Here is a 58,074-nt window from a genome sequence, read left to right on the forward strand (position 1 = left end):
TTGAAACACAAAAAATATTTGACCCAAAAATGTGTTCAAACAACAGTAATACTAGTTATTATCGGAGTAAAGAGTACTTTATATGATTTTTTAGAATAATAATATTATATTTTATCACTTTTGTGGTACGATAGATATATAAGAGATAAAAATCATTTTAAAAAATAAAAAGACAATCGTAGCATGTTTTTATGATGATATAGCAGAAAAAAATTTTAGTAGTAAATTCTAGTCTAATTTGCAATCTAAAAAATACTAGTTACTAGTACAAAGGGGGCCTACCACCTGAATAAAGGGGGCCCATAATAGTACAAATAAAACACAAATATAAAATGGCCGCCATTAAGGTGTATAGTACTAATAGGAAAATAAAAAATAAAAAAAAATTTGGTGGGAAGGAAATCTTCTCCAGGGATTTGGACGACAAAAGACGGGGGCCCACCTAAAGCGGCAGCCGCGCTTTCACTTCGGACCTCCCGCGTCCACGTGGGCCCATTGCTGTCTAATAAGCTGCTTTCCCGGAAAAAATTTTAAAAAGATAAAAAAAAAAAGTAGCAGTACTACTGCTACTAGAACTCAATTAGTACTAAATAATAAATAAATACGGAGATCGGACTGCCGTATAACACGTGCAAACCGCTGCTCGAATCTCAAGGCCTTTACTCAGTCAACACTCAACACGCACACACTCACACAGCTGACAGGCAGCCCCCACCCCCCCCCCCCCACTCCCATCCCAGCCCATTACCCACTTTGTCTCTTACCCGCTCTCCCCCTTCGGTCTTGACGTAGAAAGTTTGGAACCCCTCCCTCCCCTCCTCATCGCTATGTCTGGCGCGTGTACTCCACTCTCCATCTCTCAGCAGTTGGGTTTGGATTATCCAGTTTCCACAGCCGGCGGGTCAAACCTGGGACAGACCGTTTGAATGGGAGTACTTACTAGGCAGTACCAGAGTCGGTTAACCAAATCCGCCAGGATCAAAGCAGTCAAAAGAAAGCAAATACTCTTTTAATTACTATCATGGATTGGATTTAGTTTATGACCGTTTGGAATTAAAAGATCAGTATGACTGCTACTGCTATCAAGAATTATTAATGTTAAATACTGCCGCTCAGAATCAATAGTGCGTCTAGGAGTCCCTTTTTTTTTTTTTTAATGTTTTGGTCGGTTATTGTGTTGGGGCAAAATATGTTTGTGATAAGATGTGGTTACACCACAATATGCTGATGATGCAACATTTCTTTTCTTTTTCTTTTGTGCATTTTCCTGGAAATTTGCCCATTCCTCGCTTGGTCAAAAGTGTGTGCTAGGCATTTTCAGTTCAGTTGGGGAGCTGTTTTTCATCTGTAATATTTCAAAAAAAGAAAAAGAAAAAGAAAGGCATTACATTTCAACAAATACAATCCAAATATTTTTGTTTTAAAATGTCTGGATTGATGATTTCTTAAAGTTTTTGTAAAAGAAGAAAAAAATGTACTATAATGATCATTATAATGTATATTAGATAAAAAATGTGATTGAAAAATCAAACGTAAACATTCTTAAAAAAAAATAGCAATTGCAATCCAAACAAGGGTTTTTTTGCAATTTACTTGTCAAAGCATTTTTTTTTTTTGGTAAATGATGTTGTTGAAAATCAAATCGTGGGTTATTGCCGGTTTCCCCTCTATACTATCACTAAATGAAATGATGGGAGGGTAATAATAGTAGTACTGGTTAGTACCAATATTCATTTCCTGAGTGGGGGGTGCATGTCTTAATCATGGATGACAACATTGCAATAATTTCAAAATCGCTGCAAAGACCATTCACATTCAAGAAATTCAAAGTAACTGATGATAAAAGAAAAAGCTCTTGTAAGATGACTCCGTTTCAAACTCATTATTGGCCTCCTCTTAAATCTCAGGTCATTTGGTAAAAGCTTTAATCAACCGCCAGAAAAGCGAATAGCTTCCCCCCCAAGAAAAACTTTATTAATAAAATTAAAAAAAGATATTTTCTTTTTTTGGTTGGATAAAATTTTGTAAAGCCACCTTTAATTCCTCCTCGCCATCTGGAGAACATATACCACTATAATCAAATCACTTCCTCTTCTTATGCCCTACGCTTTGAGAAAGCACAGCAAAATCTACAATAGCATTCCAAAATGGAGGCAGCCCAACACGTGGCGCCATTTCCCTCACCGCCACAATCGAGTACCCCGATTGTCTGGCAGTGTCCGTACAAAGTGGACCACACGTAACACTGCCTCTGCCGCCACCCCCACCTCCACCGGCCTTCTCAGTCTCCGGTCACCTTCTCCGGCGAATCATTATGAGCAAAGTAATTCCAGAAGAATAACAGTTCAAATTCGATTAAAATGAAACAAGTTTAAATTCGATTAAACAATGCAATACATCTAACTGGATAAAAGAAAATTAGCCAGGAAAAAATGAAAGAATTAACTACGTCATCCTTTCTTGCATGAGGAAATTAGACGAGTTTATGAGATCTTTTAAACAACAGCACGAAATTCTATTCGTTTCTGTTTCTGTTGCAAAAAAGTAAAGGATTAGTTTTTTCTATTCACATCCAACGGTGATTTCCAACTGACAAAATATTGATCACCGGAAAGTTTTCGCTCTCACCGTCCACTATTTTCACCTACAACATTTTTTTGGTCTCTTTTCTACAAAGGTTTTCTCCCAAAAAAAAAAAAGAGATATACGGAGGAAGGATTTAATGAGAATTAAAATTAACAGAATCGGAAAAGAATCCCGATCGTCGCCGATCCGACAATTTGAGTCAAGCATTCTCCGACGGCGGGGGCATGTTGAGATCGAGATCGAGGTTGAGCTCATAGTTGGTCTCTAGCGGCTTAACATCGGCCCGGTTCAGGTCGACTACGACCGAGGACGAGTCGGACTCGCTCTGGACGCCAATGGCTCCCGCTGCGGCGGCGGCGGCTGCTCCAACGCCGAGAAAATCCACGGCTACCGTTACCCGGTGGGGATTGAGGACACTGTGGTCAGGCTTCACCATTGCATGGCGCGCGAGAGCGTCGAAGAAGAACGCCCGAGAAGCATTCACCGCCGGCGGTTGCATGACTCCGGCGAAACGTCCGGCGAAGGGAGAGAGCCGAAACTGTTGTTGGTTCTGGTTAGGAAAAGCAAACTTGACGTTCATCGAACCGCCCAGGCTGAGATCCAACGGCGAAGAAGAGGAGTCCGCCACCGCAACCACCGGCGAGAAGGCCTCACGGCTGGAGGACTCCACGGTGCTGCTCTGGCTGCTTGGGCTTCCATTGTTAGTATTAACGTTAGTATTAGTATTATTGTTAGTTTTCACAAAATTGTTCTGATCCTTAAGGTTGAGGTTCACGGTGGTGAGTCTCAACATATTTTGGCTGAGATTCCCGTTATGTTCCTCGGGAAGAGGAAAATTTGTCTTCGCCTTGGCGCCTCGAAATTCCCTGGCGGCGGCGTCGTAAGCACGGGCGGCTTCCTCCGCTGTATCGAAGGTTCCGAGCCAAACGCGGCTCTTTTTTCCAGGGTCTCTGATCTCGGCCGCGTACCTCCCCCACGGCCTCTTCCTCACGCCCCGAAAATGCATCTCCTTTGCAATACCTGGGTTGGCCGACGCCGCCTTGTCTCTCGGCGCCATATCACAACGCCACCTCTAATGATATATATAGATATGGGAATATGAATGTAAATATGTTGGTTGGGTCGTTTTTGTTGGATGGATGCTGAGGAATGATTATCAATTGTTATTCGTTGAAGGCAAAAAACTAGGGTAGAGTGGTGGGGGTGGGGGGGGGAGAGGGCGATGGTGGTGCGGAGAAAAGGAAGGAGATTATATAATGGGGGAGAGGCCGGAGGGAGGGGCCGAGGCATGAGGGGGGTTGGGGGCTGGGGGTACAGTCAAGGAAAGATTTGACTGCGGAGAGAGAAAGAAAGAAAGAGAAGGAGCCGCCCAGAGAGGGTGGTGGGGTCAGAGGGATTACGTGGCACGTGGGTTCCGTTGGCGGCATAGTTGTACTGTTGTGGTGGTACTAGACTACTGGGAGTAGTAGAAGAAGGAAAAAGTATAATGGATATATACATACATACGTGTGCAGTATAATGTACGTGTGCCTGTGCGTAATGTTTGAGGATATAGATATGCATGCTCCCTTTCTGTCCTCGTGTAATTTTTGGGATAGGGGCATTTATTGCGCTTGGATAGATTTTTTTTCTTTTTATGTTGCTTGCTTCTTTATTTAGTTTTGGGCGCTCATTTGTGTGATTGTTTGGAGATACTCCGCCATTCTATGGCACTAGGGCACATTTTGACATGAATGTACCCTTCTTCTTACTTTTTTTTTTTTATAAAAAATTTATATGGTAATTTGCATACATAAAGCTATTAAAGGGGTTATTTGGATAGATATATATACACACACATCCATTTGCTATTTTTTTTTTGTTGGAGCATTATAAGTTGTGTTAATATTGACACCTATTCACTGTGTTTTTTTTTTTTTTTTTTGCATTGCCAAGGCTATTTTATCAGCGTTTCAAAAATGTGTTAATATTAATACCTATTGACCGAAATTTATTGCGTTAGTTTTTTTCCCCTAGGGTTTTAGAGTTGTTTTATTTAAACATGTAGCTTTCGTTAATTCTAACATCTTACCAAATTTGGAAACTTTTAGTGTGTTTGGACAGCCAATTATTTGGCCAAATATATTTGCTGACATCACCATTACAATTTCCAATACACCTTTTTACTTCCCAATTACTTTTTTATCTCACATACATCACATCACAAAAAGTGCTACAGTAAAAATATTTCAAATAACTTACAATCCAAACACACTCTTTGATCCGTCAAAATTAGGTTTCAATAAATAAGAAAATTTAAATTTTATCTGAACCCTATTTTGGAATCACTCGGTCGCCATATTGTTATACATAGTACAATACAATTTCTAAACTTTTTTTTTAAATGTATATGAGAGTTTTAACGAACTCACATAAATCGCTTCCGACAGAATCAAGTTTACGACGCAATCAACGAACTGTACGTTTAGAATGTTGAATGCTCAATCTTTACATTTTTTAAGGCAAAATAACGAAATCGGTTGTAATTAGTTTGGTCAAAACTTTAGTGATAAAAAAAGGATGAAATTTGTCCAAATGTTGTAGAATTATTATAAAGGATATTTATTGCAAAATGACATAATAAATTATCAAAAGTCGTCCCTTTTTTTGGTTCAAACCACAAAGAGTTATGTAAACTACGAAGTATTTCCAAGTTCAAACCACAAAGTACAAATAAATTCAGATGTCATACTTGATTATTCAATATAATTGCTTACCATCATTTCATGGAGAATCTTCTGCCATTTCGTCTGCAAAGTAAGTGATCCTTTTTTATGCCATTTATGTTCATGATGAGGGCATGAACCCTTTTCTATAGATACGAATTTACATTTTACTAGTTGGTGTATTTTAGGAAAATTAAAAATTAATTATATTTTTTAATTAGAAAGTAAATTGTAATTTTAAATGAATTGAAAAAAAAAATTATCAAAATAAGACGGAAAAAATAATAATCATATATTTGTAAAATGTCAAAAGTTAGTTACTTTCAGCTCCTTTGAATTCCATTCGGACATTAATTTTGAATAAGAACTGAAACTCTTACCAAAGTACTAGTAGTACTACCAAAGTCGAGGAAATTGGATGACAAAATCGAGGGAGAAAGAAAGAAAAAGTGTAGGAGTAATTCTGGGGTATGGGTTCAGATTGACGGCGTCAACAGGCACAAACTATAATGCAGGCATACGTAGCACGAGTACTAGGTGGGTAATAGCGGCGTCTATAAATGCTTCCCAGCGGTGGAGCACGCTTTTTGGGTGGTCCGAGTGAAGCGCTAGTTCGGTGGAGGCGGTTGACCAATGATCCGTATCCACGTACGCACTTCTTTCAATGTACACGCGTGTTGGACAAAAGCAGATACTTACTACTAACCGAAGCCGGCATGCCCGCCCAAGGGTCTGTCACATACCAGCAGGATTTCATGACAACCCAGCATCTATTTCGTCCGACAGCTATATGCCCCCCACGCTCTCTCTTCCCTGTCGTGACTCCACGCTCTCTTTCATTATCACTCCTACTTACTTGACTGGTAATTGCCGCCCTACAATCAAGTGCAGTAAATCTATGCTGTGAACAGGGGTGACATTTACTGCTCTGTTATATTTATTTTATTTTTTGGTAAAACATTTATTGCACTATATTTACAAGTTCTATTAATTATATAATGTTGATCTACTAGTTCTTTTTTTTTTTTTAATATTTCAGGGTCTATCTAACGACATCCATTACTTCAGGTGTCAGACTCTTGAAAACATAAGATTAATTAGAAAATGTGTATAAATATAAGGAAGGATAATAATTATTAAATTGTATTTATACATAGTAAATTGGATAAAATTTAGATGCGTTCAAAGGGTGTTCATTGGGCACTCGTTAGAAAAACTCAAAGTTTCAAAAGAGACTCCAAATTTTATCAAAATTGGAGAAAATGGGAGAGTAATTTGATTAATGTTCGGTTACCACTAAACATGTGATATATTTGTTCATCATGAGAAAGTTACTCTACCATTAATAATTCGTGGGTTTAAGCTGGGAGGGAAATAATTACTTTAGAAAAGAAAAGCTACGAAAAAAATTGAGTTGCCAAAATGTTTGTGTATAGGAAATATTAATTACTCCTTTTCAATGTCAAAAGGATTAAAGAAAGGAAATGAAATTAATCACTAAATACTACTTTGTCACATAAGAAATTATCTGGATATATAGGATTGTGCTGCATGGGGTTAGACAAACCCTTCACAAAGAAAGAAAGAAAAAAACCCTCAAATTGGTTGTAAAACCGTCCAAAAGTGAAGGGAGATGATATATGAGTTATGAGGGCATTATTTTGGTATCGTTGAAATTCCAAGTACTAGTAAATGGTTTCTCATTTCTTCAATTTGAAATCAAATTGAACGGTAGAGAAAATTGACTTCAAAGTAATTGTGCATGAATGGACCAGAGCGAGATTTCCATTTTCATATGCAACTAAAAGAATAAAAAACATGCAATGCCTGTGAACAAACACTTCTCATGTTTCATGAGTCAAATCTTGTCTCTCCGCGGATTCTCATTTCTTCCTCTGTCAATTCATTCGACCGAAGCAGTACATCAAGAATTTGAAGTTATTTTCACACTTGAATTATGCAAGGACGATGCCTCGTTCACGGATTTTGACCACCACCATGATACTGCTATCGAACATTATTATTTTCCTTCGCTTCTAGATTTCTACAAATTTTAGCATTTTTTTCCCCTCCAAATTTCCTTCTAAGCTTCAAGTCCCAATTTTACAAAGAATTCTGAAATAGATACATACTAGCATTTTTTTTCCCCTTCCATGCAGAATTTACAAATTTTTCAGCGTTTTCGCAAAAAAAAAAAAAAAAAAAAAAAGCAGAAGCGTAATGGATTTATATGAAAATGAAACTCGGATGATATCAAATTTTGGCCCAGAAATATCCCCGACCGCAACAAAAAGCGTAAACCAATAGCCAACAAAATGTGGTCGGTGGTATACCCTACTTTAGGAGATTAGTCAAAAATGACTTGTTTTTATGACTTTGCTTTACATAATGCTGGCACAACGAGAACGATGCCGGGAACTTTCATACATGAAAGATGTCAGTTTTGTGTCATGAGATGAAACTTCATCCTCCAATCTGGTTAATTATGGAGGCTTAAAGAAACAAAAGTTGTAATCAATACTCAATAGCAACCATTCGTGGGACACGCTCGATTAGTGGCTCATAGATGTGCTTGAAAATTCAATCAGATCATTAAAGAAACCACATATCAATCAGGCAAAAGTATCTCAAGGAGTCATGAAGCACAATGATCCCCTAGTTCACTTTTGTGTGTATGCTTTCCCACTGAACTTCTGAAGATAACCCAACTCAAATTTTGTTGGTGGTTGTAAAATTTTTTTAAGAAGTTGGCAAGAAATGGGATGAAAACCATGGTGCTTCGTCTCCCTTTTTTCTTCTCCATTCAAAATTCATGGTATCTAGTAAAGAACAATGGTGAAAACAATCGAATTTATTTATTTGTAAGATTAACATATTTTTCGATCATTTTTTTATTATCTTGTACACATCACCTTAAAACAGTGCTATAGTATTTTTTTTTAAAAAAAATTATCTCAAATAATCTGAATCAGAAGTCATAGGCTCAGACAGATGCCCAAAATTATTCCAAAATTTTCCCATCCTCGGATTCAGAAAGTCACAAGCTGAGACAAATGCCTTGGAATATCTTGAACAAATATTAATAAGTTTGTTTGGACAACAAAAATTTGGAATAAAAATTTCAGATTTTGTTTTGCTTGCATCATACACACAATTTTCAATCATCTTTTTATCTCACATACATCATATCACAAAAACTGCTACAGTAACTGGATCAAATAAATCATCCAAATAAATTCTTATTGTTTCTTGAAAGGGACTAGGTCAATCTTGCTTGGACATTTGACTTAAAATTAAGACATTTGTTGATACCATATTGTACTTAACAGCTAACCACCACGCAAACGCGAAGCAAGACACATGATCCTGGTAACAACTTGCTGCTGATGATCATCATCATCATCGTCATCTTGGGCTGCAGCCGCTGAATATTTCAAGATTTCCCACCAACATATTCTATGTCGAAATGTGGGACCCGCTAAATAATTGCGTCCCATATAGAATGATTGACTTTGGAGATACGTTACCCACAATTTCGCAGCGGCAGCTGATTGCATGAGTTGAAAGGACAATAGAAATTCAATAATGCATTCACACGAGAGGAGTAGCGGCCGTTGGCATTAACGGCGGACCATGCGATTAACACCCGCCTCTTGTACTGGATCGATAGTTACTTGCCCCATCTTTTTTGGGATCCATCCAAAACCCCTAGGAGCCTCTCTTCTGCATTTTATTGGTGGGCAATTGGAAATGTGTTCTTGCTAACACGTGTTGTGATAGAATTGGCGAGCACTTGGTTCTTGTGTTAAAATACATATAAAATGAGGAGAGAGTTATCGTGTATATATATTTTTTATCGTTCTATTTCACAAATAAAAGTCTTTCAATTTTCGTGTGAAAAAAGGTTTGTGATATGAAAATTACAAATTAAAATTTATAATATAGACTATTTAGATTAGGATGTGACGGGACAGTTGTGAGTAGTCGAGTTCAAGTCTCACTGCTGGTTTGGGTGCACGGGGGTAGTATTATCTACAGATGATCCGTAAGAATTATTATAAGTCGGGTATGATTTGATCTTTGAAATGGGATCTTTCTTTTAAACTTTTTCTTGCAAAAAACCCCCCAAAAAGAAAAGAAAAGAAAAGAAAAGGACACAGATTGTATCGGCCCAATGCTTGGCCACCACGTAGAAACGAGTCACGTCTAAATTACTGCTAGGATGCAGTGTAAGATAATTTCCTTCCACGGCAAAGCTCCAACAGAAAGACGAATTTGTTAGGAGAAAATGCGAGAGGGAGAGAGAGTGAATGAATGAGGTTCAATAAACAAATTGAAGCTTGGTTTGTATCTACAAACTTCATTCACAAAATCATATGCCCTTACTTTTTTGTTAGGTACTACTTCCTTAAATTCTTGCAAATGAATGTAGCATGATATTAAGCTATGCCTAAACCTAATTTTTTTTTATTTTTTTTAAAAAAAAGGTCGAAGTCAGATACGTGAGCAAGGAATTTGATGATGATTCACATGTTTGTCAACATGTAAAACAATACAGCAAAAGTCAATCTTCTAACTCAACCAACAACTTAAAAGAATTGTGATAGCTACTTATCTTCATGAGCTGCAAGAAACTAATGAAGAGAACAGCTTTTTTTCTTTTTTGTTTTTGCCTATTATTTTTTTACCTTCGTATCTTTCTTTTTATGGGTTGTCATCTTTTTTCCCCCCTTTTGGCTGGCGGGTGACCATTATGTATAGGAAGATAGGATTTACGTATTCATAACATAAGTCTGTAGACAAAAATTAAAAAGTAAAACATTTTGGTCACTTTCAGAGTGTGAAAAAGATTTATCATCACTCGTTGGTGCTTCTTTTTTTTTTTTTAAAAATTTTTTGGGTATAATTTAAGATATATAATACCATTATTACCAAAACAAGAGAAAAAGTGATACAGACATGCAGAAGATTGAAAAAGTGACAAAGTTATGGCAAGTGAGAAGGAAATGCGAAAGTGAATTCTGGCCGCCTTTCAGGTGCACACTAGAATCATACTGTGTGATTCGCATGTCGTCCGATAAATACACAAACCCAAACGATTAGGCACATAAATATTTGTGGCTTGTGGGTTCCCTTCCCTCCCTCAGAAACAAAACAAATCTCCCTAGGCATCAAATCACTATGGTCCTCTATGTCACTTAATGCTGTTTCATGCTGATATTGCAGAAGACACGTACCACAGGCGAATTAGTGGTAACCATTCACTTTTTAGTCACTTTTCAGAAAATGTCATCGATCGCACAAACTACTGTTAAAGAATAGAATGGTGGAGCTAATTAAAGAGAAAAACAGTCAGTTGAAAAATCAGATGTCTACAACTTCGAAGGCGTTCTGTTTAGTCAGGTTGCTTGCGCTTTCAAAGATTAAGGCACGCTAAACCCTGGTGAAGTTCTGTTGGTTGGTAATACACCAACCTCAAATAAAGCCTTTCCAAAATTATAAACTACGTACGTCCTCAACCTGTAGAGTATCCTCTGTGAGTTACGTCTAATGTAAATCAGTCACAAAACCATTACTATATCATAATGACTTTATAACCGTGGGACTGACTATTAACCATAGGGCTTTAAACCTTTCGCGATGTGAAGCAAACACCTTGCATGTAACTAAAAGATCAGTGCTATACTGAACAAAACATCAACATCAGATTCCGATTCCAAAACGAGTAGTATAAATTCGAGAATTAACTTTACACTCTGAAACAGAGGAAAAATAGAGAGTAACTATAAAGTCGGGCATCTTTCTCTGAATTTTTATCACTTAATTCGCTTAACTGTGGTTGTATTTTATATCTTTTTCCTAACTACGAAATGATTTTTTTCCTTGATAGTACGTTATTGGCTTTTGGGACCGAAGAACATTAAAGCATCATCAGGGTTTTAAAGTATCACTAGTATTTAACAACATATTCCCTCCGTCCCACTTTGATAGTCCTGATTTTTTTTTTTCACACAATTTAAAAAAAAGTAGTTAACTTTGTTGGAACAATCAATTTAGGTAGCTATTTTCCTAAAATACCCTCACATTAATTAGAGTGCGACTTTATGGGAACTTGAATTGATGGTGAAAAAAGAATCAAGTCTCATTAAATGGGATAGGTTTATAATAACAACAACTTACATTGAATAAGGGTATTTTAGAAAAATTAAAATACAACTACATTATTCAATTAGAAAGTGAACTACAATTTGGGACAGACGAAAAAGAAAGAAAAATAAGACTATCAAAGTGAGACGGAGGGAGTATTTAACAACATACGCGAAACTACTTAAAGCCTACTATTCGATCTTCCACTGTTAAAATTTTCAGGAAATGAAATTCGAACCACCCCTCCCCCCCCAAAAAAAACTCGCCCCAAAAAAACGAAATAAAAAACTTAAAAAACTTACCGGAAGAGTTGATTAGATCGGGCCACCGGTGAACTCTTGCCTTCCCAATTCTCATCGTACACAATAACCAATGCCGGTCTTGCTGAAACTGTTACTGTGCTAGAAAAGTAAGCCTATGAAATGGGCTTCCCTGTTCTGAGTTTAGTCTAAACATAGTGCATCTCTTTTGTTATTTGGGCCAATTTTAAGCCCCAAAACTTGGACAGCTCATTTTATAGGAGTCCCAGCTGTAACTTTCTTGGACAGTCTGGGTCGAGCTCTGGCCAACCCTTCGCTATTGTCAATGGAGTAATGGGGTCTTGAGTATCCAACGTTGGTTTAAATGAGCCCAATAACTGAACGGTGTAGTAGCATGCATATATCATAGTCAGTATAGGTTAGGTGCTTTTAGGGATGTTTTTAAAAAATTTGTATTTACAAAAAAAATTTGTTCGTATAGTAGTTTTGGAGATTTCTTTAGAATTTTGAATTTTTTTGGAGATACTTTTGGCTTTGTTTGGATAGAGTAGTATTATTCCAAATAATTATTACTGTTGTAACGTGATGTATATGGGATAAAAAAGTGATTGAAAATATAAAAAGGTGAATTGAGAAATGTATTTATGATACAAATGAAAAATTTTTTTTGAAAAAATTTGCTATCCAAAATTTTATTCCCCTCATTTCCCTCTCTCTGTCTGTCTCCCGCCACTCCTCGGTCCTCTCTCTTCTCTGCCACCTTCCCATTCCGTTGCCTCCTTTATCCCAATTCCCAACCACCCTCTTTTTTCCCCTTCTCTTCTCCCTTCTACTGCTTCCCTCCAGCACCATTCCCCCCACCTCCTATTGGGGAAAAGGGTGGTCAAAGTGGTATTTTTAATATTAAAATTTCGCTTATGTCAAATACACCGACTCATATTGACCCACAAAGATTCATAATAGCCAATTAAAATAAAAAGAATGAAAACATAAAATCTATAAAGAACTTTAAATTTCCTAATTCCAATCAAATAGTCCAGTTTAGGTTCTTCTTGATCCTTTGGATCCACTCTTTCCCTTGTCAATCAGTCGGAGTAGATTACTCAATACTGTATCCCCAAAAAAAACAAAGGAATAAAAATAAAATTGGTCATGGTTGGAAAGTCTGAAATGGACCATTGCTTGTCTATTCTAAGGTTTGATTAGGCCCAAACCAATTAATGCCGCTGAATTTTTCCCCTATTTGTTGTCTTTCCGTGTTTTATTTCCATCTAAGGTTACCTAACTGCTTGGGTGGAAAACTCCCATTCTTGCACGAATCCAAAAGATAGGTAGGGCAAGGCTCATTAACTTGTAATCAACTTTTTGGTTGTTCCTGCGGCTGCTTTAGGAGTTTTCCCCTGCTTTTGACTTCTACTTTTAGCTTATAATATATGAAGCTGAAATTTTTAAGTTCAAGAGTTATCATTGAGGTTTTTCCGAAAATTATAAGTTTGGCTTTGGTATACCTTGAAAACAAAACTATATTCAATTTCTCAAATAGAGAGTTTTTAGAATCACTTGTCCATAATGAATTGGTATAAAATCTCGAAAGCTATCAACAACATGCCCATAGCGAACTATTTAACCATCCCCTGATTTGTGGCATATTTATACGAATGGAGATCCATAATTTTTAGCACACTTCTTCAGTTTAAGTGTCCAAAGAAATTGCGTTTTTTACCCTCTAAATATTGATCCAAGCAAGCAAAAGACGAAGTAAAAAGTTTGTCAAGAGCAAGGCGAATAAATGCCAAATGCACCCCAAAAAAAGAAAAAAAAAATCACGCACCAAATTCAACCATCCATAATCAATTTTGCTGCTGGGTACGTCCATTGGTACGTAGGTTCGGTGACGTTTGGCTTGAAATGGGATGGCTCGAGCTTAATTTCGACTGATTACAGGTTTTAATTTTCGATAATTAATTTTTTTGATGTTCTCATTTGTTTTTGCACGTAGATTATATATTTTTAGTAATATAAACCTAAAATACATAATCTACCAAAAATAACCTTTACTAATTTTGATTGTTCTTTATAAATCATTCTTCATAACTAACTTAGGCAAAATCTAATTCCCATCTTGTTCTAATTTTAACGGAGAATGGAGACTCAAAATAATGAAACACCAAACAAATGTATCACGAGTCAGAAGCACCTCAGAATAAATATTAAAAGTTCAGAAAATAAGAGATCGACGTATAATAAATGGATCTCAATTTCGTCATAATTTCGTGTTGGTTATGGAAAATTCCGACTCAGTTTCATGTAGTTACTAAGTTGTAGGCCATCAATTTCACAGCACTGGCTTTCCAATCAAAAGGGGAAATAAGATGGAAATGTTGCAGAAATCGCCGAGAATTCGACCCAGTCGATAATCCATGCCAGCATTCCTTTGTCCAGGTCGATGATGCTATTCTCCATTTTGCCCTTTTCTTTTGGTCGTGGCTTTCTTACACCACTTGGGGCCATTGGTAAATCACAGCTCAATGTTTTGACTTTGAAACGTATCTTCTTCTAGAGAAAAATCTTTTGTTAGGGCGTCACTGTTTCACCACGTGGCTTTGACGATAAAGTCAGCCGGCCGCCGCCATTGGTGAACTTACTCCATTCACATTGATCAAAAACTAGAAGTAGTTACTTATTAGTTAGTTGCGGTACTTGGCAATAAGTGGGTACAGTACCACCTACTAGACAAAAATCATTTGGTCAAAGTCAACAGTACTGACACATGCAATTGTGGATTAATTGATGCTTTATGTAAAACTTACGGAATGAATTTAATGCAAGATTTGAGTTTGTCAAGATTCATTTGGATGAGTTTGTTTGGATAAGAGTTTATTTGGATGATTTATTTGAGATATTTACTGTAGCACTTTTTGTGATGTGATGTATGTGAGATAAAAAGGTGATTGGGAAAATAAAAAGGTGATTGGGATTTGTGAGAATAAATTAAGCAAACCAAATTCTCTCTATCCAAACAAACTCAATTAACACGCTCGATTGAATTGGAATACGAACAAAAGATGTTAAAAATAAATATGAGGATCCAAATTTAAACTAGCCTGCAACTTATGACTTTTTTTTTTTCAATTCTGGTATAATAATATAGTGTATGGTAAAATTACAAGAAATTGAGGCTATTTTCTCTGATTACAACTCAAACAAGACTGTCGCGGTAAAATTAGCATCTTGCTCGAAAATGTTTTGTTTTTAAAAATTTTTTAAACACATTTTCTAATACTAACATTTAAATCTCTTATATACCCATATGAATAAAGTTATTACGGTTAAATTATAAGAGTTGTTTATATAGTGGGTCATTTGCAAAAATTCAATTGGTTACATAGTCAATCACTTTTAGTATTTAAAATCTCATATAAAAAATATTACAATATTTAAAAAAAAATTATGTCAAATAATCTACTATGCTCATATTACATCAAATGGAGTAATTTAAGTATATACATCATTCATAGCCTAACTATCAAATATTTAGAAGCTACGTGAATTTTCTACAATTACTCGCGGTGACTTTTTATCATTTGATGGTAATTGATCTATGCATCTACATCGCTTTTGAACATAAAAGAGAGCTGTCTTATTCTTCTTGGTCGGATGCTTGTGCACGACGATCACGAGAGCCTATGGATATGGTAGCCTTTCATAATGGGGTAATTTGCTCAAAGCAAGTTTGTGAAAATACCACGTAAAAAGTAAAAGCCTCTTCAACCCAACCATAGCCTTCGTTTCTTCTTCTTCTTCTTCTACCTCCAAGTCCAAAAGTCTTCAACCAAGAATACTCCCCCACCCCATAAACTGCTCAATAAACTGCTCACAACAAGATACTCAATTTTCAACACCGTTGAAATTCACGCACAAGACGGACAATTTGATCTCTGAAGCTTTCCAACAATTTGAATGGCTTTCCTCAGCTCGAGTGGAAATATTACTAGAAGCACAACCACCGTCGGGATGGACCCACAGTCGGCGGCGGAGAAGGCGGTGGGGGCGATCGGCATGGGGTATGACCTCACCGCTGACATCCGGTTATCGGCTTGTAAAGAGGGTCCCAACGGTTCCCGGCTGATCGAGCTGGACGACAGCTCCACGAAGGAGCTGGTGGTGCCCGGTGGAGTCGTGGTCCCTGGTGTGTCCACCTCCATCAAGTGTGATAAAGGTGAACGCACCAGGTTTCGCTCCGATTTTCTCTCTTTTAGTCAGGTGATAAATTTTATTTTATTTTATTTTAAAATTGGCCAGTAGTTTTTCTCCTGTTTCCCTTCTTTGGTTTTATTGCTTGGGAAGAAAGAAGTGGGAAAAAATTGATCTTTAAAAATATATATTTTTTGTCTACGTGATCGTGGTTATTTTTTTGTTTTGACAAAAAAAAAAAAAAACTTCTTTCCTTTTGTTCCCCCCCTTATAATTTGTTCTAAGTTTAGGTGTTAGAATGAGTGGAAAGGTTTTCCATTTTGGAGAATATAAATGCATGTGGACTTGAAACCATATACAAAAATTTTGAAGCTTGACTTACGGGAATTGGAAAAATCTAGGTGGCCCTTCACTTGTGCATTATTGGAATAATTAGAATGCTGGACTAAGAGACACCATTATCTGAATCACCAACAGGAAAAAAAGGAAAGCTGTCCGCTTGTGACGTTTAGAAATTTGCAATGCAGCTATGGAATCATGAAGGCACAAAATTTAGAGTACAGTCAGTAGAGGTGTTTGGCTGAAGGAGTATATTTAAACTTCTAAATATTGAATTGCAAAGTAGTTTATATGTTGCATAAGCTAGTAGTAATACGAATATATGGTCCTTGACACTAGCCTATGCAGTCTTGATCATCAATTGTCATCAAGAGCGAAGCGAATGAAGTAAAATTCTAGATGAACTAGCTGTTAGATTCCATATGAAGAAAAGATGAGCTAAACTTTTCTTCTGATGTTTATCTTCGCTTTTGATGCGAATTGTTGTTAAAGATTAGATAGGTGTCATCCAGAATTTGTTTGTAAGGTTAAGATTCTGAACAGTAGTCCAGAATGAACTTGTTTCATAAGCAGCACTCAAAAAGTTCTAATGAACCAATGAACTTTCCATATTGATTAATAAGCCCGTGATGTTTATGCAAATTTTCTGTTTAAAAAATCTTGTGTTCAGATGTCGGAGCAAATCAATCAGGAATTATCTTTATCTGGTAAAATACCCTGTGGTCTATTCAATGGAATGTTTGACTTCAAGGGCTGCTGGCAAAAGGATGCAACTGCTACTAAAGGTCTTGCTTTTGATGGTTGGTTCATCTCCCTGTACAATATTGAGTTATCAAAGTCCCATCTAACTCTGTCAGAGGAAGTGAAACGGGAAGTTCCACCATTTTGGGATCCTGCTGCTTTAGCTGAGTAAGATTCTTCATCTGATGATCGTTAATCTAGGGCAATTTCTCAGTTGTGCCACTAGGAACCAATTTAGTTGAATACAGATGCTGCTACGGTCCTCTAATGTAGATGCATTTTCATTCCATACTATTCATGATCTAAATATTACACGCACTTGCTAATGATGAACATAAAATACTTATTTCAAGCTATTGGCTCATCCAGATTATGTAGGACTGAAGTATGTGACACGAATAGAGAGCATGGAGTATTTCAGTATTGCTGGACTTTATTGAGTCAGTAATCTAGTAGACATCTCTCTTGGCCTGCTATCTGCAAAGTGCTATGGTTTATCTAATAAAAAAGTTATATACTGAGCATTAATTGCTATTAATAGCAGAAATTATTTCAGAAAATTTTCTAAGATGTTGGAGATGCAAAAATGGTAGAAACTCACCTCATGCTAACCTCCAGGAGAGGAGAAAACAACGATGAAAGGATTATATTCCCAGTTAAACAAGGATATCTTTTATTTCTCTGATCTATATTTTCATCTATTGGTTTCCTCACCACACAAAAAAGGAGAGTATGCCCGTCAATCATCTGCTGGAATATCATAGATGTTGAAGATTATTAACTGGAAATCTTAATGACATGAATTCAGATTCATTGATAAATATGGAACCCATGTTATTCTTGGGGTGAAGATGGGAGGTAAAGATGTAGTGCATATTAAGCAGCTTCAAAGTTCAAATCTTCAGCCAAATGATGTGCAGAAATTGTTAAAGAAATTATCTGAGGAAAGATTTTCGGAAACGGATGGAAGCCTGATATCAAATCCCGAAGGTTCTTTGGTTATGCCAAAGGTATGCAGAATTTAATTGGTGCCAATAGCACACTGCTAGCCCTGGATATATTTTTACCCTTCAGCTTTGTTTCTTTTTATACTTTAGTGTGTGGTTAAGCTATAGTTGGAAGCAAACACAAAAAAGAAACGTATTCAGAAATTTATACTAGTGGTTGAATACAGCATTTTGTGTGAGAAGCAAAAGTAGGAGAAGAACTGAAATTGCATTTTTATCTTGTAGAATGAATGGTGACAGCTGAAAAATGGTGAATCCTTCATGCAAGGCTTCTGTTTATTCAGGGTTTTGCAAGAGTCATTTACCGCTTGATGAGAATAATGAATGTCTAGCATTAAGTTGTTTAGATGGTTAAAAAAACAAAGAAAAAAGATTGTCTGTCATTGGAACTAAAGCAATATAGTCTGGTGTTCATGTCAGAGATTCTCCAAAATGCAACTTGCACATTATGGCAACTACAGACATTTGCTAATGTGGTAAATTGACAATTGAGCAGGAGAAACAGTAGTGATATACAATTAAATTCGCAAAATCACTAAAAGTTTATTCAAACTGACTCTCGAAGGAAAATCATCATGATTTAAGTGTAAAGAAAGTAATTATCTGACTGTGCAGTTAGATTTTTTCTTTCAGCCTTCCTTTTTCCTTGTGTAACTTAAAATAGTACTACTAAACAATGACTCAAGTTCTTATCTGCTGGCAGGATGAGAAGTCCGTTCTCTGGGACCCATATTCACTATTTGCAAATCCGTTAAGACCAGCAATAGTTTCTCACACAAAGAATGCAGTAACCTCCTATCCTTTTTTTTAGTAGTTTTTAACTTCATAGTTCAAAATTTTTCTTCAAAAATACCAAGTTGGATTTTATTGATGATGCTTTCTACTTTAATGTAGGATTTGTTAAGTATTCATATACGGCGGGGAGGCGTCAACAAAGGCCAAAGTCATGCAGAATGGCTGTCAACTGTATCACATTCTCCGAATGTCATATCAATGTCCTTTGTGCCTATTGTTTCGCTTTTGAGTGGTGTCAAGGGTAGCGGATTTTTTAGTCATGCAATGAATCTTTATCTACGATGTAAGTATCTTATATTTAATATCTCATTTTGCTCATTGTGACCGTGTTGATAGTTTCCTGCTTGATTTCTTCATCTTGATGCATGAAGAATGGATAAAATGTGAGTCACAGCTAGGCAACTGTATAAGTGATACGAAAGATAATATGTGATTTCAGTGAGAAAATTCCAGTAGAATTTATTTGCTAACAAGGAAAATTCATCAAGAGAAGTTAATATTTGTATTTATGATTACAAGTTGAAGAAGGAAGCTTTTGTTAACTTTTTCTTTAGATCACGTGGAAACTTGAGTTGCAGTTAATGACCTTTTTAGTCATCGTACATTTGCTAACTTCTGATTTTCTCATAGGTAGCTTTTTAAAATACTTTACCATATCTGGAGTTTATGGCTGTACCTCTTTTGGTGCCATATCTGTTTCCTTTTATAGGTTCAATTCACATAGGTTAAAAAAAAAAGAAAAAAGAAAAAGGAAAGTGACTGGAAGATCTGAAGAGGGAGGGCTGTGGTGTGGGAAAGAGAGGAAGGGAACTAGGGGATTTGGAAGACAGGCTTGTTAAATTTGAATTTGAACTTAACAAACATGTCTCTAGCTTTTTAGCTGAAACAAATAGACAAACATCCTAACTCTTTGCACTTTTGTAAAAGAAGTCTCAGAGAACAACTTCTAGCTTCATGATGAAAACTTTCCCATATTTTAGCAGATTGTGGCTAAGATGTCCTGATTTTGTTCATGTTTATTTTTCAAATGTGGTCAAGCTTGATGGATACGTATTCTGATACTTTGTGATACATAGGGATCAAAAATACTATGTGATACATACATTGGATTGGAATTCAACTATTTCAAAATTCGATAGGCCTCTCATTCTTCTGTTCATCTTAGCATGTTCATCATAAGTGAGATAGACTTATTTATACCTTACTAAATTTTGGTTCTAGTCGGTCCATAATTGAGACGAAAGCAACTGGTTCTCTAACATCATTCTCCTTTGCAGACAAACCTCCTATAGAGGAACTCCAACAATTTTTAGAATTTCAATTACCTCGTCAATGGGCTCCAGCGTACAGTGATCTTCCACTTGCTCCTAGGCGGAGGAAGCAAGCATCTCCAGCACTTCAGTTCACGTTTATGGGTCCTAAGCTTTACGTAAACACTGTAAAAGTAAATTCTCAGTTTCTATTATGCTTCTCTATTTTGACAAATTTTAATGTCGCAAATGATATTTACCCTTCCTCAGGAATAGTATTTCATTTTTGCAAAATATAAGTTGCACTTTCATACTTGGTTGAGAAACTTTAGAATGGACACCTATTTAATAATAGAATGCTTATTCTCCATCAAAGACCAAAGGAGACTTAACTGAAGTGATACTAGAGAAGAGATAAATAGCAAGTATGTCTTTAGGAAGTTCTAATACTGTAACCACTTGTTTGGACCTCATTTTATGGTAAATGTTTTTTGGCATTCACTGCTCTTTTGATTTTAATTTGACTACTGCTGGTTATATCTGATGCTTTATTGGTTAATGCTAAATTAAATAATACTGTCCAATACAACTATATTCCTTATCAGTTTTACATTACTGAATCATCTATACAATTCCTTGTAAATGCATTTAGTAGAAATATTTCTTACTATAGTGTATTTATGGGTGACATCTCTGTGTCGATTCTCCTTGTAATTTTCTTACAAGCATTGCGTTGGAAATGAACTGGGGTTAATTTTGAATACCATTACCCTGCATCAATTAAGGCTGCAATTGACTTGATTGCACTGATGGGAACAATTTTTAATTTCATACCTTGATATGATTAAGTCATAAACCTTGGTGTATCTGTGGAAGTACTTCATTCTTCCTCCTTAGCATGAGGGGGATTTAAAATTAATCAGATAAAATGATTGAATTACTCTTCAGAGTGGAAAAATTGAGTTTCCAGTGATTTGATTTGGTCATACAAGAACTGAGTAACCGATGTTTTGATAATATTTTCCTTAGTTATTAACAGCATGTTTTGTTGAACTGGTCTATTTTTGAGGGCCCCAGGAAACCATTCCTAGTGTCTAAGCATATTAACCTTGCTGTATCTGTGGGGGGTTTTGGTGCTCACGTCAAGAGTAGAGTTGGTTCTGCTCCTTTGGGGTTTCTAACTTATAAATTTGTAGGTTGATTCAGGGAACCGCCCAGTGACTGGTATTCGCTTGTACTTGGAAGGTAAAAGAAGCGATCACCTGGCCATTCATCTGCAGCATCTGTCAACTCTTCCAAATACCTATCAGCTGGCAGATGATCATAGTTATGAGCCAGTAGATGAGCCAGTTGAGCGAGGTTACTTTGAACCAGTCAAGTGGAGCATATTCTCACATGTTTGCACTGCTCCAGTAGAGTATCGTGGTGCACGGATTGATGACTCTGCTTCTATTGTGACAAAATCATGGTTTGAGGTAAAAAATGTTGGAATGAAGAAGGTCCTTTTCCTGAGATTTGGGTTTTCAATGGTGGCATCTTCAAGGATACGGAGGTCAGAGTGGGATGGACCATCTACCTTGTCTCGAAAATCAGGATTAATTTCAATGTTGATGAGCACAACATTCAGCGCAGGGTTGGGTCAACCTGATAAACCAGCGAAGGTGGATTTGAACTCTGCAGTTTATCCTGGAGGGCCACCCTTACCTGCAAGAGCTCCAAAGATGACAAATTTTGTTGATACAAAAGAAATGACAAGGGGTCCAGAGGATTCACCTGGGTACTGGGTGGTTACCGGAGCAAAGCTTTGTGTAGAGGGGGGAAGGATAAGAATCAAAGTGAAGTATTCTCTTCTGACCATATTGTCAGAGGACTCTCTGTTAATATGAGAGCATAGGAGAGGCATGCGCCAGATTAGTCTTAAAATTTTCATTGCGTTCCTTGGTTGCCTTCCTTTGGGAATTAACCTGGTCAAAAAAAATCCCGGTTTTGTATATAAATTTTTCCAAACGCCTGGGGGCAGCGATCCATTGTATTTGTTGTACATTGTAATTTTTTCGGCATGACCGTCTTCTTTAGCCTTCATGCTACATACTGAAACCACTAGAAGTCGCCTAGTTTTGATTGAGAGATGAGATTTTATTGTAAGGTGTGCAGGATCTAGTTACGGTCGTGCTTTTCCTGAGTTTAGATCCAACCAAATTACTTCTTTACTGCCATAGCGGTTACTGGCAAGTAGATCATTACATGTTGGGAACAACGTCAATGATGATGAATGCTAATAATGCACGGACATCTCTCTCTATTATGGAGATGACATAGAAGAAGTGCCTGGATATCACAATGCTATTAACCTGTCAATAATGCCAAGTCTCATTTATCCTTCTTTCATCAGAAATTTCTATGAGGTCATGCGTTTTCATTAATCAGTCTAAGCTTGAAAACCTCAAAGTGAAATACGGCAATGATCAACCTGGTTCGGAAGAACTGCATCAACCGTTGCTTAATCGAGGTCACTACGAAATGATAGGAGAAACTTGAAAGCATCTAATGCAGATGGGAAGTAGCACTTCACATAATTGACAGCAGGAAAAGAGAATGTGATCTTCAGCTGCACTGAAAATAATAATAAATCCAGACCCCAGCCACAACACAAATTAAGTGGACAAAGAGAACAGTAGGTAGGGGGCTTCTCTTGCCCCTAAATGTCTTCGTGTGCAACTACATCGCCTAACAAAATTTTCTTTTCTAGCGAGTGCTCTGACCTTCTACAAGAAAATAGTTAAATGGATGCAAAAATTGAAAAGGCTTTCACCTTCCCTCTGAATATATCTCAAAAAAGAATTGTCTTTTTGGAGTTGACTTATTTTTCTGGGACAAAAAAGAAATCAATCACCGATGCTGCTCCTTAATCTATACTACCAGTAATCCCCGCAAGAACAAGATCCATCACTGAAATGGTGGAACCGATTGTTATCTCTAACTATAATCTCCCGTGAAACTATTTTACAAATGAACTTGAATGCTGTATGACAGTCTAAACAAATCCTAATATTCTTTTTCACTCTAATGGGAGCTCCTGGTGGAGTTGCAATCAGTGCAAAAGCTACTGCAAGCTTCTCACTGTGGTGGGAAAGAAGAAGCTCCTTTACTTCCTGTTCAACGTCATGGAGGTCAGTCTCTATCATGGGAACATACCCAGCTCTAGCCATAAGGTCACCCAGCTCCTGAAGTTTAGCATATATTTCTTTACTTCTTGAGTGGCTTTGATCTCCAACAATAAAAGTGTAAATCTTGTCTTTCACTTCTATCCAACTTATCCCTGGCTCTTTTTTCACATTGTTTTCTTTCATTATTCTTCTCACTTTTGCTACATTTTCCCATGATCCCACTGATGCATAAAGGTTTGCAAGAAGAACGTGTGTACCGGATTTTTCTGGTTCAAGACTCAAAAGCATCTCAGCAGCATTTTGGCCCACCTCTACATTCTTATGGATTCTTGCAGCACTAAGAAGTGCTCCCCAGATCCTGGCATTAGCTGCAAAAGGCATCTTATTTACAAGATCCATTGCGTCCTTCAATTTTCCTGCTCTTCCATGGATATCAATCATGCAGGCATAATGCTCTTGTGTTGGCTGAATCCCAAATGACTCTTCCATCATTGCAAAGTACCTTTTAGCTTCTGTTACTAGACCGGCGTGATTACATGCACAAAGGACACTAACTAGCGTCACATTATTAGGAGGTACACCATCTCTAAGCATCTCATGAAATAATAACAGAGCTTTCTTGCCATGCCCATGTTGAGCAAGTCCTCCAATCATGGCAGACCATGATACTATACCTCTCTGAGAAACTTCAGAGAATGCACGATCAGCATCCTTTAAACTCCCACATTTGGCATACATGTTAACAAGAGAATTCCCTGCAAATATATCTGACACAAATCCATATTTCAAGACATGAACATGGATTTGTTTTCCCTGCTCATATGCTGATAGATTTGCACAGGCATTCAGGAGAGAAGCGCAGACAAATGAATCTGGCTTGGCATTTGCACCTTGCAACTTCTGGTAGAGCTTCAGGGCTTCTTCGCCTTGTCCACACTGAGCATAAGCTGTTATGATAGATGTAAATGAGGGTAAGTCTATGGTAGAGTATTCTTCAAAAACTCTAGCGGCATCATCTGTCCGGCTACATTTCCCATAGGAATCAATCAAACTATTTGTGACAAATGCATCTGATTGAAGCCCTGACTTCACAGAAAGAGCATGGAATTGCTTACAGGCACTGATTGCTTGCATGCTGGCAGTACAGCTCAAGATCGCTACTAAAGTTGACTGGTTAAATCCCATTCCTTTCCTAGATGTCTCAACAAAGAGGATTAGGCCCTCAATGTGTGACCCATACTGTGTATACCCAGAGATCATGGCATTCACTGCAATCAAATCCTTCTCTGGCATCGAGTCATAAACTATCCTTGCATGCTCAGCTAAACCACACTTTGAGTACATATCAATAAGTCCAACACTCACAAATGAATCCATTGAATTCATTTTTAACAGCAGAGAATGCAATTGTCTGCCAAATTCTTGGAGCCTGAGTCCAGTACAAGCTTTGAGAGCACTTGACAAGGTGAATACATTTGGCCTTATTCCTGAGCTCGTCATCTGCTCAAAAAGCTGCAAGGCCTGGTCATGATATTCATGAAGAGCATACCCAGCAATGATGGAATTCCAGGTAACTATATCTGGGTGGTTGATTTCCTGGAAAACGGCACTTGCATCTTCTAGACTTCCCAGCTTTGCATACATGTCAACAAGTGCATTCAAAGAGAATGGATCATAATCAAAATTTAGTTTAATCAAGAACCCATGAATTTTTTCCCCTTGACCAATATCTCCTAATCCAGTGCAAGCATTTAGTATAGTTGACAAACTGAACTCATCAGGCATAGTGCCACTCGCAATCATTTCTCGAAACAAACCCACTGCTTCTCCAAACCGATTGATTTGCGTGTAGGACGAAAACAATGCATTCCAAGACACGACGTTCCTTTCCGGAATTTCATCAAATAACCTCCTAGAATCCACGAATTCACCACATTTTGAATACATAACAGCCAGAGTATTTGCAACATAAACGTGAGACTCAAACCCCGAAACCACCACAATGCCATGAACCTGTTTCCCTAGCACAAAATCCTTACTTATTGAACATGCTTTAAGTACGCTAGGCAAAGCAAATTCATTGCTCTTAATACCCAAATGATACATCCAGCGAAAAGCCAAAAGGGCTTCTTTACCAAGGCCATTTTGGGCATAACCTGATATCAAAGAAGACCAGGAAACCGAGTCCGGTTCAGGACTTTCGTCAATTAGTTTCCGGGCATACGCAAAACGGCCACACTTGGAGTACAAATTTATCAAATGGTTCCTATTTGCTCGGTCTTCGTTTAAACCAATTTTGTGTAAGTAAGCCTGGATTCGGAGACCAGGCTCAAGAGACTTGGATTTGCAGAGTTCTGACAATAGCTTTGAATAGGAAACAGAGGCGGGATCAAAGATGGTGCTCTCGTCGAAGTCTGAAAGTGAGACATTCTCTGCTTGGCTAGCTGAGTGAAATTTGTAGGTGAAAATATATTCTGGGATCGGCTTGAGGAATTCAAGAGGTGGGTAAAGCCGTTGGTGAAGTAACTTTAGCAGGGAACTTTGGCGCCAAATCTTGGTCATGGAACTCATGTTCCATCTGGTCGGATATCGGATTACTTTACTTAATATTGCTTCATTTGCCTTGGCCTTTGGACAACTAAATCCTAATTTGTTGGTTTCTTGAGAGAAAAAGCTTTTGTTTGGATAGGGTATTATTTGAAATATTATTTTGAATAATTATTGTAGTATTTTTTTGTGATGTGATGTATGTGAGATAAAAAGGTGGTTGAGAATATAAAAAGGTGGAATAAAAAATGTGTTTATGATGCAAGCGAAATATTATTTGGGATAAGTTCACTGTCCAAACAAATTTGAGTTGATCTCTCGAATTCAAATGCCTCCAAGGAAAAATTGCTCAACTCGATTCCATCAACTAATGGCTCTCCGACCAATCAAGATTCAAGCATCCATCACTCTTTAATGAAATGGAAGTCAATGCATGAAAGGTTTTTTTTTTCTCCCCTTTTTTTGCCTTTAATCCAAGCCTAATTTCATGGAAAACAGTTCTGAAAAATGTTTTCCCAGATCAATCTTTTTTCATTAATTTCTCAATGAGTTGGTGGTACATGTTTATTTATTCAGTTTTTTGTAGCATTGATTCTTGCTCAGCGTTGCGCTACTATAGATGCAGTGTCTAAAATGAGTTGTTTTCCGTTTTTCCTTTCCCCTGTTAATACAGAATTTGCTGACATTTGACTTGTAAAACAGGTTGGCTACACTTATATCAACAGCTCATGGTGATGATGCAAATTGACCCTGCATATAGTTTTGGATAAAAGGTAGGGGTTGGAAAGTAGTAATCTTGGCACTAATATGCAAAAAGGCGATTGATTGTCTTTTCTCTCCCTTCTCTCTAAAACTCTTCCAATCAAGATCTTCTTCATTTTTTTAATGGGAGAGAGATCAAATCTGGTTTTTTTCCACAGGAGAAAGTATTCTTTATAGTATTTAGTTTTTGTTATTTGAATAATTTCTCTTCTAAGATTTTCTAATGAGAGATTCTTCTCTTCTAAGATCTCCTAATTAGAGTTTCTTTCTTCTAGATTCTTCCATTGGAAATTTTATTCTCTTTTAGATTTTTCCTTGTAAGAGTTTTTTAGGTTTTTTATCTTTACGAAATTTGAGATTTTGTAGATTTATAATATAGTTTGTTAGATCTGCAATTTCTCCATTATTATCAGATCTAAATTTTTCTTTGCATTTGAACAAGTTTTAATCAGATTTGGTTGTCGACAGACATGCACTGATATATTGGGTTACATGATTCATCCGGATGGAAGATATATAGGAGCATAAATGTTATCTTTATTTGTATTATTTTCTTAGATCTGTTATATCTATTGATTTCAGATCTATATGTATCTGTGTCATATTTGTTTGATATAATTTTTGCCATTAGTGCAGATTTGTTTGAATGAAATGATCTTTTCTATATATTAAAAAAAAAAACGCACAGCAGGCTGGTTTACAAAATTTGATTATTTCCAATTGCGTCTCAAATTTATGAGTTGATGGTGATTTGCTTCGGACTCCTCAAGTAACGTTGGGAAAATCTTCAAATTAAAGCAAAGCAGACTATTCAAGCCTAGGATTCCAACGTTAATCAACTTTGAAGTCTGAACCATGGATTTACTACTAATAATAATATCATAATAACAAAATGATCCCAGTACGAGCTTTGCAGGCGGGACTCAAGGAAAGAAATCTGCTAAACCTGCTGATTGCTTGAGATCTTTGTGAAGAGGTGCAAGATGCCCATTCCCCCCCCACGTCAAGTCAAGGTTGCAGTGGAAGGCCGCAAGGCCAGGAGGTGTGCCGGAGGAAATGCTATGAAGGGTGTGAAAGAAGGAAGGAACTTCTATCTAATGATCTTGAGTGAATGTTTATTTTTCGAAATCCAAATTCAACCAAATCCCTCGATCCAAATGAATTAGAATTACAAAAGCAAGCAGGTGTAACATTAACCCCCTAATACACACCATAACAAGAGCGTTTGAAAATGGGAAAGTAGATTTAATTGGTAGCATGTGCCCGGGGGATGGACGTGTACAAACTATTGCAAAAGAGCTTCGGAACGAAAAAAAAAAGAGTGAAAGCAGCACATCACATCCATTTCCATTGAGATGGCCTATCAATAATATCATTCGATCGTGCACTACTCTCGTGAGAATTGAAGACTTTTTGTGTCCGGTCGATCAATTGGTAGGTATATAGCCAGCATCCACCGCCAAACTATGCCCCGTAACAAAGACAGAGTCATCACTTGCCAAAAACAACACCGCATCTGCTACATGTTTGGCCTTCAGAAATCCTGATTTCTTGATAGCGAACTCAGCCTCAAAACACCTCTCCGTGTCCTCCGCACTCATCTGAAGCCGGCCGCAAATCATCGGAGTAGCCACCGGCCCCGGCGCCACACAGTTCACCCGTATCCCATGCTCACCTAACCCTTTACTAGCACACCTAATCAACCCCTGAACGGCATGCTTGGACATCACGTAATCTATAGCCGCCCCGGTGCCATAATTTGCCATAACACTAGCCGTGCAAATTATGCTTCCCTTAACGCCGCCCTCCACCATGACACGGCCCGCGTGCTTCACGCACGCCGCCATGCCGCGGACGTTGACGGAGAAGAGCTTTTCATAAGCACTCAGATCGAAAGTCAAGATGTCCTGCATGCATTTGCTGACGATCCCAGCATTGCTGAACATGATATCCAGTTGTCCGTGCCTCTCGACGGTTGAATCCACGAGGGACTTGACTTGCTCCTCGTCCGACACGTCGCACTTGATGAACGTGCAGCAATGCAGGCCGAGTGACTCGGCTACTTGCTGGCCTTTTTCCTCTTGAATGTCCGCAATCACCACTGCTCTTGCACCGTGCTCGGCGAAACGACGGGCAGTTTCCTCCCCTAGGCCGCTTGCGCCGCCGGTTACAATGGCGACTTTATTCTGCAGCTTCGCGATTTGTGAAGGTTTGCTGATCATTTTTAACTGAACTGGCTGCTGCCGTATATTGAATTGTTATCCCTAAGCGTATGTTATAAGGGTGTTTTGGTGTTTGATGTTGTGGTTATCTTAGCTGTTTTTAGTGAGCATATCGTATCCATAAGATTAGGTTGTTAGTAATACAGGTTAATAATACATCTTAAGTTTCTTGCACGCAACTCTGAGTTTGTCAGTTTAAATGCTAAACAAGGATCCCATGCAGTCCTTGTGAGAATAAAATATGAGTTCCTGCATTAATATTAACCTCCTTCAGACTGTCATTTTGCTTTTGCTTTTCAAATTCGTGGATAGAAGTTGATGGTTGTGCCAACTGCCAAGGACAAGGAGGACTCAGTTTTTTGGCAGCAAAATTATATGGAAATCGTGTGGTCGCCAGCACAGATGACGGCAAATCTTTTGATGAGTTTTCGAATTATGTCAAGGAAGGCAAATCTTTTGATGAGCTGCCCTCGTGATGGTAGCCTATATAAAGTCTTTGTCCAGCAAGATGCTCCTACTTCCAAGAGACTTTGGATACGATGGACTTGAAAGATTCCGGTTGAGATCTCAAGTGGGATTCGTTGTTTACAAAAAAGGGAAAATGACCTGTTTCATCCTTCACATTTCGTAAAAATATTCTTTTCGTCCCTCATTTTTAAAATGAAGCATATTCGTCCCTGATATTTAAAAATTAAAACTATTATATCCCTGAACCTAATTTTCAATATGAATCAAACCATTCAATAACCTAGTAATAAATTTCGGAAATAGAATTGATCGATCACTCGGTCAATTTCATCATATTGACATGACATTTATTAAACCAAAAAAATAAAAATTATAACAAAAAATACCATTCTTTGTCTTGGAATAGTAGGGTTTTTTTTGGGTAAATTTTTTCATACACTGTTAGTATATCTGCTTGCGAATCTAGATGTGTATCATAAATATAAAATTTGGTGTTTAAATTTAAATTGAAATGATATGGCGGTACATAAAGCCGTCAGTGTATACAATGATAATGTAGGAAAAATTAATCTTTCTTTTTTATGTTATAATTTTTTATTTTTTCTTTTTGGGGTCATTAAATTTTACATGAATGTCAAGTTGAGTTAACCAAATGATCTACCAATTACACCCCCCAAATTTGTAATCAGGTTGATTGGTGTTTGATTCAGATTGAAATTTGGGTTTAGGGATGTATGAACTTCAGTTTTTAAATGTCAAGGATGAAATTGTTTCGTTTTAAAAGTGAGGGACGAAAAGAATATTTTTGTGAAATGTGAAGGATGAAACCGATCATTTTCCCTACAAAAAATAACCAATAAAGAATGATTCCAAAAATAACCAATAAAGAATGAGAACGATTTGCATTAATTGGGACCAATGATGACTTTCTGTGCTTTAATTGGCTTTAATGATGGATGTTAATATCCTTAACTAATCGTGCTTTTCCTAATCAAATTTGGTGTTTTCGGGTGTCATCCAAGGTGAACAGAGCCAATTTCATTGTATACCGTATACACTTGTCTTAAAGAAATGCACAATCACCTGACATGCATTGATTTTTCGGTTTATGGAGGATTGACTACTGAAAGAGGTGATTCTCATAGCACCATTTGGCTGACCCCCGTACACACCTTATCAGTCAGCCATTTTCTAATCCTTACTCATCCCGCACATTAGTTTTACTCATCCCGCACATTAGTGGGCACTCGGTTATCGAATACCAGCTAAGATAGGGTCGGGTCAACGAGTACTCGCTGCACCTTGTTTTTCATTTAATTTTTTTAAAAAATGATTTATACTAATTTAATTTAATTTTTTTACATATTCATCAAAGATTTAATAAAGAATTTTTTCTCAAAAAAAGTTTCTCACAAGAAACAAACATGTGAAGAGAATATAAGAAAAAGAAAAAAATTAAAAGGATTCAAAATCAATGAAAATTTGAACTAAGGAGTACCTTTTTAAAAAAAAAAAAAAATATTCCACATTAATTAAACTCTTTTCTAAAAAACATAAAATCATTATGTCTACAAATGAATCTTGTAAATAAACTATAGTTTGTGGTGTAATTTGTTCAATGAAATTACTTATTTAGCTCTAAAAATATTATTTTAAAGTACGTGTATTAAATAAAAACTAAAAAAATATATATGCTGGGTGGGTCGGACGGATTTTTAATTATGTAGTCATAACCTGCCCTGCATTTAAGCGAATATTCGACTCTCTTTTGACTCGGTCAAATAATACAAATTGGGTATTCTATTTTTTGAATCGAATCGGATTGAGTATGACTAATTTTCGGATTTATAGATATTTTTGCCTACCCCTAATGATAGGTGCAGAAGATGGAAAGCAAGAGGAACTAAAGGGATGCGTTGAGATAGAAGAAAATGATATGATAGAAGCCAAAAAAGGGGTAGATGATAGATGTTATAGCAAACAAGTCGAGTCCGAGTCAAACTTTTATCTAATTGAATAGTCTCGACTCAATTTTATTAAATTTGAGCTCAAATTCAATGAACTCTCAATGTAAAACTCGAGTTTGAATTCAACCTCAAATTCAGATCGAGCTTTGATTTAGTTGACTCACAAGTGATTTGCTCATTTGCAACCCTATCCAACACCCCCTCCCCCTAATAAAAAAGGCCCAGAAGACGTGGAACTGTACAGCAGCGGGGTTTACGTTTTCAGGTGGGTTGCAAAACAATCATGGACAGAGTCACAGGGATAATTTGTCAGGTTCCATAACATCTTTGCTCCTGGCTGCATAACAATTATGGACACAGATAAGCGAACCAAAATCAACATCATCCTCAAACAGTGAGGATATACATCTAAGTTAAAACCCACAACCTTACACAGAATGAACATTATCCTCACTAAATTCCAAATCCTAGAAATAGAATGACTTGAAGTGCCAAGGAGAAGCTCCAATATGAAGATGCCCTTTTCCTAGTTGTCAAAAAGAAAGAGCAGCGCCTGGTGAAGCGGACATTGGGCACCGCCATGTTAGATGCTGTCTTTGGTTGTGCGGCAAAAACCAAGTTCCTTGCTTCCTCCCATAGAAGGAAGTGTATGATATGATATGATGAGCACCGTACCCAACAGGAATACCAACCGGAGCTTCTTGTTTGCACAATAAATGAGGTAACTGTTGAAGAAAAAGTTATGTAAAATGAGATGTTTGTAGTCTAGAAATTGATAAGTAATTCCCACTTTAACCATGCATGAAAAGCAAGCCAGAATGGCCCTTTTGCATTCGAGTCTTTAAACCACATCCAAAATCAGACACAATAATATAGCTTTCAACGCACAATTTTAATTTCTTAAAATTGAGCACCAATAATAGTACAATAACCAAGTTGAATTTCTATGAACACTGCTAATGCACGAGACTACTTTCAACTTGGACAGTGAAAGCATTTATAATAACTACATCAATGTGCCAATAGAGAAACAAGAGAAATTTGTAATTTCCAACATCATAAACTAACAACTCACTTTCAGAATATTTGGCAAAAACTCGTGATGCTTACTTTTATATCTCAAGCTAACTGCTAATTCCACCTCAACCATGCAAAAAGAAATAGCCAAATTGGTTCTTTGCATCTCAGGTATATAAACATATCCAGATTCAGACATATTAGTGTAACTTTCAGTGCACATAAATTAAATGATTTCAAAGAACCACAAAAATTGAGATTAAATATTAATCCTGTAGAAATAGATTAATTAATCCTGTAGGTGATAGATTAAAAAATTGAGAAATTTTTTTGCCTCTGCCACAGATAACTTGATATTTTATTACCTGAATTTTAGAAATTTCCACAGTGTAGCCCTTGAAATTCCTGCTCTCCTCGCATCCAAAAACCTTCAAACTGTTGACCTTGTCTTTTCCCGCATTCACTGAAGATGAACTACGTCAAACAAACAACATTATTCAAGCAAATTGCTCCCAGAAAATACATCTGAAACCACTTTGTTATTTTGATGCATGCAAAATAAGCTGCCAAATGCAAAAGAGGAAGTCTGCTACAGCCACGAAACTCCTCATGGGTATTGAAACTAAATTTGCTTCCATTTTCTCCATTTTGCACAGCAATAAAACAATTGACAGAATCAAGTACAAAAATCTGTTCCAAAATCCAACTGGCACATCTTTGCACTTTCATGAAACTCATCTATATAATGGACAAATTCATCCTTGTCATCATTCATAAGGGCACACTCAATTTGAGTATCCCAACTCAGGCACACGTCATAAAATTCTCCTGCATCGTTCTGATAGACATATCTGCCTGTTGAAATCTTCCCCATAACAGCGATAGAAGGGAGCATAAATCTTTCTCCTTAGAAACTCATCATCAGTAAAGCAAATGGAAGGCTTTTTTGGCAGATTTGGAATTGAGAGAGAGAGAGAGAGAGAGAGAGATGTTAGCAATAATCCCTGTACTAGAAAAATGGTTGGAAGTATTCCCCAACGAAAACCCGAGTTTTATAACTAAATAGTTTTCAAAACGCTATGGCACCATTTTGGTAAAACAGTACCAAGCCTAACAAAAGTTTTCTTGCTTGCATCATGTTATTAATCACAAAAAGAACACAAAGAAGTCCCAAATGTATGGCTAATTTCTTAGATTATTCGCATTTAAAAAAAACAACCGCCAAATACACCTCTGACATGGGGTACTTCTTGTTCTATAGCGGCCGTGCTGACTCAGCACGTCCGCATAATTAAAAATTCCACAAAAACTTGTCTGCAAAAAATTCAGTTTGCAGAGGGTGTCAGCGCGGACGTGCTGACTGGACACGTCCGCTGCTGACCACAATACTTTAGGTCTGAGCATGTGTCAGACGCGGACGTGCACAATCAGCACGTCCGCGTCTGACTCTGTCTGCGCATGTGTCAGATGGGGACGTGCTAACTGGGCACGTCCCCGGGAGACACAGATTTCACATCCCCAGCTTGACCTTTCATCAAACTACCTTGGAGAAATAGACTTGGTCAGTGAAGATGAAGACAAATACTATCATTTATTTCATTTCCCAGTACGGTTGATGTATAGATTCCCCTCTCTAAGTCTTGTGCCTTATGGCTAAAGGGTGAAATGTGCTGGAGTACGAAGCTTAGGAAGGAAGATAGAGACTAGAGATCTCCAGTCCTCAGGGCGTGCTGCATCCTCATATAGCATACCCATTAACTATATATTAAATTCCCAGTTGCTAGTTCGATTAAAATTAAATGCAACTACATCTGTCCAACATGTGCTCGAGTCGGATATTCCGACCCGTGAACCAAAATGCTTATCTAACCCGCAAAAATTGGATCAGTCATGTTGTAATTCGAATCCCGATCCGTTAATCCGGATATCTGCATTATGCAGATCGGATCAATTGGATATTCTATCCGTATCTGATTTTTAATTTTTTTTTTAAAAAATAATAAATTCCAAAGATAAATCAAAATTTAAACGTATTAGAGTTTTAAAAGTACCGTGTAAGTGATTTGTCCCACTTACATATGAGATTTTAGTCATTAACCTTTTTTTTTTGTGGCAATATATAGTAAATTCTGTATTTTTTTCTTAAATTTTGATTCAAACAAATAAGATTCAATATTTCATCTATAATTTTTTTATCTACAAATTATATAACAATATGTATAAAAACTTAACACAGTATGTAAAGAAAAACCTATTTTGAAAACGAACATAGATATGAGAAACAAGAGATCAAAATTATTATTATTATTATAAATTAGTGGAATTAATGTAAAAATTAAAAAACAAGAGATAAAAAATTATATGACTCTAAGTTTCCATTTGGGATTGCACTGAATATACTTTTAGAGTGTGTTTACAAAAAAAAAAAAAAAAAGCACTGAATATACTTTTAGAGTGTTTGGTAATTAATTTCCTATAGCTTAAGTAGTCTAGCTTTTTAACAACTTAAAAGCACTCGTATAAAAAAAATAAATGTCAAAAGTGTTTCTCTATAAGTCATCACAATCCCAAATAAACCTGAATCAAGCCAGAAACGTATTAAGCTTATATTATATTAGAGAAAACACGGACGCCATCTAGTAAAATTCACAAAACATAACTCGTGAATTCTTGGCTATAAACATAGTGTGTTGTACTAGCATCGCAATATATTTCCTTTCAGGAGTGCCACTTTTTTTTTTTTTCCCCTGTCAAAGGTAATTTTTCCTTTTCAGGAGTACCACTGGATTATTGTTGTATTAAGCTAACCATTAAGGCAGGTGTAACTCCCTATGTGTACGCAACAGACTCCACTGAATCTGTGTCTCCCGGGGACGTGCCCAGTCAGCACGTCCCCATCTGACACATGCGCAGACAGAGTCAGACACGGACGTGCACAATCAGCACGTCCGCGTCTGACACATGTTCAGACCGAAAGTATTGTGGTCAGCAGCGGACGTGCCCAGTCAGCACGTCCGCTCTGACACCCTCTGCAAACTGAATTTTTTGCAGACGAGTTTTTTGTGGAATTTTTAATTATGCGGACGTGCTGAGTCAGCACGGCCGCTATAGAACAAGAAGCACCCCATGTCAGAGGTGTATTTGGCGGTTGTTTTTTTTAAATGCGAATAATCTAAGAAATTAGCCCAAATGTATCCGTAAATTTCTCCAACTCTTCATTTCATTGTCCCCGGGCCAGGGAACAGAAGTAAAACATTCTTAGGAAAAAGAGATCTTTTTCACTTTCTTTTCTTATTATTAAGTTCTCTCCTTGTTTACAACATAACCTCTTCCAAACCTTTTGGGTTCTCTCTTTTACCTGTCTTTGGTTTTCTGCTCTGGTTTTCATTCTTTATTTAGCTTAATGAATCTCTAACCCATATATGTTCAATTAAGGTGTATATATGAATGCTTTTACATCATTAACTAAATAAATTAGAAATAGCACTTATCAGCTAAGAAGAAGTTCTAGATTTCGGAAGAGTTTCGAAATTTTTAAAGTAAATATAATATAGAAATCGACGAATTGATCAAACATGAGAAGACTCATAAAAGAATATGCTAGATTTTTACCTCTTGCATTTTCACACTAGAAAGTCCTCTCCTTTGCAACCATACAAAGGCGACACCAGCAGTAAAAATGAAAACTGGGGGGAGAAAAGGTTGAATGTAAGCCAAATGAGAGGGTTAGAAGAAAGGGAGGGGGGGAATAAGAATAAAAAAATGCAGTAGAGCTCTTTTATGATTAGAGATAAAGTTTTAGCCGGCTTAAAAAATGGAAGCTTGCCAGCCTCCGCCGTGATGGCTATCTTGTTTGGTTCCTCGCCGTGGTTGTATTCGTAGTCGCCCTCATCAATGTTAGGATATCAAGTGTGAATCAATATCCCACAGAGATGAGTAGAATGAGGAACATATAAGTGAGAATGATCCATAAACCCAATGCCTTAAGATTTTGGGTTGGATGTGGTGTCAAATTCATGGTTGTAGTTCCCATTCTAGCTCATGGTTAAATTCTCCCCGAGAGGCGTGACTTGGATAAGAGCGGGAAAAAAAAAATCATGCAAACCTGCAGTAAGGCAAGGGCATGTGGGCTCTTGAACAAGAATCGTACACTCCAGATTGAAGTGGGCTTGATGGAGTGGATGGGCTAGGGAGAGAGGTCCATGCCTTAAGTGGGAATGAGGAACATATAAGTGGGAATGATCCATAAATCCAATGCCTTAAGGTTTTGGATTGAATGTGGTGTCAAGCCCATGGTTGTTGTTCCCATTCTATCTCATGGTTAAATTCTCCCTGAGTTTGGCTCTCTCAGAGCCCAACAATCAATATCCTCTTCGTAATCTTCCTCATCCGTCTCGTCGTCTTCATCATCCGTCTCATCTTCTTTGTAATCCGCCTCTTCACTCCCTTTTGCAATTTCACATTTGATTCTTCTGCGTTTCCATCAATCTTAGTTTCTGCCTCAATGGTCCTCTTTCAGGATTATTGATGAGCTGGCTGTTTTCCCTTTGCTTGAACATTCAGCTAAGCAGAAGCTATCCTGCTAGGGTGCAAGCAAAACAATTTAGCTATCCACAACATCTTTTCCTTAGCAGCCAACTGCAATCTTTTGGCACTGACTGCCATACTGACCTCTCTTTTACCTCAGCCTTTTTCCTTTTTTTTTAAAACGGTAGAAGAATTTCATTTCACTAAAAAATATTACAAGTAAAGACTGGATACGTGTCCAAATAGGAGCATCTAGGGACAAAGCCTCTAGATCATAAGGATAACTGTGTATCCAACAAACATCAAGACGCAATTTAGTAGCAAATTTAAATTACTCTAAAGCTAATTTAAGACCTTCTTTCTTGCCTACATCGATTGATCCTACTTGAAGTACTGTTATAGCGCCAGGATGTCTTCTAGCACTGTTTTAGTAGGCTATCACTGGAGTTCCTTGCGTTCAGCAGTCCATTGAGCCTTTTACATCACTCGATATCTTAATTTTGCACTAGCTCTGATCCATAGCTTTGATTATTGCAAATTTAGTTGCTTTGGCTGGTTCCAGTTTATAGATCCTTCTTTGGTTTTAGGGATTGCCCAAACAGCCCGAAGCTTCACTTCCCAATCAGTTGCTGTGATCCCTACCTACTCTCCTATTGCTTTCCTTCATTCTTTTCCCAGCTACTTTGATGTTGATTGTCATCTAGTCATTGCTTTTTGATTCTTCGGTCCCTGCTAACATTCTTTGCAGTTGAAACTCTGGTTTGGCTTGCTTTTAAGACCATGTTGTATTCATTCCAATCCTCCCAAGCTCTCTATACTGCTTCAACAAAGTTGCCCTGTGACCATTGAATTGGAAACTGTTTCTTTCCTTCCAGATTGTTCATAGGATATTCACAGTCAAACCTATATGCTCATCTCCCTCTTCCCTGTTTCTACTTGCCATCATCCCTTCCCACTATCCCCAGAATTCCACCTTTTTCCCATCAAGCCCATCCCACTGGATTGGAGCGAATTTCCATATTTCGATGGCCAGTTACAGAACATCACATGCTCCAGAGTTTTAGCCCTAGTGTGTGTGCACCAGGGAAGGCCCATCTGTATCTTTTTGTAAATTAGCTTATTAGGGCAAAGTGCCTGTGAGGCATTTCCATAAAAAGTGTTTCAGTTTTTGCTTAGTTTTCATACCTCAAATCCCTTTCCAAATTTTCTGGTTGTGCTTGTTTCTGCTGGTTCATACTTTCAGGGATGGGCATGGGTCGGGTACCTGTGCCGTGCATTATTTGATTGATCCGACTAACATTTTGCAGATCAGTCATTTTTTAATTTTTACCCATCCTACGTATTTGCAGGTATTCGGCACGGGGTTGGATTAATGGGTACTCGCCCCGCCTTGCTTAACGGGTACCCGTCCCATGCATTATTTGATTAACACGATCCACACTTTGCAGATCAATTATTTTTTGACTCTTACCCACCCCACATATTTACGGGTATCTAGTATAGGGTTGGATCAATGGGTACTTGTCCCACTTGCTTATTATTTTTTTTTTAAAAAAATAATTTGTACTAATTTAATTTTGTATCTTACATATTCATCTAAAACTTAACAAAGATTTTTTTTTTCTCAAAAAAAAAAGTCTCCTCCCAAAAAACAAACATACTTTTTGGGCTGGGTATAGGTCAGGTACCTGTCCTATTTGATTGACCCGACTCACATTTTGCGGATCAGTCATTTTCTAACTCTTACCCATCCCATATATTTGCCCGGTATCCGGTATGGGGTTGGATCACAGGGTACCTGCCCCGCCTTGCTTATCGGGTACCCGTTCCGTGCATTATTTGACTGACCCGATCCACACTTTATGGATCAGTCATTTTCTGACTCTTACCTACCCCGCATATTTACAGGTATTCAGTATGGGGTTGGATCAATGGGTATTTGTCCCGCCTTGCTTATTATTTAATTTTTTTTAAAAATAATTTGTACTAATTTTATCTTATATATTCATCTAAGATTTAATAAAGATTTTTTTTCTCAAAAAAAAAAGTCTCCTCTCAAAAAACAAACGTGCAATGAACATGCCAAAAAAAAGAAAAATTAAAAGAATTCAAAATCAATGAAAATTTGAAATAAGTAGTACCTTTTTTTATATATATATTCCACGTCAATTAGATTCTTTCTTAAAAATCATAATATCATTACCTCTATAAATAAATCTTGTAAATAAACTATAGTTTTCTATATTTGTAGCACAATTTGTTCAATGAAATTACTTTATTAGCGCTAAAAATATTATTTTGTAGTATGTGTATAAAATATAAAATATAAAATATATATATATATATATGTGGGGCATGTCAGGTACGTGCATGTTATTAATTATATAACTCTAACCCGTCTCGCTTATAGGCAGGTATTTGACATTCTTTTGATTCGGTCAAATAATGCGAATCAAGTACTCTATATTTCGAATCAAATCGGATTGGATATGCAAGGTTTTCTCAAATCGAATTGGATATGAAGGATTTTCGGATCAGTTGGTATTTTGCCCATCCCTACCTGCTTCATTCATCTTTATCTAATAAAAGAAATGGTGACATATTTGACTAGACAAAGAAGTTGGATAGGAAACTTGGACAAAGGACCCGGTCCGAAAAGTGGATAATCATACACAAAATGCCGTCAATGAGTATATCTTGGTGATTTCATTGTCAATCAATTGAACCTAATGCTTTCACTAAATTTTACTACCACTTTGAGTATCTTTTTGGCATCACTAAATTAATTTTATCACTTCTAGTATTTTGTTTTTGGGAAAATCGCCAATTTAGTCCCTAAACTTTTTTTTTTCTGTCAATTTAGTCCCTATATATTATTTCTAACCAATTGGATCCCTAAACCTATATATCGGTTCCAATCAAGGATCTTTGCGGCGGCGCCACCGTATAATTTCCATTAGGTTCATAATCGTGCAATACAAAAGGGGCATTTTAGGGAATTCCATTCTGGCGCCTTTACCAATTAAAAAGTAAATCGATGTAAAGCCCAAATCTAGGTACTACCTCTCTTGCACCAAAGAGAGCTGTCCAATTTTTGCAGACTCGCGTAGAAAAAGCACTGCAATTCAATGCATTCGAGAAAGAATTGGGACAAAGCATCCTCAAGCTCAACCAGTGATCGATTTATTAACACCGTCATAGGATCAAATGGTTCAGAAACAGGAAACTCGATTTATGAAGGAAACGAGAAATACTACAATGGAGACAACATCGTGCGATGCTATTGCCAAGAACAATGCCGAATTGTGACTGCTTGGACAGAGGCAAATCCATCAAGAAGGTTTCATGGTTGCAGAAATTATGGGGTAATTTTTTTGTATGTGCATAAAGTTTAGAATTTGTTTCAATATTTCTTGTCTTTTAACTATGAAATGGTGGTAAATGCAGAAACGTGGTGCTTGCAGATTTTTTTTGTGGTATGATCCACCCATACCCCAAAAGATGAAAAATATAATGGATGCACTTTTAAGGGACCTGAGAAGTGTTGAGAGAGAAAACGCAGCATTATTGATTGAAATGAACAAGTTGAAGGCAAAAGTGAAAATATTGTTTATAATTTGTGTCTGTTTTGGCGTTTTACTTGTTTTTGTACTTGGAGGCAAGGAAAGGAAGAAACAAGGTTTGCTGGAATTGAAGATGTTGCAGTAGTTTTGAAAAATGTATGGAATTGTATGGTTCATCTGTACTTTAAAATGAAGTAAATACAATTGAGTTTTCATCTATGTTTGACTCTGTTTTGCTTCTGGATTTGTTATTACTCTGTTTTGCATCTGGATTGCTCATGTAAGTTTCTGTGACAAGTTCAATGTTATGCTGACAATGTTGACTGAAGTGGAAGAATTGCAGAAGTGATGGCCATTAAAAAATTGTTGCTCAGTCGAGTCATATGTAGTCATCAACTTGAATGAATTGCATAAGTGATGACCATTGCTTGAATGAATGCAATATATAGTCATCAGCTTAAAAATATTGCAGAAGTGATGACCATTGCTTGAATGAATGCAATATATAGTCATCGGCTAATACGAACATCTTCAATTGGAACAATGCAATATATAATCATCAGCTTAAAAATATTGCAGAAGTGATGACCATTGCTTGAATGAATGCAATATATAGTCATCGGCTAATACGAACATCTTCAATTGGAACAATGCAATATATAATCAGCAACTGATATATCAATTTCTAGCAAAAGTAATCAATTTCCCAAAAGTATATAACTGATTTCAGCTGTACAATTCTCAAAAGTAATCCAAGTCCTACCAGCCAAAAGAACTAGGTTCGGTTGTTGATTAAGGACCACAAAACCAGAGTAGATACAAAAGTGGACAAAAGAAAGCTAGTACAAAAGCTTTCAGATGGATACAAAATTGGACAAAAGACAGCTTTCAATCTATATATCTTCAGCATCAAACAAAGTAGAACATCTCCAGCTTGCAACTACGTCAGCAGACATCAATTCCATTCTTCTTCACTGGTCATCTTGCTCATCAAGTATCCTATGAGCCTATAAATGCATGTCTAGTGAGAAACACAAGAACAATGGTAACACTGAAACAACCATCCTTCTACTCACAACAATAGTAACAATAGTAAGTAAAAAACTCACTCTGAGTTTTCTTCTACTCACAACAGCCATCCTTTTTCGCCAATCTTGTGCTTGACTGCAAGTGCAAGTACGTTTGCTCTGGCCTGGAATATGACAAAAATGACAACACATAATCCTTTTCTTTGGCCTCTGTGAGCTTTTAGTCGGTGCACTGAGTTGTACATCAATTTCTTCAGCAATTTCAGTAGCTTGCACTTCATTAAATAACCAAAACCAAATAAACAACAACAAAAGTATTACTAATCCAAGAAAAGAAAGAACTGAATGAACTTCATTACACTTGAACCTTACCAGAAACATGATCAGCATCTTCTTGCACCATACCAGAAATATGATTATCATCTTCTTGAACTATACCAGAAACATGATCAACATCTTCTTGAACCATACCAGAAACATGATCAGCATCGTCTTGATCCATACCAGAAACATGATCAATATCTTCTTCTCCTTTGGCAACCATTGGGCAGGTTCTAGCATTGTGACCAAGCACCTTACACTTTGAGCACTTGTTAATGTTCAAAGGTGGTCTTCTTTCACTGTTGTCATCTCCTTTAACATTCAGTTGGCATTTTCTTTTAGTGTGACCCTTCTGATGACACTTAGAGTAAGTCATATGTGTGACACCCTTCCTGGATAGCTTTGTACAACCTCTAGAATCAGGCCTTGGCTCATCAGATTCTCTCCTTCTTGCCTTTTTAGGCCTTCCAGGCAGCTTCAACTTCTTTGGTGCACACATAGGGACGTTTTTAGATCTCTTCCAGTTATTAGGTCCATTAATTGGACCAATAGCTGGCTCATAAGCTTTCAGATAAGCATCTCTAGAATAACATTGGTGCACTAGACTTTCTGGTGCAGCTCCAGTCAATGCAATGCAACCAACAGCATGAGAGCAAGGTAAACCAGTCAACTCCCACTTTCTGCATGTACAAGTCATTGCCTTTAAATCAACAACAAATGTACTCCCATAAATAGGTGTCACCTCAAATCTGGATTCATCAGACCACCTAGCAATACTTGATCTAGAGTCCTCCTTAATCTTTTCAAGTTTTTTTTGAATTTTTGGACAGATAACATCATTTCTTTTTCTCATCCACTCTCTTTTTGTTCTCAATCTTTCCATCAGGTATATCCTAATATTTTCTAACATACCAAGGATGAGCTTTTCTCTTGCCTCTAATATCACAGAATTAAAGCTCTCACATACATTATTAAGAAGTATGTCACACTTGCAAGTAGTCCTAAAATATGACCTTGACCAATGGTTGGGTGATGTGTTATCAACCAGCCATTGGTATGCACTCTCATCATATTGCCTCAATCCCTCCATTTCAGCTTCAAACTTATTAACATATGAGCTCCTTGCACATGTCCAAAACATTCCCTTAATAGTTTCACCAGGATGGTGCTTCTTAAAATTGTTGCGTAGATGTCTAACGCAATGTCTGTGCTCCACTCCTGGAAGAATTTCTTGGATTGCAGAACCCAATCCCTGATGTTGAAATTACAAAAAAAAAAAGTTCACAAATTAGTATAAACTCACATTTTTTTGCAACAGTAGTATTATTAGAAAACATAAATGTTCACCTTTTGCCTGTCACTAATAAATGTCCATCTTTTCTGGTCATGGATTTTAAGATCAAACTTTAAGAACTCGATGAACCATTTCCAAGACATCTTGTTTTCAGTCTCCACAATTGCATAGGCAATAGGATAGATGCAATCATTAGCATCAAGACCTACAGCAGTCAAGAGTACTCCCGGGTGTGGTCCTCATAGGTGGCAGCCATCAACACCAAGTATAGGGCGGCAACCTTCCTTAAAACCTTTTTTCAAGGCTGCAAAACAAATATACAACCTCTGGAATCTTTCTTTTCCACTATCCTCATCAACCTCTGTCTCGACATGCACTGTGGAACCTGGATTTGAGTTCAATAATTCCTCACAGTAGTCCGAAATCCTTGTGTATTGTTGCTGATACTTCCCTTGAATCAGGATTTTGGCTTTTGCAAAGGTCTTGTAAACTTGATCCTTTGTGATATTCACATTCAACTCCTTATGCACCTTCTCTTTAAATGCACCAACTGTAACTTTTCTATTCATGCGCAAAAACTCCATGTAATATCTAGCCAAAAAACCAGAGTTCGCATGTTTGTGATGGAAAGTTCTACCACACTGATGTTGTGGTCCCATTGTTCTAATTACGAATGCATCAGAATCTGGTTCTTTTGCAGCATAAGTAAACCACATGCATTGTTTATTCTTGCATTTTGCCCTGATTCTTTTATGGTCATTTTTCTCCCAAGTATGCTCCTTACCCCACTGCACAGAATATAATTCAACAGCTCTCTTAAAGAGCATCTTTGTGTCAAACAGTAAACCAACAAACAATTTAGGTTTCTGCATGTCAACTTCTGGCCTAAATCTCACATATTTCGGCTTACTTCTTGAAGTGTTTTCATCTGAGGAATCATGGCAACTGTGTAACTCCTCTGTGTTTATGGAATCTGATTCCTCTTGGACAGGAATTTGGTCCCCGTCATAAACATCAAAATGCAAGTCAGCAGCAAGACTTTCTTTTACTTTTGCTTGTTCTTGCCTATGTGATTGTACTGGTACTTTCTTCTCTTCAGCATTTGGTATACCAGCTTTCCCTCCAACACCAACATTACATATGACATTCTGGCCATCAATTGCATTGTCAACAGTAGTACTACAATGATTAAATATTATGTCATCCTCATCTTTACTAAAATCGTAGTCACTATCATGAAATCCTTCACCATCATCACCTGACTCAGATTCTGCCTCATTTTTAGCCTCAGCACCATCCTCTTCTTCAGTTTCAGGACCTCTCCGTTTACCATTGTTCAATTCTTGGACGGGAACATGAACTGGAAGTTCTTCATTCCCAATGAAGTCATCAAATGTGATGTCCACATTCCATAAATCCTCATTTTCCTTCTTAGTTTCACTTTCAACAGGTGAGGAGTTCTTCAAACCAAGATCTATGGATCTAATATGAAAGTCATATACAACATAAACTTCAACTTTTCCAGTTTGTTTACCTATGGCAACCATGTCTATTACATCATCTTCACCATCTATCTGCCTAAGTCTCAACCCACCATTTTCAGTTGGGATTCTATACCTATAGTTAGCATCTGCATGACACCCAAGTAAGTAGCCAAAACCTCTGACAGCAGCCATATTAATTTTTTCGGCCAAAACCCCCTCAAAAAGCTCCATGCTACCACCCAAATATTTTGTTTCTGGTTTTTCAAAATATGCCCCACCATAGTAGACATACAGAGTAAACTCAGCCGACTCAGCACCTGTTTCATTTTCAAACAAATTAAATTAATTTACACCACAATCTAGTAGTTTACAAGCACATGATTTAGGGTACCATTGTCTACCTTTTTCACAACATGAAAGCAACATTACACATTAAACTTAAGGGATAGGGACCACATGAACCCATCTCTACAAACAACGACAAAAAAAATAACCTAAACAAATTCCCGACCATCAGTTGCAGTAAAATGTTTGCTAGTTAACATAAGATAACCCCACCAACCATGATTATGCTATTAACTTAACAAAACAGACAGCATTATAGTCCTTAAACTTACTTGCTTTTCTTGACTTCCTCTCCTCAACATTGCTCCTTTCCTGCATATTGTCCCCCACTGCCTCCATCATTTGCTTTCTTATGCCCTCCGATTCCTTATTTAACACGATTTGCTTTGATTTTATTTAGCAGATCATCGACTCAAGCCCTGGATTTTGTCCAAGACATTTTTTGTTTTCATTTTGGATTTTTGGGTGTGTATTTATCGCAGACTTGTTTCGTTTACTTTTTAATTGGAAAAGGCGCCAGAATGGAATTCCCTAAAATGCCCCTTTTGTATTGCACGATTATGAACCTAATGGAAATTATACGGTGGCGCCGCTGCAAAGATCCTTGATTGGAACCGATATATAGGTTTAGGGATCCAATTGGCTAGAAATAATATATAGGGACTAAATTGACGGAAAAAAAAAATTTAGGGACTAAATTGGCGATTTTCCCTTTTTCTTTTTCAAATTTCGGCTACTAGAAATAATTTTATAAAGCAAGGGGCAAATATTAATAAAGGAAAAGTCATGCACGAACCAATGGCTCTCTGTGTACAAGCTTATTGCTCCAATAATTAGGTAGGATGTTAACGCTTATACGACAAATTCTAAATGTTAACAAGAGTGAAATAATTGACAAATGTACACATCTTTAGCCTTATATAGAACTTTCAATTATTTATTATATATACAAAGTGGCTAAGGAACTTTTCCAGTGACTTTCGTCGTCCTCCATTTGGTTATGGTTTGCACGTGAGTCTTGGTTTTGCTGTTTTGGTTGAGTGAAGAAAGCTAGAAGTGTGAGGCTTGTTTGCATATTTTTTTGGATTAATTTTTTTTACACTGACAATGTATATACTATCAGTTTTGGACAAATAATAGTTATAAAAAATTTGAATTTGAAATTCAACTTTTATACATGTATCATAAATCTAATAGTGATAATGCATATAACGTCGTCCGTGTATATAGGATTTAGTCTTTTTTATTGGCAGTGGTAATTATATCATGTCCTGTTGGAGAATAAAGTATCACACTTTTAGTGGCTGCGGGTTTATTTTGTTTGTGTGTGATTCATTTTGTGTAGAGAATCCTATGATCTAAAAAAGCAAGCCAAGTAGGTTGAAAACTCAGGTTCTTCAGTTGTAGCACAGATTAGAAAGTAAAAAGAAAGCGGCAAAGTTATATTACTAAGACACAATTAGATCACATTGAAACAGGTGATTGGACGCCTGGTTCTGAACTACTTGCCACTCATAGTCACGGTGGTAATATAGTAGGCGTTGACAAACTTCAACTCCATAATCAGAATCTACATAGAACACTGTCTCATAATGTAGCTTCTACATTAGATAGCCTGTCCTTTCGATTTGCTTCAACATCTAAGGATAATGCAGAATCTCAGCATAAGAGTTCTTCTTCTCTTGCACCAGTGTACCAACCCTCTGATCAAATGGAAGGTATAACTATTGTTTGGTTTCCTCTTTTGATTCCATCTAAATAGCATAAAAAGCTATTTGATTCTTTCTATAGAAATTCTTTCTGTTAATGCAGTTGAGCTTCCACTACTCTCCCATTTAGTCTGCCTATGATCCATGTTGAGAATTCTTATATACAGCTTGGGCATGTCCTAACCTATGAACAATGTGATTTTTGAAGCTAGACCCTCAAGTGAAGATATATAGTTAATTTTTAATGATATATATTCCAAACCCGTAGAGGATTCATTGGGAATGAACTTCTCACAGCTTCCAGGCGTGTCTTTCTAATTTATTGTTCTACAGAAATTTTTTATCAGACATGTCAATGAGTGGGATATTATTCAGATCCAATCCAGATCCACCATATTTACTTTCGGTTTGGATTTAAGTTTTTAAATTCATACCCTACTCAGAGCCATACCCTATAAAAGAATTATGCATTTGAGTAGGGTCTGATTTTATATGATCCATACTTAAACCCAAATCCAACTTAAATCCTATCTATCTATAACATAGCCTGATGCAATATAAAACTTTTGAATCGATCGTACAAAATCTCTTTTATATATATGAGAGATTTGTACGATCGATTCAAAAGTTTATATTGCATCAAGCTATGTATATAAGAGATTTTGTATGATCGATTCAAAAGTTTTATATTGCATCAGGCTATGTTATAGATAGATTGTTTTTCCAAGATTTTGAGTTTAGAAACTTGTTCTTTCTGTGATAAGAGATTTTCTAGGATCAGCTCACAAATTTCATATTGAATCAGGTTATGTTATTAACTGATTGTTTTTCCAAGATTTTTGAGCCTGGAGACTCGTTCTTACTGTGAGTACTTAAGGCTCAATTTGGCTTGATAAGTACTCCAGTCTTATCGAATCAAGTTTGAGCTTAAACAATTTCCTCACAAGTCGAGCTCAAGCCATATATTAGTTGCTCAAACAAGTTTGAACTCGAGTTCAAGTGCCAGTATCACCTATCGAGTTCGAGATTCAGTCGAGTTTGAGTATAGCACTAAACCTCGACTCGGCTCATTTTCATCTCTAATACCAACTAGACTTATTTTATCGTCCATTTAAGTCCCAGCACATTTTACTTACAGCACTAAGAGCATAGTTGATAAAATACAGGACAGATATAATACGAGATGCTATCTATATACATATTAGACTAGTTTTTTTTCTCAAAAGTATGATTAAAATTCAGCATAAAAATACGTGTTCGGGAAAATTACTCATATAAATTCGTGCATAAATAGTATGAACATATTTGAAAGTTACAAAACTAAAAATATGGATAGATTTACTATAGTTTTCAAAGAATATGCTGCTCTCTTATACCAATCTTAAACTTATTTTCGTGTATGAGATGTTACATTTATTAATTTTGTTACCATATTGCTTAAATAAGTATAATCTACAGTTATTATGTTATATGTGACTCTTATTTGTATATAACTCATAAACATGTCATTATCATTATTCGAATTTTAAAATTTTTTAAATTGAAGTATAATTTGCGAAGGTGATACATTATAAAAGTTTATTAAGTGTTTTGTATGGTTAATTGAAAAGTATAAGTATTTTTCAAAATATTTTTGAAATGCGGGAAATACGAATGTTTTTTGGAATGATACGTAAGAACGTATATTCTACGAGTATAATATGAGTATATACGAACTAGGATAAGAGAAAACAATAGGAAAGAACTAATACTTCAAATAATTTACCCATTTTACATCCCTACTTTCTTGAAGCATTCTCCACTGGAAGAATCAATTCAGACAAATATCCTACCCCTATTTTTTTCTATTTTTTCTATTTTTTCCACTAGTTGCTCAAATGAATTGTTTTGGATATAACTAAAATGGTTAATAATTGTAGAATACAATAAGATATCCCCACCACTTGTAAAACCTACCAAAGAAATCCATATTCTAAATTTCAAATTTTTGTCTACTAAGCATTTCATCAAGCTAAAAGAAAAATTACTGGGCATTTCATCATATAGAGTGGAATAAATTTTTATCATAATCACTCTACAATCAAGATTAACATAACAATAATTTTTTCTAACGAACAAGAACTTTGTACAAAATGCTATGTATTAGTTATTAAGAATTCATCTTGCATAAAAAAAGTTCCGAGTGAATTTTACTACGTTACACTGAATGCTCCTCATTTGCTTAAAAAAAAAATCTCTTAAGTAAAAACACATGCATTAAAGATGCTAAAAGTACAGGAAAAAAGAGGAGGTAAAGTGCTAGTGTTGTACCACGGAAGTTCACGTACATTGAACATATAATTCAAAAATGTGTTTATTCAGGAAAAATTTTGTGGAAACAAAATTATTTGTTATAAAAACTCAAAAGATTGGGTATTCTCAAATCTTATTGGGTATTTGCTCGTTCTAGTCTCATATATATTAAATATTCCCAACTAATCAAATCTGGTAGAGTTTTAACTACAGGTTCAATATTTACAATGCAAACAATAAGAAGAACCTAAAAACAACCCTTCATATTGTGTAACAAAGCGGTGCCTATTGGAGTTCTCTGAATAGCAACAAATGAGAAAAGGAAAGTTGAAACCATTCTTTGCCAAAAAAAAAAAAAGTCTGATGCACTCTTTCTCTTCTTTTTACTGTGTAAAAGGGCAATATTGCCCATTTATCAGTTGTGTCTATTCGTCAACTACTGCAATTGCCCTAAGGCTCCACAGTTGCTATAAAAGAGTTCCTTTGTCTTTTTCTTCACTATCAAAACCATTCTTTCCCTACCATTGTACATTTTCTAGCAATGGCAAAAGATTAAAATTGCGAGGGCCTACTAGATCACGTGAAACTGGAGGAAATCAATGATAGTTGAAAACCACAAGTCTGGAAGAATTCTTGAATTTTATCAATTGCTTCTATCTTCCATAGGTAATATTTTTAAAGATTGATCTTTTTCATTTCTTTTTTGTTTTATTAGAAGCATATATGTTACAAGTTTGAACATACAATTCAATATTTTGATTAGAGGTCTTTTTTTTTTTGCATAGTTTAAGTTATAAAAAATAATATATTTGTAAAAAAGAGGTCAATTTGCAGTAATATGCCAATATACTGGCTTTTTTTGTATTGCCATTCTCAGGACAAAAATCTCATGTTTTTCGGAAATATGTCCTTGACACATTTTCAATGATCTTTTTACTTCATATACATCACATCTAAAAAAAGTGTTACAATATACCCTTCCAGAAAATGCAATCCAAACAATATACTTCTATGATCAATCATAGTAGTATTGTGATTAGGAACCTTTTTTATGGTTAGAATAAAAAAACTAAAAAAGAAAAATAGAACCTAGACAACAAAATCGATTATGTGACTTGACTTTCATGATTACTTGAAATAATTCTAATTAAGGTGAAGATAACTTGTAGTATTTTGGGTAATTTTTTTCAATGGTCAAAAGGCTGTTTGGGTACAAAAGAATATGAGTACTAAACTATAGGTTTAAATTTAATTTCATTTAAATCAAAAGAAGGGAAGGATTTAGGTCTATCAATTGGGTCATTTGAAGCGAGGTTTAACAAACTCAAGTTCCGCTTTTATAGTTAGTATCACTTTCAAATTTCGAATTATGAATTTTGGATTGATAAATGTGAAACTGATACTTGACTCACAAAATATTCAAATTGTGAGTTTAATTTGAACTTAACTTAAACTCACTTATAATTCCTTAATTTTCTTAATGTAATTACTATAATTATTAAGTTTTAAACTAATTTAATATCCACATGGCCACAACATTAAAACTATACAAGAACCGATAACAATTCATTAAAAAAATATGTAAACCAAGAATTTTTCAACAATAATGTATCCAATTAATTCAATGTACATGGAAAATAGTAAAAAAATATGATCAACAATCAATATATCTTCAAAGGTCCTCAATTTGCTTGTATTAAGATTTGTCCTTCTAAATCTTTTGACATAATTTTGTGTATTTAATATTCCTTATATATATATTAATATATTTTGACAAATAACTCATAAGTATTAGTGTTATAAATTTAGATATATAATTATATATATATATATATATCAAAATATGAATATTATATATATATATGCATATTAAAGGGTTGAGCCTATATCGGGTTTGACTCTAATAATGTCCAAACTTTGCTCACATTTAATTTGGAACTAATATTCAGACCCAATTTCAACCCAACTCAATGAAAGGTCTGGCTCATTAGACTTTTTCTCGGAGCCAAGTTCAAGCTGACCTCGCCCTATTCATAGTCCTAGAAGGATTGCCTCAGATTTTTGTGCTAATTCATTTCCACTCAAAATGAGTAAGAAAGGGAATTTGGGGATCAGATGATTAGAGTGGGGGCTTGCTTGGTTGGATAGGTTAATTTGGTAATTTTGATTATGACATGTGTTTTATTAGATATTAGGAATATGTGAATTTGCCCAAACTTATACTATGTCTTTAAGAATTTTAAATCTTTCTATTACTATTTCTCAAAATTGTCCAAAGAGAGAAACACAAATTTGATTCTCAATGTTTGACCTATATATCAAACTGGTCTATAGTGCATTAGTTGTGACGTCCCCACCTCTCCCTAAGGCGAACCCTAGAGTATCATGGGGACATCTGCCCAACTCTCGTCAGGACTCACGTACTCGTTCAAGCTTAATAAAGGATCATAAATCACCCATCTACTTAATTAAGAAATATTTCAAATATACAAGCCACAACTTCTAAGGCTAGTAGTTACAATTACAATCTATCATACCCAAAAAAAACAAAATTTACATTTTAAGAGTCTCTAAATTCATACAAAAGATATACTAGATTCCACCAAAACTCGCTAGTCTAGAATCTCCAACTTCCACATCCAAGTCCTGTTAAAAAAAACAAACTTAAAGGGATGAGCTAACGCTCAGTGAGGCCAAGAAAACTTAAGCAAGCAAGCAAGTAACACCAATCAATCAAATAGCATACTTGAAAGCAACTTTAACATGAACTTTCATTTAAGTGCACAAGTAGAAAATAACACACATAGAAGGATACAGGAACTCTTAGGAACTATTTCCATGTCTCGACTGATTCAAGCCATTTGGGGTTGATTCTCCGTCAACTCAAGTAGTAACATGGCCGTAGCGCTTCACTTACTTCCTCCATCCAACATAACACCCACTCGGATTTGGAACCAAACATTCATGTAGTGGCGATACTATTCAAGTATGCCAAGCGAAATCTCAAAAGATTAAACTATATCATTTCCCAAGATTCACCAAGTTTCTCGACCAAGCCCTTGCCGGTTCGAGTTACGAGGTTAGCCAATGGGTTGGGTCATCCCCACAAGCATGATTGGTCGATGAGACAACGCTCCGATCGACTTAGAATCGTTCATAGCGCTGAGTCGAGATGAGCGGTACCTCCCACCCGAATAGGGTGTGATATATTCTACCGCTCAGTGCTCACGAGTTAAAATATGTTCAAATACAAGTGCAAGTTATATACATTCATTTAACAAGTATCATTCAATCAAGAGAGAGAGAGGACGAGGGCGGTAAAGTACACTCTCGCCTCGGCAAATTCACGTATCATATAGCACTTGTACAAATATCATTTCAATCATATTAGCATTGAACATGCACTTGACACTCACCAAAAGTCAAGGCAAAACAAGAGCAAAACGAAAGGTCAGACAAGCTCCTCAGCGTACTCGTAATCACCTGAGACATGCACAATCACGATTATCTAGGTACTCGACCAAGGTTAAAGAGAAAAACATCTTCTTGCTACCCCCTCTCAAGGTCACAAGTTCAAGTTAAGTTAAAGGAGTTTTTCTCGCTAAATCATTGAAACAATGCCCAAAGAGAACTTAAAGGTCGTTTTCGATTCAAGTCGTGGTAAGTAATCTCAATTCCAAAATAAAGTACCATATTTCCTTTCGACATGAAATTCGAGAAAAGGAAAGATGGTTCATCTCCCAGAACTTCTAATCCTATGCCCAAGGTTTAGAATATAGAAAAGCGTTCACATTTCCAAACTAATGGAGTCAAAACTCATCACAACTCCACCCATTTCCATAGTAAATGTTAAAGCTAAAGGTTCCAAGTTTCGAGTATAAAACTAGTGAAATTCTCCAAGAATTACTCTAGTTAAAACGCTCCATTTTTAGAGTTCAATCTCATGAAATTCAAGGGCATAAGACTAGGGGTTGAAATCAATTTCTCAAGTATGAAATGAGGTACAATTAACCAAGAAAGTTAGACAACTAAGAAAATGCATCAAGAGAGATTTAATCCTTTGGAAACCAAGATTCAAAGTGAAGGTCTAAAGTTCAAAGAGACCTTGTATCCAACCATGCAATCAAAGTTAAAGCGGACTAACAATCTCAAAGGAAAGTTGAAAGTTCTTAAAAGAGCATTCTATTTGAAACCAGAAAATTCCAGCTTTGTGCGACACCACTTGTGAAAATCATATCTCGAGTTCTGTAAGTCCAAAATTTGGAAACTTTATATCGTTGGAAACTAGATTCAATTTGCTAAACTCTCTAGTAGCTACTTTTCCCAGATTCAAATCCGAAATCATTCAAATTTGAGCTCCAACTCACTGTTCCAGCAGGAACATAACAAAATAGTCTTGCATTTTTAGTAAATTTTGGAAATTTGGAAAAATTCATAGAAATAGAATCATCACCAGAAATTTATACCACTAAAAGAACTCTAAGTCTAGTTCAAACGCAATAAACAGAACTCAATTTGGACCTTTCTACACCAAGATACAACAGTTTTAGGAAAGCTGATTTTCATAACCTGGTTCACGGAATTTCCAGTTTTGGAGCCCTTGACACAGTTTCAAAATTTGGTCATAACTAAAGCTACACAACTCCATATTTAGCATGGTTTGTGGGTTGAAAACTAGATTCAAAATTCTAAAAATCACTAGAAAGAACTATCTTAAAATTCGTTTTGCAAGATGAGTGAAAATAAGCTACAAACTGCAGCTATGCTTGTTTCTCGGATGAAAACAGTGAGGAAAATCAGTCAATTTTACCGGTTCACTACGGCTCATAGAAAACGAACTAGAAGGTGCATTTTATACCGTTGGAAAGCCCTCGGAGTCTAGTTTCAGATGCCATAAAAGGCATTTGATTTTGATTCCTGGAAGAAAAGTTATGGCCTGTTAAGTACACGCTGATTTGGTATTCTGATCAGAAATTTTTCCAAATTTGCATCCTCACTTTAACCCACTTCAACTCAACCAAATGAAATGCTTTTGGAGAGATAATTGACACACATAAACACCAACATATAACAAGCATTTTGGCACCAAAATAACCACAAAATTTGAAATTAATATGAGGGAATCAACCAGACAAATTTCGGACAGCATACTTCTTTCTTTCTTCAAGTTTTCTTTTCAACTTTCCCAACCAAAATCAAGCCATAAATCTTCAAAACAATCACCAAACAAACAAGTAAACACACAATAATTCCTCAAGGCCACTACCTAAGAAGCCATCTCAAGACATCTACCTAGAGTCAAGGTTCAATGAACCCATCAACAACCCAATGTTTAACTAGATAAAACTAACTAAACTAACCATAAGTTGAGAGGAAAAATGAGAGCTTTGGAGTGTTACCTTTCTTCCAAGAGATGAAGGCCAAACCACTAGAGTTTAAGCTCTAAACCACCAAGGTTCTTTCCTCCTTCAAGTCTCCCTTCAATCTTGAGTGATGAACCAAGAAAGTGAGCAAGACTAGAGTGTGTTTTTGGGAGCCAAATGGAAGAAAAGGAAGCTGAAATTTTTTATAAGAAATGGGAAAGGATGGCCGGCCAAGAAGGAGAAGAAAGAAAGAGTTTATGTGGGTTGTTGGTGAAGTGTTGGAATGAAAGGAAGAAATGACGTAAAGGTGTTTTGGTACAAAAGTCAACAAATGAATAGTGAGCAATTAGTGCTCCTAATTGAGTTTAATTTAACTTACTCACCTCTAATCTCTCAATTAACTTTTCTTAGTCTACTATTGATCATCCTTAATTCTCTAAGACCATTGCACTCTTGGACCGAATTTTGCCTCGAAAAACGTGTATTCACTATTTCTCACTAAATGAGCTGTAGAAAAATTAAATTTTGTAGCAAACGTTTAAAAATATAAAGATGAGACATTGTTCTATGCAAATAAAATTAAAATGGATGAAATAAATTAATTGGAGTAAATAAATAATTAAATAAGCCAGTAAAATAAAATAAAAGTAAGTTAAATAAAAATTCGGATCCTCACATCAGTCAAAACAAATCTGGTCTCTAAATTTTCTAATTTTAACTTTACATTTTTAGTACCCAACGTTTGAAGTTTTAATCAATATGATCTCTTAAGTTTCTAGTTATAATTAGGGGTTTTAAAATGAAAAACAAAGGTGTGAATTGAATTAAATATATGACAAATGTCATCCTAAATTCCTATAAATTTTCATAAAAACACTTTATATCAACATAATAACATCGTTGAACTTAAAGAGTCTTTTTTTTTAATAAGTTACAATCAAATGACAATATATACATAATATATAAAATAAAAAAGGAAAATTCTAGTATTAATATAAAATTTATTATCATTCATGCTAGTTCTTGCATGACTTGTGCATATAGGCCTTAAATTGTTATAGTTAGGAATTGTAATTATAAAAACTAGCAAACATAAAAACTAATATGAAGTGCTTTTACTCATTATGGGTTAATTATCAGTTAATTACTAATTGTATAAAACAATAATCACATATATAATTCCAAATTTGAGACAAAGAAACATATATAATACCAAATTTGAGACCAATTATACCAAAGGGAAGAAGTATATGAGACATTAGTGGCATGAATAAATGAAGTAAAAAATAAAAAAAAGTTTAATTAGAATTGCTAGTACCAATTTAAGATAATTGTGTTGTAATTCGCATCTTATTTTATCCTAATACCCTCAATATCACTATTGAAAATTTAAGCAACTAAAATGATTAAAATTTCAAACATTAGGGACCAAAAGTACAAAGTCAAAATTGTTATGTAACGGAAATTAAATTTTGACCGTTAGTCATTGTTGAGTTTTCATCATTGTTGAATGTACTTACTACTTACTACCAAAAACTTTGAGAACCCAAGTTATTTTGATCAGAACATTAGAGATTATTTCAGTGTATATGTTAAAAATTGGAGACTAAAACTACAATTCTCCCTTTTTCCCAAAGAAAAATCTACACCTTTTTTTTGGTTTTATTTATGTGCACATGTGTGATTTTTTTCTTTCACCTTTGATATCATACAATGATCTAAACCAACTGACATCAGTTAATAGATTCAATTGTTAAAATGACTTTCTGAATTGTGAGGGTGGTAATATGTAGAAAAATTTTGTTTGGTAGAATTTTGGTGAAAGGTGTGTTTGATAAAATTAAAGTTTGAAAACTGAAATCTGAATTCCATAAAGTTAAGTTGTTGAATTGTTAAGTATTAAGCCCTGTTTTAACTCGCTTCAACATTTAAAGTTAATGGATTTAGATATTACCATGTTCAAATGCATTTGATAACAAAAAATTACACATTTGAATTAATTAAATGACACTGAATTTTCTAGATAAAATTTGCTTCAAAAAATAAAATGACACTGATTTTCTAGGCAAAATTTATTCCAAAAAATATGTGATAAATTATTCATTTATCACTTAATGTGATATACACTCAAATGTATCACATTTAATACTTAACAATTCAATAACTTAATGGATTTAGACTTTAGATTTAATATTTTATTTTGGAAGCAAGTTTTACCTAAGAAATTCAATGCCACTTAATTAATTTAGACATTCTATTTTTTATTATCCATGCGTCTGAAGATATTCAGATCTGAACCCATTAAATTTAAATACTGAATTGGATTATCAAAGAGAGCCTCAATCATTTAGGTGGCATTTGGTTCGCATGTTGGAATCGGATTCGGATTTGGAATCATTCATCCTAGATTTGAAATGGAGTCAATCATTCCAATGTATCTATTTGGTTCAGTACCAGGAATGTATATAATTACTATAATTGATGTTTGGTTCGTTAACTCTTTGTAAATGGGATATAAGAAATTTTCACTAATTAAATATATTAGTATAAATGTATTAGAAAATTTAGTATAACTAATTAATAATTTCTATTAGTAAACATGTATAATTAATAATAGTAATTATATTACATAGATTAATAGACATTATATAATACATATGACTAATAATATCATTATTATAAGTTTGTAACTAATTAAATTAAATATTATATAATTAAATATAATTATCCAAATTTTATAATATAAATATATAATTATAATTATATAATATACTAATATTTTATATAATTAGAATGTATATTATATATTAAATATAATAATTATTATATATTATTATATTTATAATAATAAATATAATTATAATCATATAATTTATTAATATTATATACACGTATATATTATAATTATATGCACATATAATATACATTTATAAATATACATATGTAATATAAATATATTATTATATAATATTAATAAATTTATAATATATATTTATATACTATATTATATAATTATACTAATATTATAAGAAAATATATAATTATAATTAAATATTATGATTATAATATTTATTATATATGCAAATATTATAATATAAACATTAATTATAGTAATATATTATATAATTATAAAGTATATTATATATTAAATATAATTTTTATTATATTTATAATAATAAATATAATTATAATTATATCTTATATTATATATGTGTATATAATAATTGTAAATATATTATATAACTATACTAATATTATAATAAAATATTATAATCATAATATATATCATATACATAATTATATATATGTATATAATTATATATTAATTTTTTTAATGGATAGCAGGACAGGCTCAATTCATAAATGGGAATCAGTTTTGAATTTTATCCAAAACCCTCTAAATTACTAGGGAACTGAGGAATTCTAAATTTTTAGAAATGATTCCAAAATACAAAAGAGGGGGCAAAATATAAATATAAATCTCATTTGCCCTACAAATTGCAATCCATCAACTCAAAACAGAAGAAAAAGCAAAAGAATTGGAAGAAGAAGCACTGAAAGTGGAACTGAAAACCAAGCATGAGCTGAAGCCCTGGGAGCAGCACTCTGTTGTGATCACCATTCCTCGTTTTGACTACAACGCCTGTTCTTCTCTCCTCAGTCATTTCCACTCCGGATTCCTCATCACCTGCCCCATCAGTAAGGCCTCTCATCCCATCTCTTCTGTCCAGAAAGTTATGTTCTTTTTTTTTTGTTATTTTTGTACTTTATTGGCATTTATATATGTAATTTGCATCTGGGTTTTGAAAATTTTCAATTTGACTGTTTGGGATAGTCTGGGCAGTGTGGTGATTGATAAAAATGCTTCCTTTGTTATGTAGAGAGGGCAAAGAGTGCAACAAAAGAAGCCATGTCAATTCTTGAATAAGGTAATGAATTCTGCTGGTTTTGTCTCTTGTCAGTTCTCTGGAATA

General features: G+C 35.7%; 4 protein-coding genes across 4 annotated transcripts; 1 reads left to right on the forward strand and 3 right to left on the reverse strand.

The window, feature by feature from the left end:
- Nucleotides 1-2,493: 2,493 nt before the first annotated feature.
- LOC113762502 (ethylene-responsive transcription factor 4-like) lies at nucleotides 2,494-3,785 on the reverse strand. Its single transcript, XM_027305973.1, has one exon. The coding sequence runs from the start codon at nucleotides 3,641-3,643 to the stop codon at nucleotides 2,786-2,788; it is 858 nt and encodes a 285-aa protein (XP_027161774.1). The 5' UTR covers nucleotides 3,644-3,785; the 3' UTR covers nucleotides 2,494-2,785.
- Nucleotides 3,786-15,384: 11,599 nt separating this feature from the next.
- Nucleotides 15,385-22,211, forward strand: LOC113763962 (MACPF domain-containing protein NSL1). The gene is made up of 7 exons (XM_027307966.1): nucleotides 15,385-15,961; nucleotides 16,902-17,140; nucleotides 17,781-17,982; nucleotides 18,683-18,766; nucleotides 18,874-19,057; nucleotides 20,052-20,218; nucleotides 21,221-22,211. Exons 1-7 carry the CDS (start codon nucleotides 15,659-15,661, stop codon nucleotides 21,908-21,910), a joined length of 1,869 nt encoding a protein of 622 aa, XP_027163767.1. The 5' UTR covers nucleotides 15,385-15,658; the 3' UTR covers nucleotides 21,911-22,211.
- Nucleotides 22,212-22,904: 693 nt separating this feature from the next.
- Nucleotides 22,905-25,762, reverse strand: LOC113756898 (pentatricopeptide repeat-containing protein At5g04780, mitochondrial-like). The gene has a single exon (XM_027300372.1). It carries the CDS (start codon nucleotides 25,760-25,762, stop codon nucleotides 22,940-22,942), a length of 2,823 nt encoding a protein of 940 aa, XP_027156173.1. The 3' UTR covers nucleotides 22,905-22,939.
- A 2,165-nt stretch (nucleotides 25,763-27,927) lies between these two features.
- On the reverse strand, nucleotides 27,928-28,722 carry LOC113756906 ((-)-isopiperitenol/(-)-carveol dehydrogenase, mitochondrial-like). Its single transcript, XM_027300379.1, has one exon. The coding sequence runs from the start codon at nucleotides 28,720-28,722 to the stop codon at nucleotides 27,928-27,930; it is 795 nt and encodes a 264-aa protein (XP_027156180.1).
- Nucleotides 28,723-58,074: the final 29,352 nt, after the last annotated feature.

Source organism: Coffea eugenioides, chromosome 2, assembly GCF_003713205.1.
Source record: "Coffea eugenioides isolate CCC68of chromosome 2, Ceug_1.0, whole genome shotgun sequence".
NCBI classification, from domain to species: domain Eukaryota; kingdom Viridiplantae; phylum Streptophyta; class Magnoliopsida; order Gentianales; family Rubiaceae; genus Coffea; species Coffea eugenioides.

What these genes read in the sequence shown, in the direction of transcription:
- LOC113762502 (XM_027305973.1), bottom strand. Translation starts at nt 3,643, where the DNA reads ATGGCGCCGAGAGACAAGGCGGCGTCGGCCAACCCAGGTATTGCAAAG.
- LOC113763962 (XM_027307966.1), top strand. Translation starts at nt 15,659, where the DNA reads ATGGCTTTCCTCAGCTCGAGTGGAAATATTACTAGAAGCACAACCACC. An exon ending in GTTCTTTGGTTATGCCAAAG is followed by an intron (nt 17,983 to 18,682) that starts GTATGCAGAATT and finishes ATCTGCTGGCAG; the next exon opens with GATGAGAAGTCCGTTCTCTG. An exon ending in TTTACGTAAACACTGTAAAA is followed by an intron (nt 20,219 to 21,220) that starts GTAAATTCTCAG and finishes ATAAATTTGTAG; the next exon opens with GTTGATTCAGGGAACCGCCC.
- LOC113756898 (XM_027300372.1), bottom strand. Translation starts at nt 25,762, where the DNA reads ATGAGTTCCATGACCAAGATTTGGCGCCAAAGTTCCCTGCTAAAGTTA.
- LOC113756906 (XM_027300379.1), bottom strand. Translation starts at nt 28,722, where the DNA reads ATGATCAGCAAACCTTCACAAATCGCGAAGCTGCAGAATAAAGTCGCC.